Source organism: Pistacia vera, unplaced genomic scaffold (assembly GCF_008641045.1).
Source record: "Pistacia vera cultivar Batoury unplaced genomic scaffold, PisVer_v2 Contig880, whole genome shotgun sequence".
In the NCBI taxonomy this organism is placed as follows: Eukaryota; Viridiplantae; Streptophyta; class Magnoliopsida; order Sapindales; family Anacardiaceae; genus Pistacia; species Pistacia vera.
In genome coordinates this window covers 29,072-100,507 of record NW_022196757.1, presented here as the reverse complement: position 1 = coordinate 100,507, position 71,436 = coordinate 29,072, and the positions used below count along the sequence as shown (strand labels likewise).

Below are 71,436 nucleotides of genomic sequence, written 5' to 3'. Positions count from 1 at the left end.
CAATGTAGAATAATTGAGATCGACGTCTGCTAAGTACCATGAATTTCCATGTTATTTCCCTCAAAGAAAAGGGAAAGGGGAAGAGAGTGATGCAAACGCCTGCTCAAAATCTGAGTACTCTCGAGTCTTCAACAGGCCTATGTTCATTGCCTGGAAACTCATCATCTCCTAATTTTTGGCCAAACTCCCTCCTTGAAATATCCATGGTCCGAGCCCCACAGTTCAAACCAAATCCTGTCTCTCCCACTTATATTCAATCTCCTGGAAACATTATGTTATGCACCAGTTTACATGTCTCAGCATCTTCGCCAAGTTCTGCGAAGGATCAGGAGCTAACTAGTACTCAACCCTTCCTTCCATGGCCACCAACATTAAGTGATGAATTTAATTTTGCCATCAATGCTCCCAGCTGTGACCAAGAAAACCCTGAGAACTCCATGTACCTCTTTAATATTCCAGGAGAAAGTTCTGATAGAATGTGTCAGGGTTCACATTATGTGAAGGATGGTCTGACTTTTACTCAAAGACTGCAACTGCAGAAACTATCAGAAGAGCTTGGCATTTCTAGTTATGACGAGGACGAAAATTCCAGGGTTGATGTGAGTACTTCTTTATTAATATATATCATCCATCGTTTAGGCATAACTGAAAAATAAATTTAAAATTCTACTCATTGTACTCAGGATATACAAAACGCACATCCACAAGTTTCAGCAGTCCCAGTTATTGGATTGGACTGCAACAGAAACAATTTTGGTTCTTCAGTTGCTCATGTAGAAGGCTATAATATTCAGTCAAACCATCAACTTCCTGAGGCTGCAGGTGCTCAAAAGCAAAGGATAAGATGGACTACTGAGCTCCATGAACTTTTCATAGATGCAGTTGACAAACTTGGCGGCCCCGATAGTGAGTTAAACATCTTGATTAATCAAGTCAATAAAGTTGAAGAGATTCCACTCTTTATAACTATTTTTAGTATGAACTGTAGGTGCCACTCCAAAGGGCGTATTAATGCTTATGAATGTTAATGGTTTGAACATCTACCATGTGAAGAGCCATTTGCAGGTAATTTACTATTCAAACTCTAAACTTTCACCGAAGAAAACAAAGTTGATATTAATCAAAGAAAAAGAAACTATGTATTAGTTATTAGAGATTGACAGAGAGCTATAGCCTGTATGTATTATGTTGTAACAATTGACATTTGTATGGGGTATATGACTTGCAGAAATATCGTCTTCACAAGAAAGTGCAGCAGCTGAAATATGGTAATGATCATGTTATGAGAATAAAGTTACATATGCTTGTGCAATTTTAAGTATGTAGTTTATTGATCAGCTTAATTGTGTTCATTTCATGCTAAATTGTATTATGATGCAATTGGAGACTTTAATTTAAATTCTAATTAAAAAGCTAAAAATCTTTATATTATAGCAGATAACTTCCCATTTGAAGTGAAAAATCTTTCCCTTTCAATTGTGATCACCTCAATTATTTCTTCTACTCATCACTCAGAAAGCAAATAAAGTGGCAATCCACAATAATGATATCTCTATTTTCCTTGCTGGCACACTTTATTCTCTCTAAATTCTTTGACTACTGGAATTAATTCTTTTCATCTTGTCGATCATTCTTCAAAGTTTCCCTCATTAATTCTTGGCGTGGTTTTAAGCAAACTCTATATTTACACTTGCAAGAATAAGAGAATTGAGATGAATCCTTACATGTGTCAATTTTTTTGTTGTTTAGACAAATAGGCTTCAGGCTCCGAAGGAAATATGCAAGCTTCACCCATTGGCTCACAAATAAACAGGTCAAATTCCCATGCTACATTTTATCTTAATCGATTCATTCACCAACATTTGACAATCCTTTTGTAGCAGGGACGTGCAACTAGAGACACTACGTATGCAAATTGAGGCTCAGAAACTGCTACATGAGCAGCTCAAGGTGGGCTCAAGTTCGCTAGTTGAATTGGTTATTGTTCCCTCCATATTCTCATGAATTTCAAATATATATATTTGCACAATTTTCACTTCGCTAAAATTCTCTTAACTTCTGTGGGTTTTTGTAGGTACAAAAGGAGCTGCAATTACGTATAGAGAAGCAAGGTGAGCAATTGAGAAAGATTATGGAAGAACAAGAGAAAGCTGGCAGCAGCTTATTCCCCATCAATGGTTTATTTTCATGCATCAATTCAATGACAGAAGCTGAACAGTCAATCCCATGTTCCTTTCCTGGTACCTCAGCAGACCAAGTGGAGTCAAATACTGAGAGTTCATCTCTACCAAAGCATAAGACCTCGGCCGCTAATGAATATCAACCATCAAGAAATCAGAAACGGCCACGGGAAGAATAGTTACCTCCCAGAAGTTGCTGTGATTACTGAAGCATGTGTATCATCTCTGAATGTCAAATGCTTGTAAATATTATGTACCCCCTTGGAAGGCAGTCTGCCTTTTGAATTTCCTTCCTTGGTTTTTTCTGAGTTGAAGTTGATTTCATGCTACTTCCTGAAATTGATGCACCAGGCCAAAACCAGATACAAATATTCTCCTTTTGTTCTCTATTTCACAATCTTACTATGTCTCTACAGTTGGCTAGTAGAGATCATTTGCACATTTGGCAAATGATTTCAGCCAGTGTTTAAATCATCTTTTGTTCGAGGGAATGCATTACTGATACCTGGTACTTGACAATGCCGGGTTTTGGTGTCAAAATTTGTTTTTCTTCACCTACGCTAATAAAATTTGTTTCTACAACAAAAACATACATAAATTATTGTTCAAGAAAGGGTAATTCAAATTATCAAAAATAAATGTCCCTAGTCTAAAGTTCACCAAAAATAGTGCAAAGTGAAAAGATATATAACTGCTCATCATACTTGATTACAAACATTTGTATATGGTCTATCATTAAGTGTATACTCATCAATTTTACCTCAAACCTTCTCCGTTCAAGTGCTGCAAACATCTACTTTTCATTGCTTTTTCTCTTGTGCGATCCACTTAGAGCTGCTTTAGTTTTTGCCCATTCTTTTAGCGAAGCAGCACTTCTCATGAACGAGCAAGTTTCACCAATGCTAACATCTTCATTAGGCATTTGCTTTTGTACTGAATCGTTGTTATACTCAACTATTGAGGCAGAAGCTTCAATGTTGCCAACCACAGTCTGCTGGTTCTTTTCTGGAAGATTTGACGCAACGCCCCCTTCTTTTCTGTTGTTCACTGTAGTTGAGCCACCTCTAGAAGATTCACTTTTATCTTCTTTTACTAAATTGCTGCCCTTGTTGTCATCTTTTTTTACTGTATTTGGAACCCCCTGGGGTTTGGTTAGTTCATGATTTTTAAATGTAATACCAGGAGCAATTTGTGTGATGCTGAAAGAATTGTTATTCTCAGTAACCAATTGTGTCCATGGGGATTTCTGAAACCATGAAGAACCTCTGCCTGATTTACTTGTAGATCCATTGGTTTCAGAAGGTCGACCATCAAAACCTCCACTATTTCCTTATTATCCAATTTCCCTTGCAAGTTCTCATACCTTGCGAACTTGTTCTCACTGTCAGTGGATTCAGGGGCATTTGGCACATCAGATACTGGTTGTTCTTCTTTGGTAGAAATGTCTCTTAACCTATTTGAAACAGTAAATTAAACTTTGTCCTTTTCTCCAACAAGTTCTCCACATGATGATTTTTGTGACTCGGAAGGATTGGGAATTGATTGTTTGACACTTGATTCTGGTTCAGTTGGTTCAGCTCTTGAAGGATTACTTGACCCATTTGTATGCTTTTGCAGAGTGCCACTGCATTCTGGGATAGTAAACACGAACTCATTTCCATCACTTTCTTCTCTGTTGAGCGATTTCTTCTTCTTTTTACGAGGTGGAGTACTCTTATTCTGGGCCTGGTGTACACTCTGAACTCTTGTATCTTCAGCTGTTTGTATTTCATTGGATGTTGATTTCTGGGTATTCAAGACATCAATGATCAAGAAATTCAGGTCAGGCAGTACATTGACACCTATTTTTATAATTGTAATGTGAAGACAAAATAGCGCTGCAGCTATACCTGAATCACTGTTGACTTTGCACCCTGTTCCTGGTTTCCTGGCAACTTCTTTCTGTTGTTTCTCTTTGACACCTCATTAATTATGAGATCATCTTCACCTGTTTCATTCTCATCAAACTGCAGATCCTCAATTGATTCGACAGCATTGTCTGCTTCCTTGGTAGAAGCAACAACTGGCAGTATATTGGAGACATTAAATACACTACTATCCTTGCCTCCAACAAGTGCTCTCCAGGATAATTTTTGGGACCATGAACAGTCGGTAGTTGATTGCTTGACACCTGATTTGGTTCCAGCACCTTGAGCTCCCAAAGGTGTTTGCAAATTCATGTCAACTCCAGGATTAGCAGAAACAAATTCATCTCTGGTGCTTTCTTCACTGAAAAGAGATTTCCTCTTCTTCGGATTTTTCTGTGATTCAGGCTCACTCTGAGCCAGTCTACCTTTAGAATTTCTTGTTTCCCTGAATGTAGATTTCTGGGCATTGAAGAAAGCAAGGATTTAAAAATTCTTGCGAGAAAGTAAAGATATCTAACACCGAAGCAAACAAAATAAAAAATAAATGGCCCATTATGGAGCCATACCTGATTTATTGGCAAGGTAGTCGATTTTTCCTGGCACCGTGACAAAGCCATTTTGTTGTTTCCCCTAGACACCACATTAATTACAATGTCATCTTCATCTTTTTCATTCTCACTAAATTGCAGATCCTTAATCAATTTGATGGAATCATGACCATCATCAGCAGGGCCAGTCTCGTGAGATGCAGACTTAGAGACATTTTCCCTCTCAAAGAGCTTTTTCATCACCGAATTCATTATATTAAGCTCTTCCTCATTCACTCCACCACTCTCTGCTGCCAGACCATGCATTTCTTCCTCTTTTGCAGTGTGATTTTGCATTTCTTTCCCTTTTGCAGTACAAGAAGGAACAAAATGTTCTTCGCAATCACAAAAATACATTGGTAAAGGAGGAGCTTCAACACGTTGAAAACTGTATTTGTGCTTGCCCGTGCCACTAAATGGCAGTGCTTTCACCTGCACATGAAGTTCTTAATTAAACATTCTTCACCAATGTATCAAAAGCCAAGTACACATATTAGACCATCAGAGCACTTGACCGCGCTATCATATCTAACATCTTTAAAACTTACTTTTCTCAATCTGGGGAAGAAAATGTGTAGATTCTTTGGTGAATCAACAACTTTTTCGGTCTTCTCTAAAGATGCCGTATCTTTATCACCATCACCACATTCAGTGGGCGGAGTACTCGCAAGTTGAGCATCTTCAGCCCACTCCCGATTCAACCGAGCAAGATAGTGCTCTTTAGCCTTCTCCAGCCTCAGTCTCCCTCCCTTCCACACACAACCATTATACTGCATTCATCAAATACCTCAACCCTATTAAAATTCCAAACTCTTCTCAACTGGTTGAATAATTAATTAATAACAAGAAAAATAAATTAAAATAATAAAAAACCTCTAAAATCTCTTCCGGTCCTACTTCTTTCTTTTGCTTACTATTACAATTTATAACAAAACCAATGAATTCTATTTTCTGGTGCAAACCCATATGCAAAAACAATATAGAGATTATACTGCATTCATCAAATACCTCAAACCCATTAAAATCGTACACTCTTCTCATCTGATCGGATAATTAATTAATAACACCAAAAAGAAAAAAATAAAATAAAATCTCTTCCAACGAATTCTATATTTTGGTGCAAACCCATACGCAAAACAATAGAGATATTAGAAGGAAGAAAGAGTGAGAGAAAGAGAACCGTGCTGAAGAGCTTTGAAAGCGATTTATCAGAGGAAGGGAAAAAGTCGACGTATCCAAAGCTGCGGCCTTTGGTTCTGACGATGTCCACTGTCTTCACATCTCCCAAAGAAGAGAAAATCTTCATCAGGTCATCGCTCGTCACCTTCTCTCCCAATCCTCCCACGTATATTCTCGTTTTATCTTCTTTGGGTTCCATTGTTCTGTTTCCCTCGACAAGTTTCAACTTTTTTTTTGGTAAGTAACAAGTTTCAACTTTCAAGCAATAATAATCAAAATTACTCACCTATGTGAATGGGATACTCTGTTTGTTCTAAGAATAGATTCTATTTCTGAAAGTGGGTGGGGAAAAAGAAGCGGGTGCGGCGGCAATTGCAGTAAACTGTGGAGGGAGCTGCGCTGGTACCGATTATGAAGGAGGAGGTGATTGTTGCATAAGGGATGTCAGATGTGGGTACTTAGTGATAGGGGTGGTGGGTGGGGGGTTAGTATTTCTGTGTTTTCGGCCCAGACTGCTATGTGAACGACCCAAGGCCAATCTCTGATATNGCTGCGGCCTTTGGTTCTGACGATGTCCACTGTCTTCACATCTCCCAAAGAAGAGAAAATCTTCATCAGGTCATCGCTCGTCACCTTCTCTCCTAATCCTCCCACGTATATTCTCGTTTTATCTTCTTTGGGTTCCATTGTTCTGTTTCCCTCGACAAGTTTCAACTTATTTTTTTGGTAAGTAACAAGTTTCAACTTTCAAGCAATAATAATCAAAATTAATCACCTATGTTAATGGGATTCTATGTTTGTTCTAAGAATAGATTCTATTTCTGAAAGTGGGTCGGGAAAAAGAAGCGGGTGCGGCGGCAATTGCAGTAAACTGTGGAGGGAGCTGCGCTGGTACCGATAATGAAGGAGGAGGTGATTGTCAGATGTGGGTGTTTAGTGATCAGGTGGGGGAGGTTTAGTATTTCTGTGTTTTCGGCCCAGACTGCTGTTTGAACTACCCAAGGGCCAAGGCCATTCTCTGATATTCTAACCCAAGTTTTCATTAATTTTTAAATTAAAAGGGAAATTTTTCTTTACTTAAAATTTTATATTATAAAGAAAGTATAAAGTATAGTTTTTAGCTTCCGCATTTAAAAACTAAATAAGTCTTGTTTAAGTGTGCATTTAGAAGGCAAAGAAATTTCCCAAATCTAAAGAGGGAAAATGACAGGTTTGGATCAAGAACATGAATCTTAGTTTATAATTGAATATCTCCTCATTAAATCTCATACATTTTATTATTGTTTACACTTTTAAACCCCAGAGGTTTAAAAAATTGCACTTTAACCCAATTGGTTGGACTGTGTGTTATAACGACTAGTTTTTGAACCTTCTCTATATGAAAGCATTCCCTATTCATTTAGAACAACTTTGCCAATCCTATACTTGCAAAATCATAAAGTTCTCTAATCATTCTTGAGCTTTCATTTGGAAAATTTCATGTTTCTCACTAAACCCATTTGTGCAAGGTTTGAGTGAAACGAAACTTATATATCCACTATTAAACAGAGTTTTATTTGTTGTGAAAACTTAAACGAGTTACTAACTTTTCATCCCTAAGAATTGGACAAACCCTTTGGTCCCGTAAAATTGGAAAGTGTCATTGTAGTCCCTATTAGACAATTGTCCTTAGAAATATTAGATCATGTACGGGCATAATTGTCATTTACTGCCCTTTTGTCTTTACATAGAATAAACCATACTAGCTATGGATAACTGATTAAACCCCCACATGTTCGGCGAATTATCATACCACCCATTTCTTTCGAAAATAGGAGGTTAGCCCCCATTCCATTTATAAAATTCTGTTAAAGGTTGAACTGACGTTTTTACCCTTTATCTAAAAAATTTAAGTTAATTTATATATGAAAATGTGATATTGATTACCAAACAAGTCATTTTGCATAAATCTCTAATGTATATTATATATATGCAGATAGACTAATTAAAAATATCAATTCATTGTTTTGAGAATCAGTAATAAATTTATTCACAAAACAGTGATTAAACTTATCTTTTGACCTTTTTTCTTTTTTTTGTTTGTTTGACGTATTTGAGAGAGCAATTTGACTATGGTTGGTTTTTAGTAATAATAAATATATGGCTTGACAAGTGTTTTATGTGTTTTTACACTTTATTTTGCATTATTTATATTAAACTTTTGCAATTGTGAATTATACCCATTGTAAACACTCTGGCGATGTTTTTTATTACAAAAAAAAAAAACAAAAAACAAAATAGGATGAGTTTAGTAAACATATTAAATTTACTTCAATTCATTATTATGATTTTAATTTCCTCAATTATCTCATGATAATACAAATTATAATTCATAATTACGATTGGTTTCAACTATAGTTATGATATCCATAATGTAATATATAACTGATTAACTTCTCATAAGGATATATATGGTGTTTGTTGATGATTTTTGGAGGAATTACATTTTCTCACCCTAGGTACATCAAAACTACAAATTGATACCCACAATTCCGAGAACCATCTATATTTCACTTTTTGTTAGTGTTTATTAATGAATTAAGGAATCTAGCTAACACCATTTTAAGGGTGCAATGTTAATTTTCCCTTAAAACTTCAGAATTTTTAAAACCGAAATAATGGTATAATGACATTTTCTCACCCAAAAAGTTTCAAAATACAACTTTATTACCCAAAACACAATTCTGTTAGTAAATTTTNATGTTTTTTATTACACCAAAAAAAAAAAAAAATTAAACAAAATAGAATGAGTTTAGTAAACATATTAAATTTACTTCAATTCATTATTATGATTTTAATTTCCACAATTATCTCATGATAGTACAAATTATAATTCATAAATACGTTGGTTTCAACTATAGTTATGATATCCATAATGTAATATGTAACTGATTAACTTCTCATAAGGATATATACATGTTTGTTGATGATTTTCGGAGGAAATACATTTTCTCATCCTAGGTACATCAAAACTACAAATTGATACCAACAATTTCGAGAACCATCTATATTTCACTTTTTGTTAGTGTTTATTAATGAATTAAGGAATCTAACACCATTTTAAGGGTGCAGTGTTAATTTTCCCTTAAAACTTCTGAATTTTTAAATAGAGTAAACATTTTTCCCACCCAAATAATGGTCTAATGATATTTTCCCACCCAAAAAGTTTTAAAATACAACTTTATTACCCAAAACACAATTCCGTCAGTAAATTTTGTTGTGAAGGAGGGCGGAATGGTCAAAAGTTCGTTATACATAAGGACAGGATGGTCAATTAACAAACCCCCATCACCACGCAAACCTTAGTCAAGTGGTGGGGTGAATATGGGTTGAGGAAAAGTGTTTTGTGGTGTCACCGATGTCCAACGACGTTGGACTCAACCGAACGGCATGAGATGCAGTTGCGTAGGTAGCTGGAAAATGGCGTAAAACCTTTCTAAAAAATGTAGATTATGGTCGAACAAGGTGGACCAAGGCTAAAGGTTAACTAGGCATTGTAAAGGAAGCTGAGCAGTCGCCAAAAAACACTGCAAACGACCAGCGGAGGCGCCGACACTTCTGAGGATTTGGGTTTGGTTTGGGAATTTTTTCAAACAGGCGAAGTGCCAACTAGGGGTGGGATAAACCGGTTTATCCAAACCGAACGGGTTTTTCGGTTTGGAGAAAAACCAAACCGAAAACCAGACCGGTTTCGGTTAAAACCGAATGTGAACCGAACTGAATTTTCGGTTCGGTTATCGGTTAACCGGTTTTCAAACCGATTTTTAAATTACCCTTTAATCCTTAAAATTCTTCAATGTTTCATTTAAGTCCCTAAATTCAAATATTTATTATTTAATATATAATTTCTTATTTCATACTATGTTTCTCTTTTATTTTGTATTATTGTTGTATTCTTTGTATGAAAAATACATTAAATTACTTATTTGCAGATACTGAATCTAGAATATGAAATAAAAACATAAGGAGTTCAATTACACATTACTAAATAGTAAATATCCATAAATAAACTCAAATACATAACATAAAATTACGAAGTAAAAAAAATTAATATGACATAAATCATCTTCATCCCACAATGTTGGTGTTAGTGGAGTTTCTTGATTCTGCACTCCCCGAATTTGTTAATGGCAGTACTGTATGGCACACGAAGAAGATCACCATCTGCAATTAACAACTATAAATATCAATAAATGAAAATAATAAAACATATGAAATATTATTTTCTCTATCTAATTTCTCTCTTTTCAACTTGACAAAACCTTCTTCCCACTAATATTCTTTTCAAATATATATTCTTTCTCCAATCTAACAAATCTAACAAATCATTTTCAAATATATATTCTTTCTCCAATCTAACAAATCCACACAAATAAACAATTAAAACATAGTTCAGAACCAATTAAAAATAAATTTCTAAAGTTCATTTTAATAACATGATAAAGATTTCGTGTCAATATAAACAAACAGTCATAACCAGTACTTATTACTTGGTGTAGACACTTGGGAATTTCATTTCATCTGTTTGAAAATCAAATACTGTTAAGCATTTCAACTTTACCTTTCTGGAAACTTATTCTTTCACTTTATTCTCACAGGGTTTTTCACTTTTCACACTAATGCGTGTCCTACATATCATTTCTTCAAACTAATTAATATTCTGAATTTATTCTCTCTTACTTTTTCTTCAGGTTTTCCTAAGATTTCACTTACTATATTCACAATTCTTCTCCTGAAGCTCTCTTGAACTTCTGTTCTTAATTTCTTCCATTGTTTTATGTTCCCCCGTTACAAAAAGATTTTGACTTTTTTTTTCTCTGGGAATCATATAAAGAGGCTCATGATCATAATTTTGTTAAAGTACTTCTTGCAATGACTTTATGCATTGTTCAATCATTTTAAAGATAGTTATTTTCTAACTGTCTCGAATTTTGGTCTCTATAGTTTCTCTTCACCCAAGCGAAAAACTGTTGATATTAATTCCTCCAGAATCTCAGTTATAACAAAACAAACAAAAACTTCAGCCAACATGTAATGTAAATGCTCGCAAAAGGCATGTTACATAGCCAACATGTAATGTAAGAGTACAAGGATATCTTTAGCCATTGCAAATGGACCATCGCTTGACACAGTTTGTAGATGTAAAAATCTACCTGTACGGAAGGGGAGTCTGATCCCGTGAGGTTGAGGCCACTAGCGATCCGCTGCACCTGCACACGTAGAGAAACAAACGCGTGAAGCGAACGGGAAACATCGGGGTGGTGTTTGTCATAGGCACTCCGACGCTCAAGTCAGCAAGGCTGAAAGAGGCTAGTATAGTGAGGGCTAGGGAGTAGAGAGGTTACCAAAAGTCTAATCAGGGACTGTGAATACGGCAGTGATATGAGGCTCTCAAGTCAGAGCTTCGGGTGTGAAGGTGTAATGTAATCTAATGTTACGTCCCTTGTGAGAGGGCTGGCCTCTGCTTATATAGTGACTGTCTAGTCTCCCAATCCTGGTGGGAGTAGGAGTCCTAGTGTGACTCTGATGCGAACCCTAGAGGAATTAGGGCGGTTGTGAGCTGTCTTACTAGTGTTTGAATAGGAAGGTGATCCCGAACAAGAAAGTAACCTTAAGTAGGAAAGTGACCTAAACAAGGAGGTGACCTCGAATAGGAGACTGATCTGGAATAGGAAAGTGATATGTGGGTGCCATGGGCTCTGGACTTGCTCATAGGTTTAGGAAGTGAACTGGGATTTGGAAGCCCGGACCCAATGGTTTGGGCTGACTGTATCTCGTATCAAATGGGCCTAATCCGGATGGGGCCGCATCGGGATTGGGCCTGGTCTCTTCCTCATTCAGTCACGTTCTCCTATTTGGGTCAAGGATGATTTTTGGGCCTAACACAGTTCAAATCAAGATTCAAGAGTATCCACAGTTCAAATAGCATGGCATATAACTAATAGCTTGTTCAAATCAAGATTCCAGAGTATGCTCATGGTGGGTCTACTCAATGGCTCAGTGCTCACGGTGGAGTCTCCTCAGGGTGGGTCTGCTCAAGCTTCACAGTGGAGTCTGCTCACACCTCACGGTGGCTTGACTAGAGAGTGATCTGTTGACTGTGAACGTGAAGCTCGGCAGATCGGAGCTTGGAGAGAAGACTTTGTTCACGGTGGGACAATGATCTGACTCTGTTGGAGTGCTGGGTGCTGGCGAACGACGAACATAGCTCACAGTGTGGATGGGTGATGGCGAACGACGATTAACGAAGACGAAGTGCAGAGATTTGAATTTTGAAATTTTCAGATTTGGTGACTGGAGGCGAAGAGAGTGAAAGACGAATGTGGATGGCGCTGTTGTAGCGTGACTGCGTGAGGAGTAAAATTTTTTTTTTTGCTTTTATATGTAGGGTAAAACCGGTTTAAAAACCAGTTTTTAGTTAACCGGTTTGCAATTTTTTTCAAACCGAACCTGTTTGTAAAAAAACCTAATTTTCGGTTCCGTTTCGGATTTCGGATTTTTTATCCCACCCCTAGTGCCAACAACTTCAAAGCTTTAAACTCCCACACCCGAACTCAAACAATCCCATAAAATCAACACAACACACTTTAATAACAAGCACAATCTGTTAAGAATCGATCTACCCAACACAGCTGAAAAATAAAAATTAAAGGATAGATCAATTGCCTTTTTGCCAAGATCTGGGTATTGATTATATTGTTTACATGTTAAAAACAAAAATTCTGTACAAAAAACAAAATTAACAACAAATCCATACAAGGATTCAGGTTCACTTACGTACGTTTGAAGGCTCATTCAAAAAGTCTTTGATTCGATTTTGCTTCAAATTCAACGTAGAACCGCACGAACGTTGATCCACATGAAGACAGTCCGAAGAACCAAAAAGCGATTTGCTAGATCCACTAGATGGCTTCAAGAATCAATTTTTGAAAGAATCAAGAAGAGAAAAATTCTTCTCTTCAATCAATGAGAATGTATGTGTGAGACAGTGAGGGTGGCTAGGGTTTTGTTTTATTCAAATGAATGAATAATAATCATTATGTTTTAATTAAGTTTCACTTATATAGTGTCAATTAATTAAAACCCTAATCCCAATAGGAATAGTCATGGATTCTCAAGTTAACCCATCCTTGTAACCAAACACACCTTTTATGGTATTTTAGTTATATATGTATATATATATATATATATGTATAAAATTAAAATCAATTAATATATATATTAACACTTAATTATAATAATTCATTTAAATATATGCGAACACATAATTAAATATTATCTCACTAATTTTAATTTAAATATAAAAATTAAATACATGCAACAACCTCAGTAAATTTAATTACACTGTGAGATTACCAAAATGTTATTTCATCCTAAAAGACGAAAATACCCCTTTCACAAATTGATTCTTAAATTATCTTCTAAATGTGTGACTTGTAGGCTCTTTATCATATCGGTAGTGAGTACTATCGCAATTAACACCAATTAATCGTCTCACTATACACAGATCAAGATTGGCCTCTAGCAAGATATCATGGCCACCTAATAGATTTGGATTCAGCGAAATAGCTACCTATCAACGATATGGTCACCATGCAATCAAATCTTTTCATCATACGTTATCTCATTGAGGCTGAGGTATAGAAATAGTGTCAACCTCAGTTATTCTTGATATCTTTGTATTCAGCTACTAGATCAATGACCGAATAAATAAATTAGATTGAGTAACAACCCAATCCCACTGTAGCCATATATTTGGTGTCATTGTCATTTATTGAATTGCGTAGTGAGATAACTTCTCCCGTACCCAAGACTGATGAATCATTTGTCAATCTACCATAGTCATAATACATTCCTTGATCTAGCCAATCACTACCATATTGATAGCTCTGAATAAAACTATGTTGGGCTAGTGTCAAACTACATTAATCTGTGCATAAGAGACTCCAGTAATCTCAAGTCTAGGGATCACATGCACCACCATTCGTTAGAGGATTTATTCCATAGACACTACAGTTACCATCCATATGGAATCCTCTGATTGGTCTGTTTAGTGAACTTGCCTCCAGCAAGCACCCATGCGTTACACCAGGTTGTCGGCAAACAACCTTGACAAGTGAGATTAGTCACTATCTTTCGATAGGGTCGTTCAACACTATGATAGCCTTATTGTATTATCTGTATCATTGGTTAGAATAATACTAGGGCTACGGACATTTCTAGAATGGCTACTATATGTAATCATATGGTTCTCACTATTCAGATTTGAAATACTTGATACCCTCGTCATAATTCTACCATCCTAAGGACATATATCAATACATATAGATATGATTTACACGATATAGAATAAAATACATTTTATTAATTAATAAACATTATTACCAATAGTCAATTCTAAAATAATTGATTGGCTCTAGGGCACCTACTCTAACAATCAACCTCCTAACAACACACATATTTGATCTCATTTCAAAAACTTTGAAAACAAACTCCAATCAAACCTAATTTCACCAAAATCGCAAAACCCTAATGGAGGGGTTTGACGACGAACGACAAGCAACTAGGGTTAAGGCTGTTGGGGTTTTAGAGATAGGAGACCAGTGAGTTGATTAGTGGTCTCAAGAGGGATTTCTGACATCGAAAGTAGTCAAAAGGGGCAAGAATCGCACGAACCAATCATCTGAGGTTGTTGGTGAATGGAAGGGTTTTACGGACAAGAGTGGGATGAGTTTTGGTGAGGGAGTGATGGAGATTATTTTAGTGGTGGTGAGAGGGCTCAACAGTGCCGGATTTAGGTCGAAATGGCCTAAAAACTGCTGTTGTGTGGTGGGGCAAGAAAAGAAGAAGATGAGTAAAAAGTATTTTCGTCTTCACAATGAATATCACTTTATTTAATATATATATAAAAAAACTAAGTTATAAAACGGAATAATAACGAAAAAAAGGCATATATTTTAATAAAAATTTATAATCATAAATGAAGTAAGATCTTAAATTCAAGAAAAAATTATAGTAAAACTTACACCAAACTAAGAAAAATTAAACACAAATTAAGCAAAAATTTGTATTAATCAATAGTAAAAGAAAACCTCATATTAATCACAAATTTTTTAAAATCTCAAGTTGATCAATTATGTAGAAAACCTCATATCATTTTTTATTTCTAATAAAACCATATATGGTAATCCATTTCTGAAACTTCAAGGGCAAATCTGTAACTTCACGTGCAACATACTTTAAACTATTTGAACACATTAATTGATTTATCATTTTCGCTAATAAATCCATAAATAGTAATTCCTTTTGGAAACTTCAAGGGCAAATAATTAATTTCACATTCAAGAATACTTTTAATTGTCTAACACATTAACTAAAATTTGTCAATCCTTTTTGGATTCTTCAAGGACAATTAAGTAACTTCGCATGCAGAAATACTTTTAATTATCCTAGCACATTAAGTAAAATTTGTCATCTTTCCTGATAGAACCATAAAGTTAATCATTTATTAAGTTCTTCAAGGGCAAATAAGTAATTTTATTGTCAAAAATACCTTTAATTATCTGAACACATTAATTAATTTGTCAATTTGCTAATGAATCCATAAATGGTAATCCCTTTCCGAAACTTCAAGGGCAAAAGGTAATTTCATGCTCATGACTACTTTTAAGAGTAATACTATACTTACAAATAAATTTTACAAAGATCTTTATACAAAGTGATGTGACAAAATATAAATAGAAAAATGAATTTAATGAGTCTGATGTTTTGTTTCACTTTTTCATTCATTTTTTATCACCTCACTTTATATAAAAATCTTTGTAAGATCTTTGTACAAAATGATGTGACAAAATATGAATAGAAAATTGAATTTATTGTACTTTTAATTATCCTAACACTAGGCATGGCAATAGGGCGGGGCGGGGATCTCATTCACCGTACCCATCCCCACCCTCAAAATCATTCCCCACCCTCAAAATCATTCCCCACCCCCGCCCCATCCCCGGTATGGGGATGACAAGAATTCCCCTTCCCCGCCCCAAAGGGGAATGTTGGAGGCCCGTCCCCGCCTCGTTAATTTTATATAAACATAAATTAATTTGAGCATTACCAAACAAAATAGTTAATTCTCGTCCACATGACAAACACTTAAATTAATCGTTTAAACATAATTAATTATACATAAATATGGGTCAGGGTTTATTCTTGTTCAATTGTTTGGGGTGAGGGAAATTAGAAAAATATGGGTTAATATAGGAAGGATAATTGTGTAATTATGTGAAATATAGAGATATTAGTGAAAAGTAAATATATATATACATTTTTTTAATTTTATATATTATATACAGGGCGGGCCAAGGGAAAGGCATCACCCACTTCCGCCCTATCCTCGAGGACGGGGATTAAAACACCCCCCACCCCTGCCCCTATCCCCAAAAAAATCGGGGCTTCCCGGTCCCATATGGGGCGGGGTGGGACGGGTCCCCAAAATCTCGGGAACATTGCTATGCCTACCTAACACATTAATTAATTTGTCATTTTTGCCAATAAAGTATATAGACAAAAATAGAAATTACAATTAAAAATAATTAAAATAATAATATTATAACACTTGCACTTGCAATTCAAGTGTTTCCCGCCACATGTTCATGCTTTCAAAAACCCTTCAGACTCTACAATAAAAGCGTTTCCAGAAAACAAAAAAATTTGGGTTTTTTATTTATATTATTTTTGTTCTGTTTGTTGCCATTTTTGCCGTTGTTGCCAAAATTAGAGTTTGTTTTTAATATAAACAGAGGTGAATCGTAAATGGTGTGCAAGTGTATTGAATTTGAGTGAAAAAACAAGAAGAAATCAGAGGTTGTGTTTTTTTTTAGCCCTTTTCTCTCTCTAACTTGCAACAAATCAAGAAAATGTGTTTGTTGAGATAGAGATGAGAAGAATCCTCAAAAGTTTTGTCAGATGAGGGGTTTCTTGCAAAATTTAAGAGTTTTTTTGGGAGAGAAAGTGAGCTCATTTTAGAGAGTGCATAAAAAAGGGTATTGTTTGATTGAAAAAATGAAATTTTGATTAGAATTGTGTGTTCTAATGCGAATTTTGGGTTCGTGATTGCGGATTTTACAATTTTTCTTTTTGGTTTGTGTTTTGTTCTTGCTTAATTAAAGTTTTTAGAAGAAAGTTAGCACACTTGAAAGGGTATTTTTTATATTAGTAGGAGTAAAGCTTCTTCATTTTGATTGAATTCAATGAAATTTTGATCAAAAATGTATGTTTTAATGTGAATTTCGGGTTCTTGATGTGTAATTTATGTTTTTTGGTTTGTCTTTTTGCATAAAGTACATTTCTTGTATAAAGATATAGGTTTTAAAGAAAGTGAGACATTGAGGAGATGCTAGAAGAAACGGTATTGTTTGTGTTAGTAGGATTGAGCTTCTATTTTGATCGAAATTCAGTAAAACCTAGATCTTTGTTTGTTTATAATAGAATTTCGGATTTTGATTGATAATTTCATAAAGTTTTGGTCTGTGTGTAGTCAGCACATTCAGAGACAGAGAGTCCAACATTTTGTATTATAGAGGAAAAAGATTCTTTTTGATTGAAATGAATGAAATCTTGATCTTTTGATCATGTATAATGCGAATTCGGATTCTTTGCCATTCGCTTGATGTAATTGAAGAGTTTTGATAGTTATGATGTATTTGAATCACAAGTTGTTCTTTCCATATGAAAAGTTCATCTTTTTTTTTGATTTTTCTGTGATCATCTGTTCTAATAAAAGGTTTAATTTAGTCTGCATTTTCACGATAAAGCCCTCTCTTCAGTTAAGCTATAATTTGATTTTAGGCTTTCTTGTCACAAATGTTGAATCATTTATACTCTTTAATTTTCTTATCTTCTCTTTTCTTTATGCTCTGAAAGTTTCCTGATTGTGGTATCTGTCAATTTTTGTTCTTGATACGAAGGCATCATGTTCAATTATTACATGGAATCGTCTGATCTAGATTTTTAATTTTTTTTAATCTCCAGGATTCTGGTTCTGAATTCGGTGATATTTTTTTTCAAAAAATTGATCACATCTTTGCTTTTCCTTATCCATTTGCATTTACATATTTGTTTATCGTTTTCTGTTGGATTACTTGACCTGTAAGACTTTTATCAAATCCTTTTCACCATGCATGTTCTAGGGTTCATTATGAAGTTACTGAAAATTCCAGGCTTCATATTTACTTCTCATATATGACTATACAGATGGTTGTTTTTTGGGTGTGTAATTCATATTTTATGTGTTGTGTGCTCGTGTGCAAAACTTTTTCCTACAGGATTTATCATGCATCATCTGCAATCCATGGATTGTTCCAGGGTTCATTATCTTCCTCCCATTTTGTTCCTTTGTATTAGAATGTAAATCAAGAGTATGTTTTATAATTCATATATTTATCGAAATGTTATGCCTGCAGTAATGTATTATTGTAGGACGGGCAATGTAATTTTTGGTGTTATAACTATGGCATGAACTTGTATGAAGGGATTTCATAGCATTACAGGTTAAATGTTTAGTGGTTCGGCATGTACGTGCAGCTTCATTTTCTTGCATGTCTTTTTAGTTTATAGCCATGTAGTTTACATTGATTTGGGAAAACTTAAGGAAAGATATTTATAATTGAGGTGAAAGTAGTCATTAAGACTCTGTTTCAAGTAATTTGCACCTTTAAGAGCATTCTTTATATAAAATGATGAACTCGTATGCAATTATGTCATCTTTTTTGACTTGCCTTAATACTTGCATGTATAATACATTCATTAAATTCCTTTTTGAGGTGCATTTATATATAGATCACTTGCTTCATAAATGCTTCAGACTACTGAATTTGGCACGTTTAACAGGTGTCTTTTTTAAGTTGCTTGAAGTTGAGCATTTAGTGTGCATTAAAACTTTATTATCATATAGAATTCAGTTCCCTTAGCTTTTGTGGGTATACCATGTCTTTTAAAATTGTAGCAATCGTTTAAAATTTGTGTCTTTGAGAAGCTACTTTGCAACCAGTTTCAACTGTTCCTGCAACATTTTTTCATATGTTCATAATAGTCAAACTATGAGAAACTCTTATGAAAGTTATTGTGGCTAAAATGTTGGCTGAAACTTTTACTTTTAATTCATTGATTCAACAGCTGCATCCATTTTCAGGTAGTAGATCTTTTATTTTCTACCTGAAATTAAATGGTCAAAATGAAAGGATTAAACACAAGCTGTAGACAATAATTTGTCAATTAATTCTTCTTTAGAATACAAATGGTATATATAAATCATTTTTCTAAACTTCGAGGTGCTTCGTTGTGTAATTTCTTATGTCAGAAAACAGTTTAATAGGTTTCCCTGGCAGTATTCTACACTATCCCCATTCCCCTGCCTTATTATCATCAATCATGCTGCCTCAAGAGGATGCATTTAGGTCTTTTATAGATTTGTCGATGCTTTGATGTGTAGTTTCAGTATTCAAGTTTCTCTTTGTTTTAGCTCTCTTTGTTTTCATCTTTTATCTTTTTGCGGATAAATTTATTGATTGCAGGGTTTTTTACTGAAGATATTTCTCTGTAGTCTCATTTAATGACTTGATTGCGTAACATTGGCACTTCGCTGTTAGGTCTTTATATAATTTTTTTGAGCTTACCTCTTCGGTCATTTTTATTTGTATTAAGTTTATATCCTTTCTGATAGCTTTCTATCATTACTTCCTTTTTTAATTGTAAATGGCATGTACTTATCTTCCTTTTTGTTGAATGGATATATTTCTAGGGATGGCAAAATAGACTGAAGGAAAACCATCTGCTCCATCCGAGGCTAATGAAACAGATTGCAAATCAGAGATGGCCACAAAACCAAAGGAGAAGAGAAGCAGGTCTGACAATGATGACAAACCAGCTGTTTGTCGGAAAATGCCAAAGAGAGCTGCTACCTCTTCAGATTACGAGGACAAATCTCTTTGCTTAACTGACAAGTCATCTCTTATTGAAAATAAAAGAAAGGCTGTAATAGAAGATGAGACTACTGCCATAATCTTAACTGCCGGACAATATGATTCTCAACCAAGCCGAAGACTGACAGAATTCATCTTTCATGATGTTTATGGGAACCCACGATCTGTCGAAATGTTAGAAGTCAGCGACTTGTTCATTTCAGGACTAATATTGCCCCTGGAAGGAAGTTCTGAAAAAGAGAAGGAAAAAGGTGCCAAATGTGAGGGTTTTGGACGGGTAGAATCTTGGTCAATATCTGGATATGATGAAGGCTCGCCAGTGATTTGGGTCTCCACTGAGATTGCAGATTATTGTTGTGTTAAACCTGCTAACAACTACAAAAAATTATTAATCTTTTCTTTGAAAAAGCTCATGCCTCTGTACAGGTCTACAAAGCATTGTCAAGGACTTGTGGAGCGAACCCTGATCTGACTATTGATGAACTACTCTCAAGAGTTGTTCGTTCCATGAGTGATAGTAAGAATTTTCCTTTTGGGACATCTATCAAGGACTTCATCATTTCACAAGGTGAGTTCATATATAATCAACTCATTGGTTTGGATAAAACATCTAAGCCAAGTGATCATCTCTTTAAGGACTTGCCTGTACTCTCTGTCCTTAGAGATAAGAATAAGAAACATGGGAATATTGTGGCTCCAAAGGACTCTGCGTCGAGCAGTGTAAGGAAGACAAGTCTGACAACTCGTGAAGAAGAGCAAACCAGTAAGTCCACTTCATCTGCTAGTGGTACTGAATGTGAGGATATGAAGTAGGCCAGGCTGTTGCAGGAAGAGGAGAACTGGCGATCAATCAAACAGAAGAAAACTCGACAACCTGTTGCTTTATCAAAAAAGTTTTATATTAAAATCAATGAAGATGAAATTGCCAGTGACTATCCTCTGCCTGCATATTATAAGCCTACTGTTGAAGAAACCGATGAGTATATTATCTTTGACAGTGATATTAATGTATTTAATGCTGATGATCTTTCTCAAAGTGTGCTTCAAAATTGGTCGCTTTACAAGTCAGACTCTCGGTTTATTTCTTTGGAGCTCCTTCCCATGAAACCTTGTGCTGATATTGATGTGACAATCTTTGGGTCAGGGTTCATGATGACTGATGAAGGAACTTTTCATGATGTTGATACTGATCAATCTACCTCTGCAGGAGTACAGGATGTGGATGGAGTTCCGATTTATTTGAGTGCAATAAAGGAATGGGTGGTTGAATTCGGATCTTCAATGATAATCATATCAGTTCCAATGAATATGGCATGGTATACATCTATACTCATACTACCAAGAGCTTTTGAAATAGCATTATAGTTTTTATTTCCTTTTTTCTTGTCTCTCTTTCTGTCAGTGAGTCTTTTTTAAAGAACTCATTTTGTACCATATATGTGTTCTTTATCTCTTAAAAATTTTTACATGGGAAAACTTGCTTGGTTTTAAATTGGAAATGAGTGGTTTTTGGCCTGAAACTGTGATGCCATTCCATATATGGAGGGTAAAGATTCTAAATCACAATGTAAACAATTTCGTTTTGGGTTTCTTCAGGTATAGGCTTGGTAAGCCTTCAAGCAATATGCACCATGGTATAAACCAGTTCTAAAAACAGCAAGGTTGGCTGTTGCCATAACTACCTTGCTGAAGGATCAAGCAAGAGCCTCACGACTCTCATTTGCAGACGTAATCAAAAGAGTTTCAGAATTTAATCAGAATCATCCTGCTTACATTTCCTCCAATCCAGCTGCAGTTGAAAGGTATGTAGTAGTTCATGGGCAAATCATTTTGCAACAACTTGTGGAGTATCCAGATGCTACGATCAGGAAGTGTGCTTTTGTGACTGGTCTTTGCAATAAAATGGAGGAAAGACATCATACCAAGTGGTTTATGAAGAAAAAAGTGGAGCTGAAGAAGGAAGCAAATTTAAATCCCAGAGCGGTAATGGAACCAATGGTATCAAAAAGGAAAGCAATGCCTGCAACGACTACAATAAAATTTTTAGGATTTGGGGAGAGTTTTACTCAAATTATTTGCCTGAAGATTCAAAGGAGGCAGATGGTGCTGACATAAAAGAGGATGACGAAGTAGAGGAAGAACAAGAAGAAAATGGAGAGGAAGATCCTGAAGAGGTTGAAGAGGAACATATGCAAGTTGATGAGAAAATGGAGGGTTCTCCTTCAGCTGTAATACTAACTAAATCACCAAGTTCTGACAAGGATATTAAATGGGATGGAGAATTAGTAGGGAAAATGTGTTCCAGTGAGCCCCTGTATAAGCAAGCCTTTGTTTGTGGCAACTTGGTTGCTGTTGGTGGCTCTGTGTTGATGGAAATTTCAGATTCTGCTCAACTGCCTCCCATTTATTTTGTTGAGTATATGTTTGAAAACTCAGATGCAAGAAAGATGGTTCATGGAAGACTGATGCTTAGAGGATCACAGACTGTTCTTGCTAAAGCTAGTGATGAGAGGGAGGTGTTTCTAACTAATAACTGTAAGGAATTTGAACTGCGAGATATTAAAGAAACTGTCGAGGTTAAAATCCAATTTATTCCTTGGGGACATCAACATCGGAAGGCTAACGCTCATAATGACATGATTGATAAAGAAAGAGCAGAAGATAGAAAATCTAAAGGATTACCGTTGGAATATTATTGCAAAATCTTATACTGGCCGGATAGAGGTGCTTTCTTTCGTCTCCCAGAAGATAATATGGGACTTGGAAGTGGAGTTTGTCACTCTTGTAAAATCAAGGAAACTGAGGCGCAGAAGGAGACCTTTAAGTTGGATTTCTATGGGAATAGTTTTACTCTGAACGGAAGTGAGTACCATGTCCACGATTTTGTCTACCTAGCACTTCATTGTTTTACAGCTGAAGATAGGGAAAGGGAAACATTTAAGGGTGGGAGAAATGTGGCGCTGCAGGCATATATTGTTTGTCAGTTACTTGAGATTGAAGTACCAAAGTCTAAAAAACTTCCTTCTCCTGAATCTACTAAAGTTAAAGTTCGGAAATTTTTCAGGCCAGAGGACATATCAACAGAGAAAGTATACTACTCTGACATTAGAGAAGTATGCCCTATTCTAAGTAGCAACTTGCATCTAAGTTTCAGATTCTACATATTGGTTAAAAAGCACTCTGCTTGATATGTAGACAATCTAATTTTTAGTTGTTTTTTGAGTATCTAAGTAAACTTTGGTTTATCTTCTAATAGTCTAGAAACCCAATCTGAAACATTTACTTGTATCTATTTGTCTAATGTTTTCTGTTACAGAAATTCTCTATTCGAAGTGTTGATGTTATTAAGTTATTGTGGACCTTATGTTGTGTTGAAAAATGGCTTTTAGCAAAATCACATGGGGTAGAAGTGATAATGGAGAAAGGTTTAGGGACTTATATGTAATAGGCCAAAATGAGTTAGTTTGTCCCACATTGAAAAGGAATGAAAAGTGGGAATCTTTTGGGGCCTATATATAAGGACCTAAATCAATGTTAATTGTATCCCAAGATGTAATTCCATTATACTTCTTTTGTTTAGGGTTCTTTCTTTAAGGACCCTTTAGTTTGTATTGGTTGTGTTAGTAGGATTGAGCTTCTATTTTGACTGAAATTCAGTAAACCTAGATCTTTTGTTTGTTTATAATAAGAATTTCGGATTCTTGATTGATAATTTCATAAGTTTGGGTCTTGTGTGTCAGCACATTCAGAGACAGAGAGTCCAACATTTTGTATTAGTAGGAAAAGATTCTTTTTTGATTGAAATTGAATGAAATCTTGATCTTTTGATCATGTATAATGCGAATTTCGGATTCTTTGCCATTCGCTTGATGTAATTTGAAGAGTTTTGATAGTTGATGTATTTGAATCACAAGTATGTTCTTTCCATATGAAAAGTTCATCTTTTTTTTTGATTTTTCGTTGATCAGTCTTGTTCTTAATAATGGTTTAATTTAGCTCTGCATTTTCACGATAAAGCCCTCTCTTCAGTTAAGCTATAATTTGATTGTGGCTAAAATGTTGGCTGAAACTTTTTTCTTAATTCATTGATTCAACACTCCTCATTTTCAGGTATAGATCTTTTATTTACCCTGAAATTAAATGAAAGGATAACACAAGCTGTGGACAATCATTTGTCAATTAATTCTTCTTTAGAATACAAATGGTTATATAATCATTTTTCTAAACTTCGAGGGTGCTTCGTTGTGTAATCTTATGTCAGAAAACAGTTTAATAGGTTTCCCTGGCAGTATTCTACACTATCCCCATTCCCCTGCCTTAACATCAATCATGCTGCCTCAAGAGGATGCATTTAGGTCTTTTATAGATTTGTCGATGCTTTGATGTGTAGTTTCTATTCAAGTTTCTCTTTGTTTTAGCTCTCTTTGTTTTCATCTTTTATCTTTTTGCGGATAAATTTATTGATTGCAGGGTTTTTTACTGAAGATATTTCTCTGTAGTCTCATTAATGACTTGATTGCTAACATTGGCACTTCGCTGTTAGGTCTTTATATAATTTTTTTGAGCTTACCTTTTTGGTCATTTTTATTTGTATAAGTTTATATCCTTTCTGATAGCTTTCTATCATACTTCCTTTTTTAATTGTAAATGGCATGTACTTATCTTCCATTTTGTTGAATGGATTATTTCTAGGGATGGCAAAATAGACTGAAGGAAAACCATCTGCTCCATCCGAGGCTAATGAAACAGATTGCAAATCAGAGTGGCCACAAAACCAAAGAGAAGAGAAGCAGGTCTGACAATGATGACAAACCACTGTTTGTAGGAAAATGCCAAAGAGAGCTGCTACCTCTTCAGATTACGAGGACAAATCTCTTTGCTTAACTGACAAGTCATCTCTTATTGAAAATAAAAGAAGGCTGTAATAGAATGAGACTACTGCCATAATCTTAACTGCCGGACAATATGATTCTCACCAAACCGGACTGACAGAATTCGTCTTTCATGATGTTTATGGGAACCCACGATCTGTCTAAATGTTAGAAGTCACGACTTGTTCATTTCAGGACTAATTGCCCCTGAAGGAAGTTCTGAAAAGAGAAGGAAAAAGGTGCCAAATGTAGGGTTTTGGACGGGTAGAATCTTGGTCAATATCTGGATATGATGAAGGCTCGCCAGTGATTTGGGTCTCCACTGAGATTGCAGATTATTGTTGTGTTAAACCTGCTAACAACTACAAAAATTATTAATCTTTTCTTTGAAAAAGCTCATGCCTCTGTGCAGTCTACAAACATTGTCAAGGACTTGTGGAGCGAACCTGATCTGACTATTGATGAACTACCTCAAGAGTTGTTCGTTCCATGAGTGATAGTAAGAATTTTCTTTTGGTACATCTACAAGGACTTCATCATTTCACAAGGTGAGTTCATATAAATCAACTCATTGGTTTGGATAAAACACTAAGCCAAGTCTCATCTCTTTAAGACTTGCCTGTACTCTCTGTCCTTGAGTAAGAATAAGAAACGTGGGAATATTGTGCTCCAAAGGACTCTGTGTTGAGCAGTGTAAGGAAGACAAGTCTTGCAACTCGTGAAGAAGAGCAAACCAGTAAGTCCACTTCATCTGCTAGTGGTACTGAATGTGAGGATATGAAGTAGGCAGGCTGTTGCAGGAAGAGAGAACTGGCGATCATCAAACAGAAGAAAACTCGACAACCTGTTGCTTTATCAAAAAGTTTTATATTAAAATCAATGAAGATGAAATTGCCAGTGACTATCCTCTGCCTGCATATTAAAGCCACTGTTGAAGAACCCGATGAGTATATTATCTTTGACAGTGATATTAATGTATTTAATGCTGATGATCTTTCTCAAAGTGTGCTTCAAAATTGGTCGCTTTACAAGTCAGACTCTCGGTTTATTTCTTTGGAGCTCCTTCCCATGAAACCATAAAAATTTATAATCATAAATGAAGTAAGATCTTAAATTCAAGAAAAAATTATAGTAAAACTTACACCAAACTAAGAAAAATTAAACACAAATTAAGCAAAAATTTGTATTAATCAATAGTAAAAGAAAACCTCATATTAATCACAAATTTTTTAAAATCTCAAGTTGATCAATTATGTAGAAAACCTCATATCATTTTTTATTTCTAATAAAACCATATATGGTAATCCATTTCTGAAACTTCAAGGGCAAATCCGTAACTTCACGTGCAACATACTTTAAACTATTTGAACACATTAATTGATTTATCATTTTCGCTAATAAATCCATAAATAGTAATTCCTTTTGGAAACTTCAAGGGCAAATAATTAATTTCACATTCAAGAATACTTTTAATTGTCTAACACATTAACTAAAATTTGTCAATCCTTTTTTGGATTCTTCAAGGACAATTAAGTAACTTCGCATGCAGAAATACTTTTAATTATCCTAGCACATTAACTAAAATTTGTCATCTTTGCTGATAGAACCATAAAGTTAATCATTTATTAAGTTCTTCAAGGGCAAATAAGTAATTTTATTGTCAAAAATACCTTTAATTATCTGAACAGATTAATTAATTTGTCAATTTGCTAATGAATCCATAATGGTAATCCCTTTCCGAAACTTCAAGGGCAAAAGGTAATTTTATGCTCATGAATACTTTTAAGAGTAATACTATACTTACAAATAAATTTTACAAAGATCTTTATACAAAGTGATGTGACAAAATATAAATAGAAAAATGAATTTAATGAGTCTGATGTTTTGTTTCACTTTTTCATTCATTTTTTATCACCTCACTTTATATAAAAATCTTTGTAAGATCTTTGTACAAAATGATGTGACAAAATATGAATAGAAAATTGAATTTATTGTACTTTTAATTATCCTAACACTAGGCATGGCAATAGGGCGGGGCGGGGATCTCATTCACCGTACCCATCCCCACCCTCAAAATCATTCCCCACCCTCAAAATCATTCCCCACCCCCGCCCCATCCCCGGTATGGGGATGACAAGAATTCCCCTTCCCCGCCCCAAAGGGGAATGTTGGAGGCCCGTCCCCGCCTCGTTAATTTTATATAAACATAAATTAATTTGAGCATTACCAAACAAAATAGTTAATTCTCGTCCACATGACAAACACTTAAATTAATCGTTTAAACATAATTAATTATACATAAATATGGGTCAGGGTTTATTCTTGTTCAATTGTTTGGGGTGAGGGAAATTAGAAAAATATGGGTTAATATAGGAAGGATAATTGTGTAATTATGTGAAATATAGAGATATTAGTGAAAAGTAAATATATATATACATTTTTTTAATTTTATATATTATATACAGGGCGGGCCAAGGGAAAGGCATCACCCACTTCCGCCCTATCCTCGAGGACGGGGATTAAAACACCCCCCACCCCTGCCCCTATCCCCAAAAAAATCGGGGCTTCCCGGTCCCATATGGGGCGGGGTGGGACGGGTCCCCAAAATCTCGGGAACATTGCTATGCCTACCTAACACATTAATTAATTTGTCATTTTTGCCAATAAAGTATATAGACAAAAATAGAAATTACAATTAAAAATAATTAAAATAATAATATTATAACACTTGCACTTGCAATTCAAGTGTTTCCCGCCACATGTTCATGCTTTCAAAAACCCTTCAGATTCTACAATAAAAGTGTTTCTAGAAAACAAAAAATTTAGGGTTTTTTATTTATATTTATTTTTGTTCTGTTTGTTGCCATTTTTGCCGTTGTTGCCAAAATTAGAGTTTGTTTTTAATATAAACAGAGGTGAATCGTAAATGGGGTGTGCAAGTGTATTGAATTTGAGTGAAAAAACAAGAAGAAATCAGGTGAGGTTTCTTGTTTTTTAGCCCTTTTTCTCTCTCTAACTTGCAACAAATTCAAGAAAATGTGTTTGTTTGAGATAGAGATGAGAAGAATCCTCAAAAGTTTTGTCAGATGAGGGGTTTCTTGCAAAAATTTAAGAGTTTTTTTTTTTGGAGAGAAAGTGAGCTCATTTTAGAGAGTGCATAAAAAAAGGGTATTGTTTGATTGAAAATTAATGAAATTTTGATTAGAATTGTGTGTTTCTAATGCGAATTTTGGGTTCGTGATTGCGGATTTTACAATTTTTCTTTTTGGTTTGTGTTTTTGTTCTTGCTTAAATTTAAAGTTTTTAGAAGAAAGTTAGCACATTGAAAGGGTATTTTCTATATTAGTAGGAGTAAAGCTTCTTCATTTTGATTGAATTCAATGAAATTTTGATCAAAATTGTATGTTTCTAATGTGAATTTCGGGTTCTTGATGTGTAATTTTATGTTTTTTTGGTTTGTCTTTTTGCATAAAGTACAAAGTTTCTTGTATAAAGATATAGGTTTTAAAAGAAAGTGAGCACATTGAGAGAGTGCATAGAAGAAACGGTATTGTTTGTGTAGTAGGTTGAAGCTTCTATTTTGACTGAAATTCAGTAAAACCTAGATCTTTGTTTGTTTATAATAAGAATTTCGGATTCTTGATTGATAATTTCATAAAGTTTTGGTCTTGTGTAGTCAGCACATTCAGAGACAGAGAGTCAACATTTTGTATTAGTAGGAGAAAGATCTTTTTTGATTGAAATTGAATAAATCTTGATTTTGATCATGTATAATGCGAATTGGATTCTTTGCCATTCGCTTGATGTAATTTGAAGAGTTTTGATAGTTATGATGTATTTGAATCACAAGTATGTTCTTTCCATATGAAAAGTTATCTTTTTTTTGATTTTTCGTTGACAGTCTGTTCTTAATAAATGGTTTAATTTAGCTCTGCATTTTCACGATAAAGCCCTCTCTTCAGTTAAGCTATAATTTGATTGTGGCTAAAATGTTGGCTGAAACTTTTTCTTTAATTCATTGATTCAACAGCTGCATCCATTTTCAGGTAGTAGATCTTTATTTTTACCTGAAATTAAATGGAAAGGATTAAAACAAGCTGTGGGCAATCATTGTCAATTAATTCTTCTTTAGAATACAAATGGTATATATAAATCATTTTTCTAAACTTCGAGGTGCTTCGTTGTGTAATATCTTATGCAGAAAAAAGTTTAATAGGTTTCCCTGGCAGTATTCTACACTATCCCCATTCCCTGCCTTAGTACCATCAATCATGCTGCCTCAAGAGGATGCATTTAGGTCTTTTATAGATTTGTCGATGCTTTGAGTGTGTGTTTCAGTATTCAAGTTCTCTTTGTTTTAGCTCTCTTTGTTCATCTTTATCTTTTTGCGGATAAATTTATTGATTGCAGGGTTTTTTACTGAGATATTTCTCTGTAGTCTCATTTAATGACTTGATTGCGTAACATTGGCACTCGCTGTTAGGGCTTATATAATTTTTTGAGCTTACCTTTTTGGTCATTTTTATTTGATAAATTATATCCTTGATAGCTTTCTATCATTAATTCCTTTTTTAATGTAATGGCATGTACTTATCTTCCATTTGTTGAATGGATATATTTCTAGGGATGGCAAATAGACTGAAGGAAAACCATCTGCTCCATCCGAGGCTAATGAAACAGATTGCAAATCAGAGATGGCCACAAAACCAAAGGAGAAGAGAAGCAGGTCTGACAATGATGACAAACCAGCTGTTTGTAGGAAAATGCCAAAGAGAGCTGCTACCTCTTCAGATTACGAGGACAAATCTCTTTGCTTAACTGACAAGTCATCTCTTATTGAAAATAAAAGAAAGGCTGTAATAGAAGATGAGACTACTGCCATAATCTTAACTGCCGGACAATATGAATCTCAACCAACCGAAGACTGACAGAATTCTCTTCATGATGTTTATGGGAACCCACGATCTGTCTAAATGTAGAAGTCAGCGACTTGTTCATTTCAGGACTAATATTGCCCCTGGAGGAAGTTCTGAAAAAGAGAAGGAAAAAGGTGCCAATGTGAGGGTTTTGGACGGGTAGAATCTTGGTCAATATCTGGATATGATGAAGGCTCGCCAGTGTGGGTCTCCACTGAGATTGCAGATTATTGTTGTGTTAAACCTGCTAACAACTACAAAAAAATATTAATCTTTTCTTTGAAAAAGCTCATGCCTTGTCAGGTCTACAAAGCATTGTCAAGGACTTGTGGAGCGAACCCTGATCTGACTATTGATGAACTACTCTCAAGAGTTGTTCGTTCCAGAGTGATAGTAAGATTTTCCTTGGGACATCTATCAAGGACTTCATCATTTCACAAGGTGAGTTCATATATAATAACTCATTGGTTTGGATAAAACATCTAAGCCAAGATCATCTCTTTAAGGACTTGCCTGTACTCTCTGTCCTTAGAGATAAGAATAAGAAACGTGGGAATATTGTGGCTCCAAAGGACTCTGGTTGGCAGTGTAAGGAAGACAAGTCTGACAACTCGTGAAGAAGAGCAAACCAGTAAGTCCACTTCATCTGCTAGTGGTACTGAATGTGAGGATATGAAGTAGGCCAGGCTGTTGCAGGAAGAGGAGAACTGGCGATCAATAAACAGAAGAAAACTCGACAACCTGTGCTTTATCAAAAAGTTTTATATAAAATCAATGAAGATGAAATTGCCAGTGACTATCCTCTGCCTGATATTATAAGCCTACTGTTGAAGAAACCGATGAGAGTATTTATCTTTGACAGTGATATTAATGTATTTAATGCTGATGATCTTTCTCAAAGTGGGCTTCAAAATTGGTCGCTTTACAATCAGACTCCGGTTATTTCTTTGGAGCTCCTTCCCATGAAACCTTGTGCTGATATTGATGTGACAATCTTTGGGTCAGGGTTCATGAGACTGATGAAGGAACTTTTCATGATGTTGATACTGATCAATTACCTCTGCAGGGATACAGGATGTGGATGGAGTTCCGATTTATTTGAGTGCAATAAAGGAATGGGTGGTTGAATCGGATCTTCAATGATAATCATATCAGTTCAAGAATATGGCATGGTATACATCTATACTCATACTACCAAGAGCTTTTGAAATAGCATTAGTTTTTATTTCCTTTTTTCTTGTCTCTCTTTCTGTCAGTGAGTCTTTTTTAAAGAACTCATTTTGTACCATATAGGTTCTTTATCTCTTAAAAAATTTTCATGGGGAAAACTTGCTGGTTTTAAATTGGAAATGAGTGGTTTTTGGCCTGAAACTGTGATGCCATTCATATATGGAGGGTAAAGATTCTAAATCACAATGTAAACAATTTCGTTTTGGGTTTCTTCAGGTATAGGCTTGGTAAGCTCACAGCAATATGCACCATGGTATAAACCCGTTCTAAAAACAGCAAGGTTGGCTGTTGCCATAATTACCTTGCTGAAGGACAAGCAAGAGCCTCACACTCTCATTTGCAGACGTAATCAAAAAGTTTCAGAATTTAATCAGAATCATCCTGCTTACATTTCCTCCAATCCAGCTGCAGTTGAAAGTATGTAGTGTTCATGGGCAAATCATTTGCAACAACTTGTGGTATCCAGATGCTACGATCAGGAAGTGTGCTTTGTGTGACTGGTCTTTGCATAAAATGGAGGAAAGCATCATAACAAGTGGTTTATGAAGAAAAAAGTGGAGCTGAAGAAGGAAGCAAATTTAAATCCCAGAGCGGTAATGGAACCAATGGTATCAAAAGGAAAGCAATGCCTGCAACGACTACAAACTGATTTTAGGATTTGGGAGAGTTTAACTCAAATTATGCCTGAAATTCAAAGGAGGCAGATGGTGCTGACATAAAAGAGGATGACGAAGTAGAGAAGAACAGAAGAAAATGGAGAGGAAGATCCTGAAGAGGTTGAGAGGAACATATGCAAGTTGATGAGAAAATGGAGGGTTCTCCTTCGCTGTATACTAACTAAATCGCCAAGTTCTGACAAGGATATTAAATGGGATGGAGAATTAGTAGGGAAAAGTGTTTCCAGTGAGCCCCTGTATAAGCAAGCCTTTGTTTGTGGCAACTTGGTTGCTGTGGTGGGGCTCTGTGTTGATGGAATTTCAGATTCTGCCCAACTGCCTCCCATTTATTTTGTTAGTATATGTTTGAAAACTCAGATGCAAGAAAGATGGTTCATGGAAGACTGATGCTTAGAGGATCACAGACTGTTCTTGCTAAAGTAGTGATGAGAGGAGGGGTTTCTAACTAATAACTGTAAGGAATTTGAACTGCGAGATATTAAAGAAACTGTCGAGGTTAAAATCCAATTTATTCCTTGGGGACATCAACATCGGAAGGCTAACGCTCATATGACATGATTGATAAAGAAAGAGCAGAAGATAGAAAATCTAAGGATTACCGTTGGAATATTATGCAAAACTTATACTGGCCGGATAGAGGTGCTTTCTTTCGTCTCCAGAAGATAATATGGGACTTGGAAGTGAGAGTTCACTCTTGTAAAATCAAGGAAACTGAGGCGCAGAAGGAGACCTTTAAGTTGGATTTCTATGGGATAGTTTTACTTGAGGAAGTGAGTACCATGTCCACGATTTTGTCTACCTAACTTCATTGTTTTACAGCTGAAGATAGGGAAAGGGAAACATTAAGGGTGGGAGAAATGTGGCCTGCAGGCATATATTGTTTGTCAGTTACTTGAGATTGAAGTACCAAAGTCTAAAAAACTTCCTTCTCCTGAATCTACTAAAGTAAAGTTCGGAAATTTTTCAGCCAGAGGACATATCAACAGAGAAAGATACTACTCTGACATTAGAGAAGTATGCCCTATTCTAAGTAGCAACTTGCATCTAGTTTCAGATTCTACATATTGGTTAAAAAGCACTCTGCTTGATATGTAGACAATCTAATTTTTAGTTGTTTTTGAGTATCTAAGTAAACTTTGGTTTATCTTCTAATAGTCTAGAAAACCAATCTGAAACATTTACTTGTATCTATTTGTCTAATGTTTTCTGTTACAGAAATTCTCTATTCGAGTGTTGATGTTATTAAGTATTGTGGACCTTATGTTGTGTGAGAAAATGGCTTTTAGCAAAATCACATGGGGTAGAAGTGATAATGGAGAAAGGTTTAGGGACTTATATGTAATAGGCCAAATGAGTTAGTTTGTCCCACATTGAAAAGGAATGAAAGTGGGAAACTTTTGGGGCCTAATATAAGGACCTAAATCAATGTTAATTGATCCCAAGATGTAATTCCATTATACTCTTTTGTTTAGGGTTCTTTTTAAGGACCCTTGTTTGTAAGTTTTGTTGTATCTCCCCTTTGTTTTGGGTATTTGTTGTATTGCCCAAAAGTGTAATATTGTTTGGAGATAGTGGAGTTTTCTTTTGCAGCGCCCGAGGACGTAGGTTTCAATACCGAACCTCGTTTATTCCTGGTATTCTTTATTTTTGCATTCTAATTTTGGCTATTTTTTATGCTTTACTACTTGTTATTATTATATTCAATAGAGCGTTAGAGTTTATGTTTCTGTTGCATAACAAGTGGTATCAGAGCCTAGGTTTAGGACAGTGAGTAGCTATTTGTATGGTTATATGCATGTCTAGGAAATTCTGTCAAAAGAAGATAAAAGTCTAAGGAGACTGGATTTTAAGTGGGACATTTGTGACCCCTCCATGTGTTTCCTGGGAATTTTCTGGTGCGTATTTAATCTTTCAGCACTTACTACACTAGGGCTATGTGATTTGTTGGTTAGCTATTGAATATAATAATTTGTGGAGCTTGGTTATTGGAAACTTTGTTTACCAAGCCAGTTGAGTAAGGCATAAATGGCGTCATTGTCCGAGGATTCATCGTCCGAGGCATCACCGTTCGCGGCACTACCATCCGTTCCAGTAAAGATGATAACGGTTTCAATGCAAAAATGATGTTGAAAAATTTGATGGCCAAAATAATTTTGGCTTGTGGCAGAGTGAGGTAATGGATAGCTTGTATCAGCAGGATCTAGATATCGTTCTGGAGGAGGAAAAACCAGAAGATGTCTATGAGAAAGACTGGGTGAGGTTGAATGTAAAAGCGTGTGGGATGATTCGCTCATGTCTTTGTAGAGAGCAAAAATATCCATTCATGAGAGACTTCTGCCAATAAGTTATGGAAGGCGCTGGAAACACAATACATGAAGAGAAGTAATGAGAATCGGCTTCTATTTGATGAAAAGACTGTTTAGTCTTCAGTTGAGACCAGGTACGAATATCAGTAGCCATATTGATACATTTAACATATTAATTACTGATTTGTTAAATTTGGATGAAACATTCAAAGATGAGCATAAGGCTATGTTTAATTGGATCTCTTCCAGATGGTTGGACTATCTTAGTATTACACTTCTTCATGGGAAAGAAAAATTGTCCTTTGAAGAAGTTTGTTCTGCTCTGTCCAATCATGAAATTCAGAAGAAGGATCAGAAGGAGAATAGAGATGAGTCAGCAGAAGCCCTTGTAGCAGGAGGGTGGAGTCAGAGTCGTAAGAATGAGAGAAGAGGAAGATCTCGTTCGAAGGGAAAACTCAATAGGGATCAATGTGCCTTTTGTCGTGAGAAAGGGCATTGGAAGAAATATTGTCCGAAATTGCAAAAGAAAGAGGGCAAAGCTATTCTGATGCCTGCGTTTGAGCGTGAGGAGGATGAGTCAGATTTCTGTCTAGTTAGCCTGCCACCACCTCTGGATCAAATGAGTGGATTATGGATTCAGGTAGTACCTATCATATGTGTCCTCACCAGGACTGGTTCTTTAATTTTGAAGAACATGATGGAGTTGTTTATATGGGCAATGATGATGCTTGTAAAACAAATGGGATAGGTTCAATTCGGTTGAAGATCATGATGGCTCAACTAGAACTCTGACAGATGTTCGGTATGTACCGAAGTTGAAAAAGAATCTCATCTCTTGGGGGCCTTGGAATCTAAAGGCTTCACAGTGAATATGCGGATGGAATTCTAAAAGTTTCTTCAGGCACTCTGTGGTAATGAAAGGCACGAGGAGAAACAACTTGTATTACATAATGGTAGTACAGTTATTGAAACGACAGCTGCAGTCGTGCAGAAGGATGCAGATTCAGAAATGCTCAAGCTGTGGCATATGCGTTTGGGGCATGCAGGTAAAAAAGCCTTACTTAGTTTGGTGAATCAAGGCTATTGAAAGGTGCAAAGACCTGTAAGCTGGACTTCTGTGAGCATTGTGTTCTGGGAAAACAGAAAGAGCGAATCTGCACGCAATCCATAATACTAAGAGTATTTTGGATTATGTTCATTCTGATGTGTGGGGACCTACCAAAACAACATCTTTGGGAGGTATGCACTATTTTGTCACTTTTGTAGATGATTTTTCTAGAGAGTTTGGGTGTATGTGATAAAAACTAAAGATAACGTACTTGGTGTTTTCCTTAAATGGAAAAAGATGATTGAGACTCAGACTGGCAGAAAGATTAAGCAGCTACGTACAGATAATGGTGGGGAGTATCGTAGTGATCCGTTTTTGAAAGTTGCCAAGATGAAGGAAGTTACGTCACTTTACAGTGAGAAATACACCACAGCAGAATGGGGTGGCAGAACGCATGAATCGAACTACTGGAGAAAGTTCGGTGTATGTTGTCCAATTCTGGGTTGGGCAAAGAGTTTTGGGCTGAGCAGTTATATATGTGTGTCATCTATTAATCGTCTACCATCAACTGCAATTGAAGGCAAGACGCCGATTGAGGTATGGTCTGGAAAACCTGTTTCTGATTATGACTCTTTACATGTTTTGGCTCCACTGTTATATCATGTAAAAGAGTCTAAGTTAGATCCTAGAGCAAAGAAAGCAGTATTTATGGGGATTACCTCAGGTGTGAAAGGATACCGTCTTTGGTGTCCAAGTTCAAAGAAAATACTGTTTAGTAGGGATGTGACATTTGATGAGTCTTCTATGTTAGAAAGAAAACAGGAAGCCAGATGAAGGTTTTCAGTACTCGCCCAACAGGGGAGCATACTCAGCAGCAGGTGGAGTTTGAAACAACATCAGTTAGCCAGCTGGAAATGAGACTCCTATGATAGAGGAGTTCATTGGAGATGAAGAAGAGGATTCTTCCCAAGAATGTCAACAAGAATCCATTGCTGTTAATAGGCCAGACGGGAAATTCGCAAGCCTGCTCGTTTTGCTGATAAGGTGGCCTATGCACTCCCAATTAAAGATGGTGAAGTTCCTTCCACTTATAATGAGTAGCTAGCAGTTCCGAAAATGGTAAGTGGAGGAAAGCCATGAAAGAGAGATGCAGTCTCTCCATAAGAATGAAACTTGGGATGTTGTTCAATTACCAAGAATAAGAAGGCAATTGGATGCAAATGGGTATATGCAAAGAAAGAAGGATTTCCGAATTTGAAAGCATCGATACAAGGCAAGGTTGGTGGCGAAAGGCTACGCTCAGAAGGAAGGAATTGATTTCAATGAGGTATTTTCTCCAGCTGTAAAGCATTCTCCATTAGAATTTGTTGGCCTGGTTGCTCAGATGAATCTTGAACTTGTTCAATTGGATGTGAAAATCACGTTTTCACATGTAGTTTGGAAGAGGAAATCTACAAGACTCAGCCAGATGATATAGGGTTGCTGGAAAGAAAACTTGGGTTTGCAGATTGAAGAAATCGCTATATAGTTTGAAGCAATCACCAAGACAGTGGTACAAGCGATTTGATCAATGTATGATGGGCCATGGGTTCACAACCTGTTATTTCAAAGCAGTTAGTATGGTGAGCAGGCATATGTATGATCCTGGTAAAGGACATTTGCAAGTGTGAAATGGTTTCTACAGTATATTTTATGTACTATAGATATTGGTGTTGTTATGTGTAGGATTATATTAAAATGGGAAAATGATTTTCCAGAAGATTGGCACAGAAGATAATCCTACAGACATGTTGACTTCAGTAGTGACAAGGGTCAAGTTCATTTATGTTTGAACTTGATCAACATCCTGCGAGCTTGACTGTGCTTTGGTGCTTTGAAGGTGTTGCAAAATTTGGCAGAAGAATACAAAACTTTGAAGATTTGCTAATTCGCCAAGGTGGAGATTTGTTGAAAAATGGCTTTTAGCAAAATCACATGGGGTAGAAGTGATAATGGAGAAAGGTTTAGGGACTATATGTAATAGGCCAAAATGAGTTAGTTTGTCCCACATTGAAAAGGAATGAAAAGTGGGAAACTTTTGGGGCCTATATAAAGGACCTAATCAATGTTAATTGTATCCCAAGATGTAATTCCATTATACTTCTTTTGTTTAGGGTTCTTTCTTTAAGGACCCTTTAGTTTGTAAGTTTTGTTGTACTCCCCTTTGTTGGGTATTTGTTGTATTGCCTAAAAGTTTGTATATTTTGGAGATAGTGGAGTTTTCTTTTGCAGCGCCCGAGGACGTAGGTTTCAATACCGAACCTCGTTAATTCCGGTATCTTTATTTTGCATTCTAATTTGGCTATTTATTTATGCTTTACTACTGTTATTATTATATTCAATAGCTAGCGTTAGAGTTTATGTTTCTGTTGCATAACATGTTGAGTGTCTTGGTATTGAATTTTTAGGTTTATTACAGTGAACAATTGCTGACGGTTTCCGTTATTGGAATAGAGGGCCAGTGCCAAGCCGTAAAGAAGCATGATCTTCCATCTTTGGATAGTCAAGTTGAGCATGTCTTCTTTCGGTGAAGACTTGTATGATCCTGATAAGGGAACTATCAAGCAGGTACATATAATATTTCCTTCCTTCCCCTGTACGATGAATTATGCTTATTAACCTGCGAGTTCTTATTATATTAATTGTGATTACTGTTTAATTTCCAGTTGCCGGCTCATGTCAAGTTTAGTTTGATAAAAGAAAGGTTGGTTGATAGCGCTGCTTACCAAAAGAAAAAAGGGAAATCTAAAGAGGGAGAGCCAGATGACGACCTCGGCAAACAAACAGTTGATCTGCATATGGGCCTAGCCACCCTAGATTTTTTTGCTGGTTGTGGTGGCTTATCAGATGGCTTACAACGAGCAGGCAAGTGTTTAAATATGTTTTCATCAGCAAGTGAGCTGAACTCAGCTCTAATATGAAGTGCTTAATGACTGACAATATATCTATTGCATACTTGCAGGTGTGTCACAAACCAGGTGGGCTATAGAGTACGAAGAACCTGCAGGAGAAACATTTCAGCTTAATCATCCAGAGGCTTTTGTGTTCATTAAAAACTGCAATGTGATTCTAAGGTGGATCCTCGCTTCCATATCAAGTGTTTTTAAATAATGCCTTGTGTTTTCATTTGAGATCTAGTTCATGGTCCTACCTTAGTCTACTAAATAGACCTTTCCTTGACTCCATTTTTCAGTTTCCTTGGCTTTGATTCTATTGTACATTTCCTCCCTTTAAGTTTAATTGATTTTTGTCAATCTTGCTCCGTCAACTCTTATCTCTTTAGTAAATTAATGAATTAAATGCAGGGCTATCATGTCAGCATGTGGAGTTGCGGATGACTGTATTTCAACCCCTGAAGCTTCTGAGTTAGCTGCAAAACTTGATGAAAAAGAGATTAATAATTTGCCTAGACCAGGACAAGTGGAATTTATCAACGGAGGGCCTCCTTGTCAGGTATATCAAGCTTCACGTCTCTCTTTAGGATTTGATTTGTGAGCAATTCAAACTATACCTTATGGAATGGGGAGTATATAACATTCCCTTTTTTTGCTTCCTCATCTACGGGGGTTTTCTGGAATGAATAGGTTTAATCAAAGCCTTTGGAGTAAAGTTCAATGTGAGATGATCTTGGCATACTTATCATTTGCTGATTACTTCCGCCCTAGATTTTTCCTTCTGGAGAATGTGAGGAACTTTGTGTCATTCAACAAAGGACAAACGTTTCGATTAACTCTAGCTTCTCTTCTAAAGATGGGTTATCAGGTAAAAGCAGTTTTTTTTGTTGCTTATCTGTGTCAATGAAATATTTGATTATTTTCCTTACAGAGTAAGTTTGACATGGAAATTACGGATATTTGGTCTGCAGGTGAAATTAACTGTCTCTGTGAACAATATTAGCTCAGTGAATTTATTGCAACTTTAGTAAAACATAAAATTGCTGTTTATTCTCGTTTTGTGGTGGCCTGGATTTCATGGTTGTTAGTATCCACTGCTATGTATAAGAGATTTTTGAATCTATTTATGTAAAATGACAACATTTCTTCAATTGGTTTTATAAATTTGAATTGTCGTAGGTGAGGTTTGGTATATTGGAAGCTGGAGCCTATGGTGTCTCTCAATCTTGTAAACGTGCACTTATATGGGCAGCATCACCTGAGGAAACACTCCCTGAATGGCCTGAACCAATGCATGTCTTTGCTGGTCCTGAGCTTAAGGTCAAATTATCTGGAAATTCCCAATATGCTGCTGTTCGAAGTACAGCTACAGGAGCTCCTTTCCGTTCAATAACTGTTAGAGATACAATTGGAGACCTCCCAGCTGTTGAAAATGGGGCTTCTGTAACGACAATGGAAGTAGGATTTCCTTCACTGTCTCTCATATTGTTTCCTTCTTTGTTGTTACTCAATCTGCTTAAGTTCTTATTCCTTTCGTTTTTATTGCACAGTACACAGGTGAACCTGTTTCTTGGTTTCAAAAGAAAATTCGAGGGGATATGCTGCTCTTAAGTGATCAAATTTCATAGGAAATGAATGAGCTGAACTTCATTAGGTGTCAAAGAATTCCAAAAGGACCTGGTTCTGATTGGCGCGATCTTCCTGATGAAAAACTATTGAAATTTTCCTTGTTTGTCGAACTATTTAATACTGGTAAGGAAATATTTTAAACTTGCTTTCTTTCCTTTCTTATTACGTGCAGGTCCAGTTGTCCACAGGACAAGTAGTTGATTTAATACCCTGGTGCCTGCCAAACACAGCCAAAAGGCATAATCAATGGAAGGGTCTATTCGGAAGGCTGGATTGGGAAGGAAACTTTCCAACCTCCATTACTGATCCTCAACCGATGGGCAAGGTTGGAATGTGTTTTCAACCGGATCAGGATAGAATACTCACAGTACGCGAATGTGCTTGTTCACATGTAAGTCTACTCAACTTTCTGATGTTTCAAACACACCATGAGTTCTGCAGTAACTTCTCAATATCAAGATGAGTTATTTGCAGTGCCAGCTTGTTCGCGAGGTCATTGGAATGGCTATCATTGAATGTTTCCTCATCTTCTTGTTCATGCAGGGTTTCTCGGATTGCTACAAATTTGCAGGCAACATCCAACACGAGCATAGGCAGATTGGAAATGCTGTGCCCCCGCCTCTGTCATTTGCATTGGGAAGAAAACTCAAAGAGGCAGTAGAAAAGAAGCACTCGACACTGTCGTTTTTGTATTCTTCGCACCCTGGCAAAAGTTGAACAGATTGATTACCGGCAGGGTTTGTCAAGTACACATCCTTCATAACTACATAGCCAAATATAACGGCAAATGTATAATTTGTTTTTGTTTTTTTATTTTTTTCAAAGCAATATAGCAATAAAGAACAACAATCTCAGAAGAAAATAGTGACCTTATCATGAGTTTCTAGTGAATAGATCTTTATAGTGATCCATTGTTTTCTCCTGTAAGATTGAATATTGTTGTAGCTGCCCTGATTGATAAAAACTTTGATGGAAAAAGATCTAATATTTGTATATAAAGATTTATTGAAGCATATACAGATATTTCCAACAATTACCTAATTCAATTATAAGTGTAATATAACTGAATTGCATTCCATTTAGACTTGCGTTTGCTTGAACGGTCCAATATTGTCTCAGTAGTATCATGTGAAAATTCAACCTTAACCTCTTTTTTTTTAGAAATTAAAATATGATGAAATTTATATTATTTGTCTATTGGCAGCAAATTAATTGTTGCATAAAGATCGTTAGCTTTCATGGACGATTACATACATGATTTCTAATCGGATTAGAATCAAGAAAGAGTGTTTGATACCAATTTAATAAGTTGGAGTAGTTTAATTAATTTTGTATCTAAAGCTTTAGTCAAGATTTATTTATCGTAATTACAATATGTAAAATATTATGAGGACTAAGCAATTGTAAAACTTGTTTAAAATAATCATATGAATCATTTAAGGCATCAATATTTATAATTTGAACTAAGCAAAACTAAATACATTACCAAAATTAAAAATTAAAAATCTCCCTACAATTTCCTAAATTAATCAATATAAGAATCTATCTGGAACCCATTTAGATTTGCATTTGTTTGTATGATTCAACATCGTCCAGGCAGAACTCTTTGAATCAGATGAAAATTCAACCTTGATATCTTCACATGAGACCGTCACCGGAATAATTTCTAATTCTTTTGGTGTTTGGGGATTAACAAAAACTGTTGCATCCACTGTGAGAGTGAATTTTACTGGGCTGCTTGACAAATCTATCACTGAATCTTGCAAAATCAGGCCATCACTTGACCAATTTGCAACAAAATCTTGTTCCATCGAGCCATTGACAATACTCTTTGAGTAACCAAATATTGGCTTCCCATTTAGATTTAAAAAGAAGGGCTTGATTTCCGCGGACGAGATGTTTTTGTCCTCGTAAAAAACTGAAACCTTGACATCTCTGTAAAATAGCCTGAGTGGTTGATGATTAGGATTTGTAATAGAGAAATTTATGTCCCAATTGGTTGTTAATTGAGAAGAAGAGATATCGAAGGGAGTTACACGGAGTGAATCAACCTTAAACGATGGTGGATGAAATCTTCCATGTATAAAGATTGCAAAATAGACAAGAATGGAAGCAAGCAGTAGAAGTCCGACTGAGGAAGCTACAATCACAACCTTTTTCTTGCAGCTCAAGTCTTTCCACCTCTTGTTATTGTTTGCGTTCTGGTCTTCTGGGCAGTTGTGCTTTGAGTGGTCTGTGGCGGTGGTGGCAGCTGTTGATCGTGGCCAAGAGACAGGAAGGAGGGGTTGAGGTTTTTTGGGGTTAACGGGATAGTCCATGACGGTAGAATTTTCTGATTCTTGCTGGTTTGCCATTGTTTGATTGCTAAATGAGAGAATTAAAGATAGGAATAGAGTTTAAATTAAAGATGGAAATATGAGATTGATGATGAGGAATATTTATAGACTTCAATATAGAAAGATGATAATAAGGATTTCTAATCAGATTAAAACTAGGAAAGAGTCTTATGTACCGTTAAGGTTAAGCAGTTCTATTTGGTTTCTATATACTTAAATCAAGATTTATTTATTCCTACATCCTCTGGAAAGGAGAAGCCATTGAAGATCATTCACTAAAAGAAAGTTACATCAAAACCTGAAGAATTCTCATCAGAACTTTTTGAAAAAATACGAGCTTAAGAGATAAGACACTTACAATATTTTTCTCACTCTAAAATCCCTCTCTAACTCTCGTAATCTCTACCGATATGATAAACCAAATGAACTATTTTATAGGACTTATCTTAATCCTTATATGGCAGCTCGACATAAGTAATTCTAATACACATTTCTTGCTAAATTCCAGCACATCCTTCGGAAAAGGTAACACGAGAAACAATCCATGTTTCGACAAAGTAAAATTTGTTTATCCAGAATAAGTTGACGACTGCATTTGGCGTAAATGATAACTTTGGTTTTAACATCTGTAAATATGCTGAAAGTATGAGAGAAGATGACAAGAGAATGCCTTCGTTTCTCTCAAAATAAAAAGAAATTCCTCCCCTAGTAAACCTCAACCTGCCCTGACTACAGCCGCTTCCAATTCTCTCAAGTTAAACTCTGATTCTGATACTTCTGACAATGAGAATAGTCTCAGAAGCTAGCTGTCCCCTAATGAAATTGTTGTGGTTACTAAAAATATTTATGTACGTTATCTCGATCAAAGTCCTACTATTCTCTATGCCATTAGCGATGTTGATTGGCCAGGTGTCCCACTACAAGATGAAGAATAACTTGTTTTTGTGTCTTTCTTGGCGCTCGTTGTATCTCTCAGTGCTCAAAGAAGCAACTGACGGTAGCCACCGCAATTATTTTGTGATAGTATTAGTGTTCTTTATATGTCCATTAATCTAGTGTTTAAAGCTCGCTCTAAATGTATATGAGTTGGATTATTATCATAGTCGGGAAAAGGTAGCCTTTGAAACATTTTATTGTATGGGTCAAAAATCGTATTAGGCTTGACGAAATCTAATAACAAAATAACAATGTCACGGCCCAAAGGCCTTAACCCAATTTCAATTGAGCCCACTCTTAAACTATCTTGTGAGTTGTCTACTCAAAGAGTTGGGCTACTCTACGAGTTAAGCTGAATTGGGTCCGACCCATTCGCCCATAGCAATCCACAACAAGAACCGAAGTCTTAATCAATTTCCTCTTTTAACAAGATCCCAAATCTTATCCAAAGAGGAAAACTTGAACCGATAAGGGTAGGAAATCCAATCTCCATCCAAAAGGAGAACTCCAATACTAAGTAAGATTTAGAGTCCTACTAGAATTCGAACCTCTTGGGTTCACTATATAAATAGAGGCAAACCATTTCATTATTGATTCAGAAATCACCCCTAAGTTCCAATATTCTCACTCCTAAGCTCTTAGCATATTCCGACGACATCTAGACATTACTAAAGCCCCCTTCGCAGGTCCATCAAGATTGTCAATGGCTCACATTACAAGATCTTGTATTTAAGAGTTTAATTGTAGACTTTATCGTTTATAATTTGGCACCCACTGTGGGGCCTTGGCAATATTCCGATCCAAAACAACCTACTTTGGTTGCTCCTCCTCCCCTGTTCTGCTATCATGACTAACGACAAAGAGACTCCAGCGCCCAATGTCATAGCACAGATTATAGCTCTCACCACACTGGTGGAAGAAAACAACAACAAATATTAGGCCTTGGAGGCTCAGAATGCTGCCATCCGCATGGAGAACCAAGCACTCCAAGATAAGGTAACCCAGTTTTATTCTTTAGATTGGTTTTTTAAATAGCATCATGCATCTTCTTCTTAGCACCCCATTCAACCTAGACAACTCTTCTTGACTCTGGATAATGGTGTTTCTGCTAATCACCCTTATTTTGCAACTCCAACCATAACTATGCCAATGGTCGAGCCGACCCAAGCCATCACCATTCCACCCATCACCCACTCAGCCTCTGAAACACTTACACAAGCCACCTTATCCCCCCTGCTGAGCGCAACTCTCGCCCACCAAACACATCCTATGCACCTAGAGACTGACATAGGCCAGCAAAGCTTTCCATATGGCTTGACGATACATGTCAACCCTAGAGTGTTTCCCTAATTCCTAAACAACCTATATGCACCTATGACCACAACCTTTGAACAAACACTAACCAAGCGGCTAGTCGAGACAGAAGCCATGATCCAGCGCATCTTAGGTGTACCAACACCCCTAAAAAAGAGCCAACCCCAAAGCTACGCAGAGTCACCATTTGTAGAGAACATCACCCTCACAGATATGCCCTGCAAATTCACCTTCTCCAACATCAAGTTGTATGACAGAACCACAGACCCAGACGACCATATAGCCTCCTACAAACAAAGAATGTTCGCTACCGCCATAACGAGAGACCTTCGTGAGACATGCATGTGTAAGAGATTCGACTCCAGTCTAGTAGGACCAACACTCCACTGGTACACAAACCTCCTCAATCACTCCATTACATCTTTTGCACAACTCATAGCACCTTCGTGGAGCAATTCGCCAGTAGTAAAAAGATGGAAAAACTATCCGACGAACTTTACTAGATCTGACAACATCGCAATGAGCCACTTCAAAACTATGTGGGACGCTTCAACCGAGAGAATGTCTCGATCCCTTATTACAACCAAGAGACCGCGCAGTTGATGCCTTTAGGAAAGGTCCCTCCCGGACGGTGAGCTATACAAGGAACTCACAAAGTTTAATTGCAACACCATGGAAGATGTATTGGCCCACACTTGGATTGAAATAAGGTGGGAAGAAGAAGAAGTTCACAAAGTCAAGCAGAACGCCTATGATGATCGCCATTCTTGTCACCCTAACAGAAGCCACAACACAAAACCAGTCGAGTCGTATCTGATAAGAAGAGTTTTGGTACATGACAATAAGTGGCAACTAAAGCACCATCTGGCTTGGCACAATGAGGGTAACTCCAACACACGGCTCAGGTACAAGATACCTAATTACAACCTAAACATTGAGCCAGTGGAAATAGTAGCCATGATGAAAGAGATAGAGAATGTAGTCAGATGGCTAACAAAATTGAAACATCTTGGAGCGAAGCGAGACACCACCAAATGGTGTGAATTTCATGGGGACCATGGCCACGTTACTGCCAACTATATCGCCCTTCGCCTCGAGGTAGCTAAACTGCTAAAAAGGGGTTACCTCCATGAATATTTGATAGATAAAGAGAAAAACACCATGGCATACAGGCATCACCAAATCAATCCTCTACCAAAAGCTCCACCGACAGAAGGAATGTGTGGTGTTATTTCAAGCAGATTAGAAGTGAGTGGGGTGAGCTACTCATTAACAAAACGCCACTCTCGAGCCATAGCTAACCCACAGCTCCAACATTCTAGACTGACACTATAGAAAGCCACCAACTTGACTATAGAGTTCATAGACAATGAAGCAGCGATGCTCTTGAATCCCCACCACCACGCACTTGTATTACTCTCTAGATCGCCAACATCATTGTCAGGAGAATCCTGGTAGATCGTGGCTCCTCAGTAAACATCATGTTCCTTGAAGCATTCATTGTCATGCGACTAGATGAATCTAGAATCAATCGTCGCTCGACTCTCCTTGTGGGGTTCAGCTCAGAACAAAAGTACACTATTGGAGAGATTGCTCTGTTAGTCTACGCCAAAGTGATCAATCATCAGACCACCTTCATGATTTTAGATGCCCCCTCCCTTTACAACATGATCCTTGGTCGACCATGGATTCACGACATATGGCTATCCCTTCCACTTTCTACCATACTCTCCAGATCCCTACCAAGTGGGGCATCAAAGATAAAGGGATATCAGAAGACCTCCAAAGATTGTTATCAGAATGCCTTTAAGACAAAGTCAAGCACCATGTAGTAATTGCAAACCCATCTGGCTAGAAGAGCTGAGTCGGACCAACCAGCTATGGAGGAGCTAGATAAGGTCCAAATTCACCCAGACTACCTAGACTGGAAGACACAAGTTGGAGCCCAACTTTCACCTAACATCCGAGGAAAGCTCATCGATTTCGTCAAGGAGAACTAACATTGTTTCACTTGGTCTTAGGTATAATGCATCGACTAAACGCCTACTTGGACTAACCCCCCCATAAGACTAAAGAGAAGAAGGTTTGCTTCCAAGAGAAATAATGTGATTAATAAGGAGAAGGAAAACCTTCTTAGCAATGGCTCGGTTCGGGAAGTCTATTACCTAGATTGGTTGGCGAATGTAGTGGTAGTAAAGAAGAAAAATGAGAAGTGAATAGTTTGTATTGACTTTACTAACCTAAACAAAGCTTGCTCCAAGGACTCATTCCCACTTTCCTACATAGATATGTTAGTGGAGGTCACCGTCGGGCATGAGATACTAAACTTCATGGACCTCTTTTCAGGCTACAACCAGATATTGATGCACCCGGACGACTAGGAGAAGACCACCTTCGTCACCAAATGAGACAATTATTGCTACAAAGTGGATTCGTTCGATCTACAGAATACTGGTGCCACCTACCAGTAACTTGTGAATAAAATGTTCTCCAACCTACTAGGGAACTTCATGGAAGTATACATCGATGATATGCTAGTAAAGTCTTTAATCACCAAGCAACACCTCGACCACCTTCAACAAGCTTTGAAGGTGATGCAAAAATACAATATGAAGTTGAATCCAGCCAACTGCTCATTCGGCGTCTTATCTGGCAAATTTTTAGATTACATGGTAACACAACGCGATATTGAGGCCAATCCAGATCAGACCAGGGCGGTCCTAGGCATCTCATCCCCCACTTGCATAAAAGATGTGCAGCTCCTCACAAGGAGAGTAGTCGCACTGAGGCGGTTCATCTCTAAGTCGGCAAAGAAATGTCACCTCTTCTGTGCCGCCCTTAGGAAATCAAAGAAGTTTGAATGGACTCTAGCATGTGAAAAGGCCTTGATTCATCTGAAACGACACTTAACATCACCTCCAGTAATTTCCAAGCCGAAGACATGAGACAACTCTTCACTTATCTAGCAGTGTTCGAATTCATCATATCCACCGTGCTGATCCGAGAGGAAGAAGGAAAGCAGTTGCCAGTCCACTATACCAACAAATCCTTGCTTGACATGGAGACATGGCATAACCAACTTGAAAAACTGGCACTCATCTTAATCACAACCGCACGAAAGTTGTGACCACACTTTCAATGCCACTCGATCATAGTCTTGACTTCCTACCCCTTGAAGAAGATACTGCACAAGCCAGATCTCACGGTTCGGCTCATTCAATGGCAGTTGAACTAAGTGAGTTTGATGTTTCCTTTCAACCCTGCACCGCAATCAAGTCTCAAATGCTAGTTGACTTTATTGCGACTTCGCACCTAGCACTTCAATTTAGGCAGAGAGGGAGCTTTTATGTTTGACGGATCATACACTATCCAAGTGGATTCTATCAGTGGATGACTCAAGCAACATTAATGGCAACGGATTAGGACGGGTCCTCATCTCCCCAAAAGGAGATATTTTGCGACAAGCCATATGGTGTGACTTTAAAGCAACCAACTACGAGGTCGAATATGAGGAGTTGATCACTGGTCTCTTACTCACCAAAGGAATGGGGATAAAAAAATTAGAACTCAAATCCGACTCACAGTTAGTGGTGAACCAACTCCAAGGCTCTTATCAAGCACAAGATGCTAAGATAACTTCATATTTAGACCTAACTAAAGAGCTCCAATCATCTTTCGAAGAGATCACAATCACCCAAGTCTTAAAGACCAAAAACTCCCATGTAGATGCTCTTTCAAATCTCAATTCGACTCTGAAGACCTAGCACCCAACGATGATCCGCTTGATACACCTACAAGCATCAACAATTATAGCTAGCCCAGCTGAAGTCGCACCAGTTGGCCCATACAAGTCATGGATGACACCTATCCTCCATTACCTGGAAAATGATGAACTCCCAGTAGACAAGAATGAGGCACAACAGTTGAAAGCTAAAGCAGCACGGTTTACCATCCATGAGGCCACTTACTCAAAAAATCGTTTTTACGACCATACCTCAAATTCATCATCCTTGAAGAGGCAAAATGTGTGCTCGCAGAACTTCATGAAGGCGAGTGCAACAATCACACTAAGGGACATAGCCTCGCCAACAAAGCATTGACAGTTGGCTACTACTGGCTAACCATACGCTTCGACTCGACTAAGTACGCTAAGAATTATGACAACTGTTAATGTTTTGCCAAGGTATCACACCTCTCTCCTAAATGGCTCAACTTTATCCTCACGCCTTGGCCATTCATGAAGTGGAGGATGGATATTGTGAGCAAGCTACCAATTGCGTTAGGCCAAAAGGTATACATGCTCACGGTTACTGACTACTTCACCAAGTGGATAGAAACAGAAGCCTTCGCTCAAATCAGAAACCATGAAATAAAAAGCTTCATGTGGAAGAATGTTATCTGTCAGTTCGGCCTGTCAATGGTACCAACCATGCAAATGAACATGCATTTGTGGCAAATCGAAAGCATTTAGCATGTGCCTCAAGTACCTTATATGCCATCTGCAAGCGCCGGAAGGGGGGAAGGAGGGGTGGAACATAAAACAATGAGCTAGAAAGCCTAGTCAATGGATAATATAGTTTTACAAGAATAACTTTTAGCTTTAAAAACATGCATGAGGAAAACGGTTTGCATGTTATGCAGTATATAACCACTCGCTTAATGATGCAACAATAACCCAATATAACTTTTGGATACCATAGAACCTTAAATCGTATCTACTCATGCCAAACAAGAATTATGCACACTCGTATTAATTTCCCAAATGCCATGGATCGTTCATATTAGAAATCTCATAAACCGACACAACCATCACCAAAGCTGAATATATATCTCCCTACACAAAACTCACTCTTGCTCAAGCTAATACCTGCTGGGTATTCACAAATGCCACCCAACCTATACCCACTGGGTATTCACAAATTCCACTCCAGACCATACCTACTGAGTATTTCACAACTTCCTCCCCAACCTATACCCGCTAGGTATTCACAAATTCCACCTCAGCCTATACCCATTGGGTATTTATAAATTCCACTCATTCGGCCAATGCAACCACTATAACCACCACTCTAGTATCCAGGGACCTACATCGTACATCTCAATTCTCAGTCCCTAATATAGACAAGCAACTAGCTGCTCAACTAGGCCAATGTCTGCTTAGGGAGCCATCCTACGCCAAGACTCGCCTAATAATATTAATCCGACCTAGGCCAATTCCCGCTCTATAATATGAAATCCCACTTAAACCAATACTCGTCTGGTGTAACAATGGGCCAATACTCACCTGTTGTAACAATGGGCTAATACCTGCCCTATAATATGAAATCCCACCTAGGCCAATACTCGTCTAGTGTAACAATGGGCCAATACCCGTCCAATAATATGAAATCACACCTAGGCCAATACCTGCCTAGTGCAATCATTATCCCACCCAAGCCAATACCCGTTAGTTGTAATCTCGCTTGTGTCATGTCTCTATCTTGTCCCAGTACGGTGGTATATGATCATCATTGTTCGGTAGTACAGGCCTTTTCAATGCACGCATGAGGCTAATCATATCCAAATTAGGCCAATAGCCGCCTAGTGTCATCTTGTCAAATCCCACCCAAAGTCTATCCTCGGGGTGTCATAATCCACTCAAGCCAATATTCGTCTAGTGTAGCACTGACAAATCCCACCCAAGGTCTATCCTCGGGGTATCATAATCCACTTAGGCCAATACCTACCTAGTGTCATCCTGTCAAATCCCACTCAAAGTCTATCCTCGGGGTGTCATAATCCACTCAAGCCAATATTCGTCTAGTGTAGCACTGACAAATCCCACCCAAGGTCTATCCTCGGGGTATCATAATCCACTTAGGCCAATACCTACCTAGTGTAATCATCATAAAATCCCACCCAAGCTAATACCTGCTGGGTGTAATCTTGCCTAGAGCTCGTCAAACGTTTGTCATGTCCTGATAGGATGGAATGTCATGTCATCGTGCGATAGAGTGGACTATCTCATCGCGTGCATTAGGTCAAATATAAGTACTAGTTGATGTTTAGAAGGAGACGAGTACTAAAACAATGGTTACAGTCTGTAATAAAGCTTCCACAATTACACCTCTAAATTTCCCAACGTTCAATGATATTACATGCCTTCATGCAAGTATTCGAATATAGTTGTCGTATATTTCTTAATGAAGTCATCATGTAAAAGTGAGTGTAACATTCCGAAATACGAACATGTAAAATATCAATTTACCTCCCATATTTTTCATTCTTTTTTAGTCCCAAACATTTTGGATCCGTTCAATCCCCTAAACCTTTAAATTCTTGCAGTCAGACCCCTACACTTTTAAATCCTTATGATCAACTTCATGTTTTTATAAACTCTTAGTTAAACCCTTTATAATCTAAATCCTTACAATTAACCCCCTACCTATGCTTCCATATTCACAGAAATGACAATCTAACCGATGTGAATCATTCCACCAATTTCAATCAAATACTAACCCAAAACAAAGAACTTTTGGTCTCATGGCCACAAAAGCAAATCAAGCCCACCAATCTATAGCCCAATTCCAGTAAGCCCAAAGTAAAATACTCATATTATTTAATAAGCCAACCCATTAACCAACTCAAAAACCCAACCACAACCACACAATCTAGGCCATATTATGTATAGACCATCTCACTAAAAAGCTATAATTAAAACTTTTTTCTTGTAGTTCTTGTTTTCCATTCTGGTTTTCTTGATAGTGGTCTGTGGCAACTGTTGATTGTGAGTAAGAGACATGAAGGACGGGTTGGGGTTTTTCGGGGTTAACAAGGTAGCCCATGACAGTAGAGCTTTCTTGTTCTTGATGATGTGCCATTAATTGATTGCTAAGAGAAAGAATTATAAATAGTAACTGAGAAAAAATCAAAGATAAAGTAATATGAGAATATCAAAGTAATTGATGATGAAACGGGGTATTAATAGAATTTTATGCATAGAAATGTATAATAAGGATTTCTAAACATATTAGGATTAGGAAACAATGTTTGGTATTGTATAGTTTGCTTTGGTTTCTATCATAAATAAGGGGTGTCAGCCCAGCGACTCGGCTGTCGCTCATTGAAAACTCACGCTCGACTTGTTTCGCTCTATATTTTCACATTTTGAACCGAGTTCGAGTCCCATCTGGCTCGGCTCGAAAAGCTCGCCAGCTTTAAGTGGCTCGCAAGGGTATTTCCGCTATTATCACTAGTATTGGGGGTTATAATACTTTGAAAGCCAAAACATTGTAAAGATGACAAATGACCCCCAATTTCCCAAGTAATAGTTTGTGAAACACGTTTGATGCAATTTTCGCGACTGGAAGTTTGAAAACAAGAAAACCCTAAATCTTAAGTCTCCAGTCGATCCCTGTTACAACCCATTTTCTGCTTCTTCTCGCCGTCACCTTCATCGATTTTCTCTCCAATCTTGTCGACGATGCCAGATTTTTCTCCAATCTCGCCGAGCAAACAACGAAGCCATGATGGCGTGTTACGACTGATTTTCCTTCGTCCACCACTTCTTCTCGCCGTCTCCTTCGCCGAAGACGCCAGATTTTTCTCCAATCTGTAAACCCTTTCATTTCAGCGGCTGCAGTCGATGTTACATTGTCGATGACTTCTTCAAAGGTATAAAATATATTGTTTTTCACTCTTTTTAGCTTGTGAAAATGTTGAAATGATAATGATAGTAATCTGAATCTTTATGTTTCTTGTCAGACACATCATTCGGCCATCACAGTTCAGACTTCAGAGACCTGTTTCAGATCATCACTCATCAGTTCAGTGGACGGTGGTTCTTCACAGTTCACAGTCAGTAGTCAGTACTGATATCAGGTGAGAATTATGATATTTTGGTTCATCCCATTTAAAAAAAATAAAGAATTATGTTTTTTTTAATAACTGATTGAGGTCTTTGTGGAACTTGAAGGTCTAGCTTTTAAGATCTTTCACTTACATGTGCATTTTTTCGGTTGTCTAGCTATGAATACATGAAGTGTTATCTAGCTGTACATGAATACATATTCTTTTTGAAAAAATATAAGCTCTTTAGATACCTTAGGTTGAATATGTAAATAAGCCTTTTGGCTTTTTTGGTTATGCACAGATGAAAGTGTTGGTTTTGTAGCCATGGACATATGTGAATATGGTTGTTTAGCAATGAAAATATATATTTTCCTAGAAGTTGTAACATAATTTGGTATTATGATAAAAGTCACTTTTATGTGATATTAGTGACTATATGAAATAGTTTCAAATAAAAATATTGGTGACTACATTAATTCGAAGCCAAGTATCATTTTAGTAAATAAATAAGTAGTTACAAATTTTTTAAACTAAAAACGAGCAAACGTTTATGTACTAAAGAAAAGTCACTTTACTTTTCTTACCAAACGGTATATCCTACAACTAAATTTATGACAGTGGAATAGACCAATTCCTGTGCACTTGACTGAGCTTAATTTGAAGACTTATAGTTCCTCAATTGACTTCTTCAATTCTTTGATTTTACTTTTGTGTAGAGGGTGAAACATTTTTTGAATTAGATGATATGCCTTCATTGGTTCAAAGTTCAAACTTAACTATTTTTCTTTTAAATGCATGTGCTTTTGCTTGATGAACTGTTATTAGACTTCAATGAACACTACTTATAGGGTAAGTAAATGATCAGTTTTAGACTTCAATATAGATTTNGAGACAATAGGCAAAGAGTATTTTGACCACTTAGCAACACGATCTTTCTTCCAAGAATTTTCAAAATCAAAAGATGTTATAGAGGATTGCAAGATGCATGATATAGTGCATGACTTTGCGCTATTTTTAAGTGATGGTGAATGTCTTGCTATAGAAGTCAATAGTGGTGATGATGATCTGTTTATAAACTCTTCTAACAAAAATGTTCGTCATTTAATGTTAAAGGTTAATAAAGAGGTTCCATTTCCCATGTCCATTTGTAGCGTCAAAAGCCTACGTAGTCTTGTGATTAAGTATAGCCATTCATTGTCAAGTGATGTTTATCTAAAGTTATGTGAATTAACATATTTAAGGGCATTGAAGTTCACCGCAAATTTTTATGATCAAGAAGTTATGGAGATTCCAAAAGAGATAGGAAAATTGATACATTTGAGATATCTTGATTTTGGTAGGCAAAATATCACAAAATTACCTGAAAGTTTGTGTGAATTATATAATTTGCACACTTTAGATATTGATGGTTCTATGGTAAGTGAATTACCTTGTGGCATAGAAAAATTAGTAAATTTGAGGTGTTTAAAAAATACGACATCGTCATTGCTTTACATACCAAAAGGGATTGAGAAATTAACAGGTCTCCAAACATTATCGGAATTCGTTGTAAGTGGTGGTGGTGATGATGATAGCAAAGCATGTAGTCTCGAAGGAATTAAAAATTTGAATAATCTTGAAGGGAGCCTTCAAATAAGAGGGTTGGGAAATGTAACAAATGTAAGTGAGGGTAAAATGAAAGAAGCACTCAAAAATAAGAAATACATTACTGATCTGAAACTGCAATTCGATAAGGGAACGAAAGATGTTGCTAGGGGTAGCGTCTACTGGAAAGGTTTTGAAGAAGGGGACTCGTGTGAGGATTATGAAGTAGTCCTTGAAGCTTTACAACCACCTCCAGAATTAGAGCGGTTGTCAATTAAATACTACGCAGGCAGAACTTTCCCCTCCACTTGGAAGGCGTCATTGACAAAGCTGAAGAGTTTATTTCTTGAATCTTGCGTAAACTGTAAGAATTTGCATGCTTTGGGAGAATTGCCATCCCTTGAAGGACTATGTATAGGTTGGATGAGAAATGTGAAAAAAGTGGATAATGAATTTTGGGGAATTGAAAGTGGAGCCTCTTCATCATCTTCATCCTCTGCCTTGTTCCCCAAATTGAAAACACTCGAACTTTGGGGTTTAGGAGAATGGGAAGAGTGGACTTACGAGAATACAAAGAAGGGAGAAAAAGAAGAACATATTAGATTCATGCCATGTCTTGCTACCTTGGAAATCATAGACTGCTACAGATTAAAGGCACTGGCAGACAGCCTTCTGCAGAGGACAACACTCAAAAAATTGGAGATTTGTGGATGTCCTATTCTAAAAAAACGATACGAAGGAGGAAGAGGTGAGGACTGGTCCAAGATCTCTCACATCCCTACCATCAATATTGGATATTCGGATGATAAATGGGTCTAACGGAAGCAATAAACATCAACCCACTAGCCACAGGTAATTACTTAAGTATGCTCTTTGTTATATTATTGACTGAAGCAACAGCACAAACTTATCTTTTCAATCTCTTTTAAAATGTTCAATCACTTCAGCTTATTTATTGTTGTTTTTTCAAAAATTACTTATTAAAAATGTTAAAGTTTGAAGTTCATTTGTTAAATAATTTTTACTGTTTCTGCAGGCTTTGAGAAGTTTGACCCAAATCCGGTATTCAGAGGTGCAATGACTTTTCTGGTGCTACTCATGTCTGATATGAGAAACCAGGTGATTGGTGATTGGCTTTCCGTGTAGTCTTTTATCCTTGGATTTCACATTCTTTAATTAATATTCAATCAATGTTCAGTCTGAGGCACAAATTTATTAGTCAGAGAGGCTTAAAAGACAGGACAGCACAACAATTTGAAGATTTACAATAATCTTTTCCATTTCTATTACCTGTTTACGCTCTGGTTCGAATTTCTTCTAAAGCTCTCTGTTTCACAACTTTTTTTTCCCCTTGATGATAAGGCCATTTTTGAAGTTTAATAGTCATCACAGAATAACGCCCTTAATTTTGTATCAGATGTTTAAAAGAAGGTAGTTTAAGACCAGTCAAAACCAGTTACATAAAGATCATTTTATCTGTAATTCCGGTAATCCAACCGTTGGATTGATCATGCAGCTTGTTTGTAAAATCCTTTGATTGCTCATTGAGGTTTGGTTACTCTTATCTGATACTATAATACATTGTTTTCCTTATTAAATAAACTCAATGCAAATATTTTGTTTTGGTGCTGTGAAGCTATTTAACATGATTTAATTAAATATTTCTTGATAGATCAACGTTATAACATGTATGCGATGAAACAAGTGCTCAATTTATGGTTTTTACATTTCCTTGGTGAGCTTCTATTTCTATATTTACATTTTATCGTCCTTAAAAGGTGATTTCGAAATTGAAGTTCAATGAGGTCATTTATTGAATATATTTGCCACTTTTTCTACAGCCTTGTTAATGTCATGACTCTATTAAAGTGATTAAAATATCTAAGTTGTGATTTAATTGAATTTATATTGAGATAATTTTCGAATTTATTCATGAAAATCACATTCTAATGTTTGTGATTGTGTAAGTCGATATTACGTTATGGTTTTATTCATGAACATCACATTCTAATGAATTTATGAATTTTTGTAATTGTGTAAGCCGATATTAGGTTGTGGTTTATTGATTACTTGATTAGCGCTGAATTTGTCCCTTTTATGCAGTTCAGGAGTTAAACTGTCATATTTCTATGAGGTTTATTTTGTCACTTTTCAATCGTGCAGGGACCAAAAAATTTACCTGGATTACTATATACATAAATGAAGTTCGGCAAAACCAGAAGGGCAGCCAGAAAACCCTCACCGTTCGCCGGGTTCCGGCCATTTCCGGCAACCCTTGAGCTACCCTTGTGCCGGTTCATGTTCCACCATCATCTCCACCGTAGATATAACGGAATCCGGCGACGTTTGGGCTTCCTTCGTGCGACCTTTCATCTTCCGGAGAAGGTTTGGCTTCCCGAGTGTTGGGTCATCTTCCCCTAGCTCCATTTCACCTTCTCCGATCTTCCTTGCCGCCGATTTGACGGTTTTCCGGCGCGTTTTATCACTTACAGATTGTGACTCTTCGGCTTCCAGGCGAGTTTTCGCTCACTTTCCGGTGATGTTGCACCTCCCCAGCTACTGGTCCTCGCTTCCCAGATCGATAGCTACCTCCCGGTACCTTCGGATCATCGTTTCGCCCCCGGCTGCCGGGAACCGCCACTGGAAGCCTCCCTTGGCTACAAACCACCTTCTTCAACTGCCGGTGATTCGTTTTCCACCATGACCAGCACCATTTCACCGTCCCCAGCCACCGTCGACACCACCATGAGCGGTTGAGCTCCCGGTTGCTCGTTACGGTGTAGGCTAGACCAAGTTAAATGCGCTACCAGGTGGCCTTTTCCAGAAGACAAAACTCGATATATCAGTGATAATTCATAAATGTCCTATTCCTGAAGCACATCAAATTGATGGTCGTACTCGTACCTACAAGGAAGTCCAAATTGAATTATCAATTTGACAGCAGCTACCAGCAACCCACAAGCCACAGGTGATTATTGACCATCCTATTTCAATTTTTGTATTTCTAATCTAGAACTAGATCATATTTAGTATCAAGTTAGCGCTACTGTCTCAAATGTGCAACATGGTTTTTGAATTTATTTTCAAATTTCTGAAATGAACTTCAATATGCTAAAACACAGACATGCAACAGGTTTCTCTAGAAATCCTCTCTGCTTTTGATTTGTGAAAGTATTAATCTTGGTAATATATTGGTCAATGGAAGATTATATAGTCTTTGAGTTATCCATTTTGCATTACTCAAGCTTTTGACGCTAATAATCATGAATCTATGTCTCAGGGTTCGGTTTTTTTCAGCGGGGCAAAGAAACTTATAAAAATGGCTAAAATGCATTGTGGTCTACAAGATAGAAAATAGCATAATGTGATCAGCTGGAGAAGAGAAGAGGATTTGCAGTAATGCTTTTCATTTCTGTTATCTGTATGACCTCTATTTTGATTTTTCAGCTAAGCTGTTTCGATTTTTCTGGGGATAATGTCTTGTGAAGTTTGTTTATTATTGCAATCTTTTGATATATAGATTCAACATTGAAGTTCTATAGGTATAATGTTGAATTTATGTTTTATATATATATATATATATACACACACACACACCAGGTAGTAAATTGACCAAAAGAATTTTACATAGTCCATGATTTATCCATATTTTGCGCAACTCAAGAATCCAAATGTCAATGCTAATAATCATGAATCAATGTTACAAGTTAGAGTTTTTCCAATGGGAAAAGGAATTTAATTTTCAAAGTGGCTATAATGTTTTTTGATGTACAGGAAAGAGAATAGCAAAATTTGACCAACAGGAGAAGAGAGGAGGACTTGCTATAACATCTTTCATTTCTGTTACCTTTGTGAGCTCTGTTTTTTATTTTCTGCATAAGGTCTCTGTTTTTTCTTGATTATGTCCTTTAGAAGTTTTGCAATCATTACAAAATAACAACCTTAGTTTTCTATCAGGTTGAACAATTAAGGTTGGAAAATATTTTCAGCCCATGCAAAAGCAGTTACATCCGAGAAGTTTTCCCTTAATGAACTTTACGCTTTGAATGTTGGATCGATTATGCAACATGTTAGGGAGCTTCTTCATTTTGCTGTAAATTGGCTCTGTGAGATCCTTTTATGACTTATTTGGGTTTCTTATGCTTATATGGATACTTGAAACGGATTTTTATTTCTTATTAAGAAAACTTAACATCCATGTTTTAGTTTTGATGCAGTGACCAAGTTTAGAAGAAATCAAAAGACTATAAGAAGAGATATGACAGGAGCTCTTATCATACTAGAGAAGATTGACAGAGGCAATTAGCCTCGAAATATATAGCATAACATCTCCTTACTTCTTAAAGGTTGCAACCTGTTCTTTTAAGTGGTATTGTTAATATTAAGGCATGGATCTTTATATTTAAAGATTCAACTTCCAGTTCCAAAAAAATTACTTTTTGTCTCACTGCAATTTTTTTCATTAAAATACAGTGGAGGGTGATTATGCGACCAACCAGAGGAGGACGGAGTCATTCTAAATGACTTTACTCAGAAATGGAGAATTATCAGTTGAAGTTGCTAGAAAGGAACAATATTGTGTTTCTGCCCCAAAGATCAAATTGATTAGTTATGCTTGGTAACTTCTCTCTATTTTTTCTTCATTGGTTTATGTTTAATCAAAAATACTATTACAGAGTATCTGGCTTATTATCCTGTGATTCTTCACACGCAGTTGATTTGCTACTAAGGCTATCTATGCTGATAATATAATACTCCATTACTGAACAGCAAAGAAAATCCTCAAGAACTCAATGTCCAGGTTTCACATTTGCATTTCCTTCATGCTTTTTATCTTTCTTGAAAATAAATTGCTACTGACGATAGACACTATCTTATGAGTATATATCATTTTATTCACCAATGTTGCTGAAAAGAACTTGTGCTTATGGAATGGATTTATGCTTCACATACAGAATATCTTTAATCCTATATAATAGTTTCTATTTCATGTCACAGTGTGGTTTTAGTATTAATTGGTCGTCCAATGATGCATTGTGGTGACAAGTCCAGCATCATGGTAGGCATGAGTATGCCAGACAGCAAAATCCAATCAAAGAAACTTAAGGTATGTAACAACTGATAAGCTATAACATGATTTTTGTATACTCTCTCATATGTAATTTCAGTTGTTGATATGGAAACTTGATTATTTGAATAAATCGATTTTATTGCAGTGAAGCAAGTTTATCTGTCTCGCAATTTAAAGGAATTTAAGGTCAGAAGATGGTGTGTAACAAGAACATGACAAAATGAGGTTCTTTTTACATAAACTTTCCCCATCAAATGACACCGGATACTAGAATATTTTATTCTCTTTTAGCTTAGTAAAATAATCATTAATTTCCATTTACAGAACTTTGTATCACAGGGGACAAAATTTACCGGGAGCAATCAATCTCAAATTATCCTATATAACCTTTGTCAGTACTTCTTAATGTCCACAGCTCCACTTTCGCAATGCTCTGTATTTATTGATATTTAATTTGAAAGCAAATCATTCAATTGTGTGACTGGTTGTGTTCTCTTTAAAATCCAGAATTAATTTACGAGTCATGCTGGCAAGGCTAGTATTTCAAAATTTTGTCAATGATTAGCAGAGGGACTGCTTATGGTCAAAGCAGTTGTCAAGCACCAACTTATCAGTGGTAGAAACTTCGTTTAGGACCTTGTGCAAAAGAGAAATTGTGGTTGAAGAAACAAGTTCTATATGTCAAGTTTTCACACTTGCTTGGTAAGTTTTCCACCGGGTCTGGATTTCTACATCCTTTTATATAAACACAATTCTAATTCCTAATAGGTAATTAATGTCCTAAGCAAGTACAATCTTTTCTTAGACAAGGTTGCTTAAAGAAACTTTTGACAAGTGAAAGGATTTGCTCATGATCAATTAAATCATTAATTCCATTTGTGATCTCAAAAATAATATATTTTCGTGTCAGGTGTTCTTCTAGCATTCAGTGGTCAATCAAGGATGCATTGGTTGAGAATTGGAAATAACAACCTTAATTTAGGAGAAAAAATATTTTTAGACTACTGAGAAGCAGCTACACCAGAACATTTTTCTAAATTTTGTATCATGGAGAACGGTGCCAGGAAGTTACAACAAAGGAATCAAATTTTGTTTCTACCCCAAAGACCACATTAATTAGTTATGCGTGGTGATTCTCCCTCAGTTCTTTCGTTTATTTATGTTCAATAAAAAAGCATATTGTGGATATTTGACTGATGATGGTGTGTTTCCTCATATGCAGAATTGATTTACTACTAAGGCTAAATATGTTGAGAATTTTCTGTAAAGGACTTCAATGGTGTGCCTGCTGCACATATCAAATTGGTTAGTCATGCTTGACACTGATCTGTTTTGTTTCTTCATTTGTTTAAGTTCCAATCACAGAATTGATTTGTTTCTTCCTTTAATATCCAGAATTCATTTGCTACTCATGGTAGCTATTCCAAGAATTTAAAGCTCCTCCACCAATCAGCAGAGAAAATATTGAAGGACCAAATTTTATTGGTCGATAATTTCAATAATTCCTGAAACTTCATTGAGGCTCAAGTGGTCAACGTCTTGTTTTCACATTTGCTTGGTGAGCTTCCTCAGGTCTATATTTATATTTCTTTTCTTTCAGTGTGTCTTTCCTGCAAAATAAATTTCTATTGATACCTTGAAATATGCTATATAATCTCTGCAAAATAAATTTCTATTGATACCTTGAAATATGCTATATAATCTCTGTCAATATATCTTAAAGGTCACAGCTCCACTTCTCAAAAATAATTGTCCGATTTTATTGTTTAGGTGCCAATTTTAAATTAAGAAATGTTACTTTCTATTCACAGAGGAGAGAAAAAAGGAAGCTATTTTAATGACAAGTCATTGTTACTTTGATTTTGGATGACACCACCAAATAAATTGGTCATTGGACTCAAAAGGTTAGTTATATAATTCTTTCTCTCACGGCTCTGTGTGTTTCTTTCATTTATTGATGGTTATTGGAAACCAAATCATTCCTTTGTGTCATAAGTTCTGTTTTTTCCTTAAAAATGCAGAACCAGTTTACTAGTCATGCTAACAAGGCTAGTATGAAGAAATTATGTGGAGAAGTTACCCTGAAAGTTTGTGTGTTGTGTTGGATATGGTTCTTGCATGACTTTGAAGGATTATCGGCTTACATTGACACATTCGGGGTCTCGTTCGATGGTGACTAGGCAGGGGTGGGAGGCAGCACCTCCTTGATAGTAAGCTCAATTAGTAATTGGGCTTAGAATTGACTTGTAAATATTTGGGTTTGGGTCAAGTTTGATCGGTTTGGCCCAAATAAGGTTAGGGTTACTATTATATGCATAATGTTATGGTAGAAAAACCGTAGTGTGAGAAAAATAGAGAAAAAGTGAGCTGTCGATATTCTTTTATCATTGTATTCTTCAGATTCTTGAAACTCAATAAAATTGTTCTATTTGAATGTTGGACGTAGTTCTCAGTAATTGAGAACAAACCAGGGTAAATTGATTATGCCCGCTTTACTTTTCTGTTTTATTTGTTGTGTGTTTTAGTTGTGATTTCAACATATTGCACACTTTAGATATTAGTGGTTGTATGCTAGGGAAATTACCTCATGGAAGGGAAAATTAGTTAATTTGAGGCATTTAATAAATAGCTCTGTATCACTAAGTTACATTTTAAAAGAGATGTCTAGTTTTAGCATTTGCTTGGTGAGCTTCCATCAGATCTATCTCCTTTTTGTTTTCTGTATTTCTTGAAAAATTAACTTGTCATTAATAACAAGCATTGTTCAACGCATGTATTATTGTTTCTTTTTGGACATGGTTGCTTAAGCACTACAAGCTATAAACATAATTAAGATAGAAAAGAAATTCAAGTATATCCTAAACTAGTGTAGAACCTTGGTCAATCCATGCATGGAACTACACTACCCCCTGCCCTTGGGCATGACTTCTTAAATAACATTTGAAAGTTTCGATTAACGGTTGTTAGTTTTAGGGGAATATTTCTTAATATTTGAAAGTTCGGAACCTTGAAATTAGATCAAAAGTTCATAGTGGATTAAGTCAATCTCTCCTAATAAATAATAGTTTCTTGGTGTTGGATTTGATTATGTGAAAGGGTATGAAAGTAATTTACAAAGTGGTTACATATTAAAATTAAAATTAAAATTAATGTAAAATATAAATAAATAGATTTTAAAAGACAAAAAGAAATGAAAAGAGGTTGGCAAAATCATTAGAATTAGGTATTAAAACTTTTGTTGTGTTCATAGCAAGTTCAAAGACATTGTTGAGATTAATTTTACATATAAAAAAAATATTAAAATGAAACTAAAAATTTTGATATATTATCTTAATATTATTATTTTTTGTAACAAGAAAAAAAAAAAAATTTAATTGACTCATGGTCAAAGGATAAAATTATCCAAAAGAAATATTAAAATTCCCAACCGCTCAACGAAAGCGAACTCTTTCTCCTTTCTTCTTTATCATCTACCAAAACTTCTAGTAACAATCAACTCACATTTTCCTTTATTTAAATTAATTTTTTCTCAAAAATATTTTATTCTTTTTCAATCAACACCGGATCTCCACCATCTACTCACTCTCTCACCAACGGTTAAAAATATGCCTTCTCTCACTCTCTCACTTCCACCACCATCACCACCACTAATGTCCATAAGATTTATGGTCCAAAGACTCCAATCTTTTGCAAAGCCTAGCCCAATCCCCACTGGCCCAAATATACAATGATCCGTATTCATTCGGACTGAAATCTTTTCCATGGAAAGTCGTAAGTTTCCTATGCTCTCTCTCAATAGCAATAATACCATAAAGAAAACTAAGAGGATGTTAATTATATGTAAGCTAATATCTTAGGTATAATTAATAATAATAAAAATCTCTGTATCATTAAGTTTTTAGTATTAAAATAAACATGAAAAGGTCAACTAAGTAAATATTCAATAACTCATCATTTTATTAATCCTAATTACATATTAACGATTTATTAACCGTGAAGGGATTTATCTAGGTATGGTTATAAAAATTATGTTTGCTGGGTATGGGTATAGTTTTTCATAAAAATTATGTACTATTTCTACAGCCTCAAAAAGAAATTTCCATTACGTATTCCCAAGTATGAAATAAAACAAGAGAGGACATAGCACAATGTGAACAGCCGGAGAAGAGAAGACGATTTACAATTATATTTTTTCCAAGTTTAATTTTCATCCGAAACTGACACCCTTAAATTCGTATCAGGATAAATCATGCGGTTTGTTAAGGAGCTTCTCCGTTTGCTTGAAATTCACTCCATAAAATCCTTTTATGGCTCATTGAGGTTTGCATATGCTTATATGGATATTAAATACTTTTCTTTTTCTTATTAAGGAAACTTAACGCACATATTTTTGTTTTGGTGCCAGCAACAAACTAAATTATCAATTGGACAGCAGCTGCCAGCAACCCACAAGCCACAGTTGATTTTTGATCATCCTTTTTCAATTTTTGTATTTCTAATCTAGAATTAGATGACATTTAGTATCAAGTTGTATATGGTGCTATTGTCTCAAATGTGCAACATGGTTTTTGAATTTATTTTCAAATTTAATATGCTAAAATACAGACATGCAATAGGTTTCTTTAGAAATCCTCTCTGCTTTTGATTAGTGAAAGTATTAATCTTGGTAATATATTAGTCAATGGCAGATTATATAGTCTTTGAGTTATCCACTTTGCATTACTCAAGATTTCAACGCTAATAATCATGAATCAGCGTTTCAGGGTAGATTTCTTTTCACTGGGGTAAAGAAATTTATCAAAAATGGCTATAATGCATTGTGGTCTACAAGATTGAGAATAGCAGAATGTCATCAACTGGAGAAGAGGAGGGGATTTGCAGTAATGCTTTTCATTTCTGTTATCTGTATGACCTCTGTTTTGATTTTTCATCTGAGCTGTTTCAATTTTTCTGGAGATAATATCTTGCGAAGTCTTTTTTTTTTTTTTTTTTTTTTACTATTCAAAGCAGTTAAAACAAAGATAACACACTATTACCCCCTCTTTTTTCAGGTACTGAAAGGAAGCAAGAGAATTCAACAATAAATCTTCATGGATTGGAACTCCGAGTGCGACTTGTACTTGTATTGCAGAGCATGGTCTTGGTCAACCCTCAAAATCAATCTTGATATCTCCAAGAATATCCTGTGATACAACCTGCACAATGGATAAAATCCATTTCTATTTTCTCTTCTAGGAGAATTCGGACACAACTCTAATGTGTTCTGAACAGTTTCTGCATGAGCTCCGTCATTAATTTGTTCCATCAAACAAGATGCCCTTGTCCGCAGGCTATGGAAGATGCACATTCATCTTCAAGGTTAACGATGGATTAGTCTCCAAGAGCAGAATTACAACCCTTGGCTTTCCCTTGACGACAAGCTTTCATTCATGCAATGGAATTTGGAGCTTCTTGTGTTCCAATCATGTCAGAATACAACTCAACCATATCCTTCACCATTTGAAGTCACGTTGTAAGTAATAGTGTATTTCAGTGGTAATGAATTAAATTTGTTGGCAATTGCCTCTAAAAGCCTTGGATGCCATTTCCATTGTATTCAATTCTCTGATGGTCAAGATAGTTTTCAATTAAGTTAAAACAGCATATTATTTCGGTACACTAGATTTTGTGTATTGTAAATGTTTTGTATCATTTCAAATGTGTTTCCTGATTAATTACAGGACAAGAGACTTCATCCCAAAAGGATCATATACTGCATGTTTGGCTTACTATTTTTATCCCTATTCTGGATCCTATTCTCCAAATAATGTTTGGCACATTATTCCAGAAATATTACCCTATTTTTTAATTACATTTAAACCCCATAAGGTTATTAATTTCACTAAATACCCCCTAAAAAAAAGTTTAAAAATTAACAAAAACACCCCCATCAACCCAACTTGTCAGATTCCGGCAACCACCGTCGGTGATAGCCGGAATCTGTACAACGGCCTAACTTCCGACCATAAATGGCCGAAAGTTCACCGCTGTGGCCTTTTCCGGCCAGATCCACCACAGATCTGGCCGAAAACGGCCAGATCTGGCCGTCAGCGACGGCCAAAGAAATGGCCGTCGTTGACCGAAAACGACGGCCACATCTTTGGCCGTCGCTGACGGCCAAAGATGGCCCTCGTTTGGCCTTTTCCGGCTGTCGACGGCCATAACAGACCATAGATCTGGCCTTTTCCGGCCAGATCCACCATGGATCTGGCCGGAAAAGGCCATAACGACGTGTTACGGCACAGATCCGACTGCTCTGTGTCGTAACGAAATTTTTCGGCCAGATTCCGGCGGTGGTGGCCGGAATCTGACACTGCAGGTGGTGGGGGTGTTTTGGTCATTTTATATGTTAGGGTCTTTAGTTAAATTAGTAAACCTAAGGGCTTTTTCATAAATTTTTAAAATTTACCTCGTAATACTCCCCTATCCAATAACTCAATACTATCCCTAAAATCCTATCCAAAATACTAAACCAAACGTACCCATAAATATTTTTGCTGTTTCTCTATGGTGCACAATAGATTACACATTCAAAAGCACTAAAATTAGAAATGAGCAGTTTCACTAAACCCAATTATGTGGCTTAAGGGAGCTTCTCAATTTTCCGTAAATTCTGTCTGTAAAATCCTTTGAGCCCATAAAATTAATTACCTGATATAGTTTTAATTGCAGTTATTCATTTTTGTTAGTAGGACTTTCTATTCATGACTTTAACTATCAATATGAAAGAAAATATTTATTGTCTTCGCAAGTACTTTCTATTGGATTACAATTGAATTTGAAGGTGGCCCTGACTCCTCACCTAATAAGGCTTTGTTGAATGGGAGGATTACCTCTTCTTATAAATAAAACCCCCTCTAGTATAAATAATAATTGATAGAATTTAAGATGAGTTTGACTCCTCACCTAATAAAGTTTTATTGAATGGGAGGATTACCCTCTCCTATAAACCAAATAAGGCTTTGAAAAAAAAAAAAAAAAAAAAAGGAAACCAAATAAGGCATTTTTTAATGGGAGGATTACCCCCTTTATAAACCTATTGTTGGTTTGTGAACGTTGGCCCATCAATACTCTATAGAGATTATAAAATTATAGAATTAATTAAAATTGACTTAAGTCAATGCATATATATAGGGTGCATATAGATCATGATTTAATTGTTATATATATATATATATAACAATTAAATTATGATTTATATACACCTTACATTCTTGAATAAGATTAATTTGGGTCCCATACATGGAAAAAATTTCCTAGAAATTTACTATTTGAAAGAGCATCTTTTGACCAATTTTCTTCTTCTTTTTCCAAACCCACTCTAGTATGAATAATAAATTATAGAATTTGAAATGCCTCTGACTCCTCACCCAATAAGATTTTGTTGAATAGGAGGATTGCCTCTTCTTATAAACCAAACCCCCTCTAGTATGAATAATAACTGATAGAATTTAAGATGTGTTTGACTTCTCACCTAATAAAATCTTATTGAATGGGAGAATTACCCCCTTCTATAAACCAAATAAGGCTCTGAACAAAAAACAAAAAATAAAAAACAAAACAAAACCAAATAAGGGCTTGAGCGTGTGTAATCGGTGTGGGACTCTAACACTCTCACTCACAGTTAAGCCTATATGTTGGGTCATGCATGTTGATGGAGGTAGAACACTCCCACTCACAGTCAAGCTCATATGTTGGGTTATACTTGTTGATGAGATAGTTGCTGACTCTAACTGCTCAGCCACTAGTCAAGCACTCAGCTTAACTAAACCTGACTCTGATACTATGATAGAATATGAGATGAGTCTAACTTCTCACCCAAAAAAACCTTGTTGAATGAGAGAATTACCTCTCTTATAAACCAGTTAGCTTAACGTGTATAGTTGGTATAAGACTCAATAGCACATCATAATTGAAGGACAGAATTGTTTTGAAAGAAAGGAAAGGTACGCCCAAAGTCACGTGAAATATATATAAATATCATTATCATTAGCAGCGGATGAAATAATAATGGCCAAATTTTTTCTAAATATCCCAAATCAATACACATCATAATTGAGGGACAAATTTGTTTTTAAAGAAAGGAAACGAAGGAAGGTATGCCCAAAAGCCATGTGAAATATAATAGTGCTTGGCTTAATTTTAAATAAACCAACTTTTTTTATTGCGATGATATGACTTTTTCAAGATAATAGAATTTTAAATTTTCATTAAAATAAATACTCCCTCCGTTTTTTTTTAAATGACGTTTTGGGGGTATAATTTTTTTCTAAATAAGTGTCGCTTGTCTTGTCTCAGTTATATCTCTATTCTCTCATTTTTGCGATGGCCCACATCTCTTCTCTTTCTCTTTCTTTGCTCTGCGTGTCTGCCTCAATATTATCTCTCCACTTTTTTGTATGCCCACGCCTCCTCTCTCTTTTTGTTTACATTAAAAAAATCAATACATAAAAAATTGTGCAATTAGCTAAAGCGTCACTTATTTGGAAACGGAGGGAGTATATAACTTAACTTAAGACAATATTTTTTTCTTTTGCTTTAAAATTAAGTAAAAAAAGAAATTAGGTTGTTAAAGTCAAATTATGTCAACATAAGTTCCAATTATGATTCGGAGCCTCTGCATTGAATATTCCTTGTAGTGGAAATAGTCAGTTTAATTACACACCATTCAAATTATGCTAAGTTATAGAATTTAATTATATGAAAGAATTTAGAACTGAGTCGAAGACATAAACATGTTCTGTCATAGTCATCGAATTTAATGCTTCGTGATATGAAAGAATTTTAGTGGTTGGCATATAAACGGGACCACTGATTATGTGGACGATACATATAGTACGTATAAATATCTTACGCGTTATCTTAATTTCAACATAAAGATATTTATACACATCATTCTTGAATAAAATTAATTTGGGTCCCATAGATGGAGAAAATTCTTTACAGTGAAATTTTCTAAATATCTCAAATATAATTGAGGGACAAAATTGTTTTGAAAGAAGGGCAGGTAGGCCCAAAAGCCATGTGAAATATATTAGTCCTTAGCTCAAAGTTAATCGAGAGCACTAAAATTCAAGACATACATGAAAAAAAAAATGCCAGAATTTGGACTATAGTGATTATAATTAATTATTTAGAAAAAGTAGAAGAAAATTGATCATATATGCTATCATTTGTCAAAAAATGGGGTGGGTGGGTTCTCCATTGTCAGATTAATTACATTTAATATAATAGCTCATTAATCCCATCATTTGTGCAATTACCATATGCTTTCGGATTATTTTAACCGCCTGAGGTTTGGAAAAATTTGATAAACCCCCTACCGATTAGTAACTTTCTGTTGGTTTTGACAGAATTTTGTTAAATGACACTTGCGATCCTTGTACTTTTCTTGGATCAGGAACTAAGGAAGTTTTCAAAATTGGCAGATTTATCTTTCTTAGGTAAATAGAATTTCACAGTTTGAATATTGTCGATTTATTTGAGAGTTAAATCTATTGAATTATTTGAAATTTCATGTACAATTACTTGGAAATAATTTTATAAGTGGTTTAATTTGTCTTTTTTTTTTTTTTTTTTATTTATCCTTGTTGGGTTTTCTATAAAAGAAAAATTATAAATTGTTTATGTATAATTTAAATTTTAGGTATAGTTAAAAAGAGAGAATTTTGTAAGTTGACTAATTTAAATATTTACTTTTAACTTATAAGTTGGGGGATTTCGAGACAGTCAGGCCAAAGACATCTAGGTTTGGAGGGAGAGAGGACTAGCAGTTGCGAGGTATGGGGTTTGATACGAGTGGCGGCAATGGGTTAGAGAGGGAGAGAGGGGCGGCGACTATGGGTGACAAAGAGGAAGATTGTGGGATATGGAGGGAGAGAGTAGCGACAGTGTGGGTGAGTGGGTTAGGTTGAGGGGTTTTTTTTTTTTTTTTTTTTTTTTTTTAAATTCATGACATTGTTTATAATATAAATTTTATATAGACCAACCAAGCGAGGCCCCCTTTACATGTTAGACATAAAAGAAAAAATATTATTATATAATATTAAAAATTGTTATATTTTTTTAAAAAAAACTAATAAATCTAAAAAAATGAAAATAAAAAATGTGAAAAAGTTAAAATTAAAAAATTTGGAAAAAATAAAATTCAGAATTATCTACACAAAAATTAAAAGAATAAAAAAAATTGCAAAACTTTAGAAAGTTAAAAAAAAAAAATTAGAAAAAAAAACCCATTGCTAAGTTACATCTGGACAAAATTTTTAGACTTTAGCTTTTTTTTTTTTTAAAGTATTTTAATTTTTTTTTAAATTCTTAAAAGTATTTTAATTTTTGTTAGTTAAATATTTGTAATTTTAGGCTGAGGGTTAGAATTATTTAGGAATTTAAAGAAAAAATATTAATTATTTACTTTTCTTTAAATGTAAAAATGAGTTGTTAATCAATTTTAGGGTAAAATAGTCAAGTTCAAAATATAATCAATGTAAATTCACAACCGTGTTTAGTCAAAATTGGTCAACTCTCATATTTTACAAGAAAAAACTGATAGCAGGGCGTTTGTGAAGTTTTTTATTTTGTGAGTTTTAGGGGTGTCAGAGTATTAACCCTTCAGGATTATAAAACTGACCTTTACTCTTTTACCCTTTATCCTGTTAAAAGTTAAAACTAACGAAGAATTTTGACGGCAAAGAATTGAACGCAATTAATGAAACAATTACGTTACTTTCACACATATTGGAAAAAAAAATTTAAAATACATTTCAATATTCAACGCACTTGGTTGACTCCTGCAATATGCAATAAATTTTAGGACAGTATATGTGTGGCAGCATTCACATAACACAAAAGCATACGAAACAAATATCTCCATTTCTTCTCTTTCATCCTATTGATCATATCTGAGTATGGCTGAAGCAATAGTTTCGGTTGCCTTGGAGCGCTGGATCAATTCTACTTCCAACTGCTGGCTTCATAGAAGAACAGGTGAGGCTAGTTGGAGACGTTGACGAAGAAGTAGACAAGCTTAAGAACAATCTTCAAGCTGTGCTACTTGATGCAGACCAAAAACAGATGAAGTATAGAGCTGTGAGAGTTTGGCTGAATCGGCTCAAAGACGCATGCTATGACGTGGAAGATGTGTTGGATGAGTGGAACACTGAAATCATGAAACTGAAAATTGGGGGAGGATATGTTCATAATGCTCTTGCTCCTAAGAAGAAGGTATGTTGTTTTTTTTCCTCTCCTTGCTTTGGCTTCAAAGAAGTTGTTTTACGTCATGACATTGCAGTTAGGATAGCAGAGATAAATAGGAAGTTAGATGCTATTGCAAAAGAAAAAGGTGATTATAATCTTAATGTCATTCCAGCTAATGAGAGACCTGATTATCAGCCAATGCAAACTACTTCTTTTATTGATGTATCTGATATATGTGGTAGAGATGTTGAGAAGAATAATTTAGTACGCAAGTTATTGTGTGAGAGTAGAGAACAAAGCCTCCAAACCATCTCACTTGTAGGGATTGGAGGAATTGGAAAAACAACTCTTGCTCAATTTGCCTACAATAATGATGAAGTAAAGAGCCATTTTAATTCAATAATATGGGTGTGTGTATCAAATCTTTTTGATGAGTTCAAGATCGCTAGAGTGATCATTGAAGCTCTAAAAGTTCCTACTCCTAATGTAGAAGATCTACAATCTCTTCTTCAACGTATTCATAACTCTATTGTGGGTAATAAATTTCTTCTTATTTTAGATGATTTATGGAATGAAGATCACAAAAAATGGGAACCGTTCTTTCATTGTTTGAAGAATGGTCTCCATGGAAGTAAAATTTTAATTACCACTCGTAAAGAGTCTGTTGCACATATTATGAATTCAATTGATATTATCAATGTTTAAGTATTGTCCTTTGATGAGAATTGGTTACTATTTAGGAGTCTAGCTCTTTCTAAAAGACCTACTCATGAGAGTGAAAAATTAGAAGAAATTGGTAGGGAAATCGTTAAGAAGTGCAAGGGGTTACCTCTTGCTACAAAAACCATCGGGAGTCTTTTGCATTTTAAGAGGATTAGAGATGAATGGTTACGTGTTTTATATAGTGAGATGTGGAAATTAGAGGAGATTGAAAGTGGTCTTCTATCCCCTTTGATGTTGAGTTATAACGATTTGCCCTCCTCGATAAGAAAATGTTTCTCTTATTGTGCTATCTTTCCAAAAGATTACCTTATAAGAAAAGACGTATTAATTAATTTATGGATGGCACAAGGTTATTTGGGATTAGAAAAAAATACAAAGTTAGAGACAATAGGAGAAGAGTATTTTCACCACTTAGCAACACGATCTTTCTTCCAAGAATTTTCATCAGATTATGGAGGTGCTATGTGGGACTATAAGATGCATGATATAGTGCATGACTTTGCACTATTTTTGAGTAATGGTGAATGTCTTGCTATAGAAGTCAATATTGGTGATAATGATCCATTTTCTAACACAAATGTTCGTCATTTAATGTTAAATGTTAATAGCGGGGCTCTATTTCCCATGTCCATTTGTAGTGTCAAAAGTCTACGTAGTCTTGTGATTGAGTATTTCGATTCATTGTCAAGTGATGTTTTGCCAAAGTTATGTGAATTAACATGTTTAAGGGCATTGAAGTTCACAACAGATATTTTTCCTTGAGAAGTTACAGAGATTCCAAAAGAGATAGAAAAATTAAGACATTTGAGATATCTTGATTTTAGTGGGCAATTTATCACAAGATTACATGAAAGTTTGTGTGAATTATATAATTTGCACACTTTAGATATTTCTTGGAGTAGCGTAACTGAATTACCTAGTGGCATAGTAAA

The 71,436-nt window shown here is 35.9% G+C and overlaps 6 protein-coding genes and 2 long non-coding RNA genes across 27 annotated transcripts in view; 6 read left to right on the top strand and 2 right to left on the bottom strand.

Annotated features, from left to right (window-relative positions):
• The window catches only part of LOC116119300 (protein PHOSPHATE STARVATION RESPONSE 3-like), a 3,016-nt gene extending 803 nt beyond the window's left edge, over window positions 1-2,213 (top strand). The window contains exons 2-8 of one of the 5 annotated variants that reach the window (XM_031405239.1): window positions 9-599; window positions 684-906; window positions 989-1,065; window positions 1,229-1,268; window positions 1,750-1,813; window positions 1,884-1,950; window positions 2,075-2,213. In XM_031405239.1, the coding sequence (XP_031261099.1) occupies window positions 39-599; window positions 684-906; window positions 989-1,065; window positions 1,229-1,268; window positions 1,750-1,757 (909 nt within the window). In that variant the 5' untranslated portion in view covers window positions 9-38 and the 3' untranslated portion in view covers window positions 1,758-1,813; window positions 1,884-1,950; window positions 2,075-2,213. Of the gene's footprint in view, window positions 1-8; window positions 600-683; window positions 907-976; window positions 1,066-1,228; window positions 1,269-1,749; window positions 1,951-2,074 lie in introns of all 5 variants that reach the window. The other 4 variants (XM_031405237.1, XM_031405238.1, XM_031405235.1 and 1 more) reach the window with 4 other exon arrangements.
• Window positions 1,909-2,359, top strand: LOC116119328 (protein PHOSPHATE STARVATION RESPONSE 3-like). The gene is made up of 2 exons (XM_031405270.1): window positions 1,909-1,977; window positions 2,075-2,359. Exons 1-2 carry the CDS (start codon window positions 1,909-1,911, stop codon window positions 2,357-2,359), a joined length of 354 nt encoding a protein of 117 aa, XP_031261130.1.
• On the bottom strand, window positions 2,105-6,354 carry LOC116119327. The gene is made up of 7 exons (XM_031405269.1): window positions 5,855-6,354; window positions 5,223-5,444; window positions 4,654-5,106; window positions 4,070-4,546; window positions 3,652-3,965; window positions 2,941-3,502; window positions 2,105-2,756 (listed from the first exon to the last, which is right to left on the bottom strand). Exons 1-6 carry the CDS (start codon window positions 6,050-6,052, stop codon window positions 2,974-2,976), a joined length of 2,193 nt encoding a protein of 730 aa, XP_031261129.1. The 5' UTR covers window positions 6,053-6,354; the 3' UTR covers window positions 2,105-2,756; window positions 2,941-2,973.
• Window positions 6,355-19,691: 13,337 nt separating this feature from the next.
• On the top strand, window positions 19,692-40,483 carry LOC116119307 (DNA (cytosine-5)-methyltransferase 1B-like). Its single transcript, XM_031405246.1, is given in 15 exon segments — window positions 19,692-20,251; window positions 20,254-21,184; window positions 21,465-21,481; window positions 21,484-21,900; window positions 21,903-22,981; window positions 37,364-37,477; window positions 37,479-37,523; window positions 37,622-37,820; window positions 37,918-38,029; window positions 38,261-38,407; window positions 38,519-38,717; window positions 39,029-39,307; window positions 39,400-39,582; window positions 39,651-39,869; window positions 40,022-40,483. Coding segments are annotated over 15 exon segments (4,608 nt in total). The 5' UTR covers window positions 19,692-19,758; the 3' UTR covers window positions 40,196-40,483.
• Window positions 40,484-41,007: 524 nt separating this feature from the next.
• On the bottom strand, window positions 41,008-41,832 carry LOC116119326. Its single transcript, XM_031405268.1, has one exon. It carries the CDS (start codon window positions 41,830-41,832, stop codon window positions 41,008-41,010), a length of 825 nt encoding a protein of 274 aa, XP_031261128.1.
• An 11,043-nt stretch (window positions 41,833-52,875) lies between these two features.
• LOC116119325 (putative disease resistance protein At3g14460) lies at window positions 52,876-54,624 on the top strand. The gene is made up of 2 exons (XM_031405267.1): window positions 52,876-54,226; window positions 54,515-54,624. The coding sequence occupies exons 1-2, from the start codon at window positions 52,876-52,878 to the stop codon at window positions 54,622-54,624; spliced, it is 1,461 nt and encodes a 486-aa protein (XP_031261127.1).
• Window positions 54,625-55,661: 1,037 nt separating this feature from the next.
• LOC116119293 lies at window positions 55,662-64,289 on the top strand. 11 transcript variants are annotated; one of them, XR_004126377.1, is made up of 16 exons: window positions 55,662-56,446; window positions 56,759-56,899; window positions 57,253-57,359; window positions 57,436-57,584; window positions 57,685-57,824; window positions 57,952-58,096; window positions 58,193-58,279; window positions 58,477-58,585; window positions 58,695-58,774; window positions 58,874-58,940; window positions 59,057-59,251; window positions 59,460-59,678; window positions 59,772-59,854; window positions 59,945-60,107; window positions 60,320-60,453; window positions 60,571-61,211. It is a non-coding gene; the product is annotated as an uncharacterized LOC116119293 (long non-coding RNA). The 11 variants fall into 11 exon arrangements; XR_004126375.1 differs by having other exon boundaries at window positions 55,663-56,446; window positions 59,460-59,668; window positions 60,361-60,453; XR_004126369.1 differs by having other exon boundaries at window positions 55,664-56,446; window positions 56,759-56,874; window positions 60,361-60,453.
• A 7,022-nt stretch (window positions 64,290-71,311) lies between these two features.
• LOC116119295 overlaps window positions 71,312-71,436 on the top strand; it is a 6,162-nt gene continuing 6,037 nt past the window's right edge. For all 6 annotated transcript variants that reach the window (XR_004126383.1, XR_004126382.1, XR_004126380.1 and 3 more), the window contains exon 1: window positions 71,312-71,436. This exon is cut by the window's right edge and continues 983 nt beyond it. This is a non-coding gene — a long non-coding RNA (uncharacterized LOC116119295).

Bases quoted from the DNA above. Each gene is read 5' to 3' on its own strand.
- LOC116119327 (XM_031405269.1), bottom strand. From the start codon at position 6,052: ATGGAACCCAAAGAAGATAAAACGAGAATATACGTGGGAGGATTGGGA. The intron at 3,966-4,069 runs GTATAGCTGCAG...TTGAATACCCAG, and splicing joins CAAAGTCAACAGTGATTCAG to AAATCAACATCCAATGAAAT. The intron at 3,503-3,651 runs ATTTACTGTTTC...ATAAGGAAATAG, and splicing joins GGAGAAAAGGACAAAGTTTA to TGGAGGTTTTGATGGTCGAC.
- LOC116119325 (XM_031405267.1), top strand. From the start codon at position 52,876: ATGCATGATATAGTGCATGACTTTGCGCTATTTTTAAGTGATGGTGAA. The intron at 54,227-54,514 runs GTGAGGACTGGT...CTGTTTCTGCAG, and splicing joins ACGATACGAAGGAGGAAGAG to GCTTTGAGAAGTTTGACCCA.
- LOC116119326 (XM_031405268.1), bottom strand. From the start codon at position 41,832: ATGGCAAACCAGCAAGAATCAGAAAATTCTACCGTCATGGACTATCCC.
- LOC116119328 (XM_031405270.1), top strand. From the start codon at position 1,909: ATGCAAATTGAGGCTCAGAAACTGCTACATGAGCAGCTCAAGGTGGGC. The intron at 1,978-2,074 runs GTTATTGTTCCC...GGGTTTTTGTAG, and splicing joins CAAGTTCGCTAGTTGAATTG to GTACAAAAGGAGCTGCAATT.